This window comes from Nicotiana tabacum, chromosome 3 (assembly GCF_000715075.1).
Source record: "Nicotiana tabacum cultivar K326 chromosome 3, ASM71507v2, whole genome shotgun sequence".
In the NCBI taxonomy this organism is placed as follows: domain Eukaryota; kingdom Viridiplantae; phylum Streptophyta; class Magnoliopsida; order Solanales; family Solanaceae; genus Nicotiana; species Nicotiana tabacum.
In genome coordinates, this window is record NC_134082.1 from 19,724,981 (window position 1) to 19,797,069 (window position 72,089).

Genomic DNA, 72,089 nt, shown 5'->3' on the forward strand with positions numbered 1-72,089 from the left:
AAATAAAATTTATTTGACGTGATTTGGAACTCCGGTCGAAGAGTTATGAACTTTAAAGTGTTCTTGATGAAAATGATGAGTTTTGAGGTTTACTTCATAGTTTTACATGTTATTTTCATGATTTAGTTGCACGAGCAAGTTCGTATGATGTTCTTAGGTTGGTGTGCATGTTTGGTTTGGAGCCCTGAGGGCTCGGGTGAAATTTAACTTAGGATATTGCAGGTTTTTAGCTGGTATGTTGCAGGTCTGTAGGCTTCGCAAATGCGAGAAAATCGCCGCAAATGTGAAAAGACCTGGTTTGCCTTGGGGTCGCAAATGCGACGTAGTCATCGCATAAGCAATGTTGCAAATGCGAAAGGCCAATCACATTTGCAAAGTGGTCTGAAATCCTTCAGTGTCGCAAATGCGACAATTCCATCGCAAATGCGAACATCAGTCGCAAATGCGAGAGTAGCAGTCTAAGGGGTTCGTAATTGCGAACCCTAGTCGTAATTGTGATACCTGCAACCTGCAAAATCATAACTTAGACGCATTTCAACTATTTTCCGAACCCTTTCAAAACCAAAACACTCTTGGGCGATTTTTTAAAGACAAGTACTCTTCCAAATCGATTGTAAGACATTTCTAACTTGGTTTCATCAATGTTTAACATCTTTTCTCATGATTTCAACTCAAAATCAAAGGTTTTCATGGGGGAAATTAGGTGTCTTGGGTAGAACCTACGTTTTTTAAATTTTGGGGATTTGGACCTCGATTTGAGGTCCGATTTCAAAACAAATTATATATTTGGGTTCATGGGGGAATGGGTAATCAGGTTTTGGTTCGAACCTCAGATTTTGACCATGTGGTCCCGGAGGCAATTTTTGAATTTTTGGGAAAAACTTTAGAAAACCTATTTTCATGTATTGGAATTGATTCATTTAGCATTTATTGATATAGTTAAGTAACTTGTGGCTAGATACGAGTGAATTGGTGGTGGAATCAAGAGGTAAAGCGATAGTTGAGGCTTGAATTGTGTTCGTGGCATCGAGATAATTGTTTGGTCTAACCTTAGCTTGAGGGATTAGGAGTTGTGTCTTATTTGCTATATGTTAACTGTGGAGTATGACGTATATGCATGGTGACGAGTATCTATACGTGGGTGTCAAACATGCCCGTGAGTCTTGTATTGTAATTTTTATGACTCCGTTGTGGTTTATTCGTGCTTCATATGAGAATTTTAATATTGTTCCCTTGACGGGATGTTGTTGTGATATTATTGTTCGCTTGTCGGAATGTTATTATTATATTATTGTTCCCTTGCCGGGATGTTGTTGTGATATTATTATTCCCTTGACAGGATGTTGTTGTAATATTATTGTTCCCTTCCCGGGATTCTTTTATGATTGGTGTTGATAAATGAAATGGGAGCGGGTTGCACGCCTGCAAAGGTAATATATGAAATGGGAGCGGGTTGCACGCCTGCAACGGTAATATGTGAAATGGGAGCGGGTTGCACGCCTGCAACGGTAATATGTGAAATTGGAGGGGGTTGCATGCCTGCAATGGTAATATGTGAAATGGGAGCGGGTTGTACGCCTGCAACGATACCATATGAAATGGGATTGGGTTGTACGCCTGCAACGGTATTACATGTGTACTTCTTTTCCTTATTTCCTTATCTTTTGCTGGTAATTGATTTGTGGCATTCCTTACATTTTTCTACTGTTATTCTGTTGTTATCTATTAGTCCTCGCAACATGTTTCCCCCGCCCAACTTTAGCTGTAATTATCTACTTTTATTTTCGATGTATATGATTTAACTGTACAGGTTTATTTGGTAGTTTGGTCCTAGCCTCGTCACTACTTCGCCGAGGTTAGGCTATGCACTTATCAACACATGGGGTCAGTTGTGCTGATACTACACTCTGTACTGTGTGCAGATACTGATACCGGAGCGTTTGGACCGCAGTGAGGGTGTTGTCTTCAGTCCATTCAGGTGACCCAAGGTAGTCCTGCAGGCGTCCGCGGGTCTTAGCGTCTCCTCCTATCTTTTCTCTTTCTGTTTTTACTTATTCAGAGACAAACTTATGTATTTCATTCAGACCTTATTTGTAGTATTCTTAGACAATCCGTGACTTGTGACACCAAATTCTGGGTAGTATTGCACTTCAAATAATGTAGCAATGTTTGGTTGAAATATTAAGTTCGTCTTCCGCATTTTCGGTTATTTAATTTATTTCGCTGTTTCATCACTTATTATTTTAAATTGTTGAACATATTTAATGAAAAGGGTAATAATTTTATAATATTCAGCTTGTCTAGCTTCCACGAGTAGGCGCTATCATGACTCCCGAGGGTGGAAAATCCAGGTCATGACAAGTTGGTATCATAGCTCTAGTAGAGTTTGAGGGATCGGTACGAAGACGTCTATATTTATCCCCTAGAGGCTATAGAGTTAGGAAAAACTTTGCATCTATTCTTTCATGTCGTGCGGTTTGGTTTCTCAATGCTAATTGAATTTCTACTCTGTTCTTTCGCAGATGGTGAGAACACGCGTTTCCTCATCCACAGATCACCAGCCTGAGCCCTTAGCAGCAGCTCTCACGAGGGGTAGAGGGTGATGCCAAGGTCGTGCTAGAGGCTGAGGTAGGGGCAGATCACAACCCAGAGCAGCAGCACCAGTGGCGGAGCCTCAGGTTGAGTTTGATGATGAGGTTCCGACCCAGGTAGTTCCGATGGGCCCAGCTCAGGTCCCAGAGGGGTTCATTGCTACCCCTGTACTCTAGGATGCTCTGGTTTGTCTAGTGGGCCTTATGGAGAGTGTCACCCGAGCAGGCTTGCTTCCTGTAGCACCAGCCATCTCTCAGGTTGGAAGAGGAGCACAGACTCCTACTACTCGTACTTCGGAGCAGATAGCTCCCCAGTTTTAGACTCCAGCAGCTCAGCCAGTTGGAGCAGTTCAACTGGGTATGGTAGCTCAGACCGGTGATGGAGCAGCTATGTCTGCCAATGCCTTATGGAGATTAGACAGGTTCACCAAGATCTTCACTACCACTTTCAGCGGTGCATCTTCTGAGGATCCCCAGAATTATTTGGACAACTGTCATAAGGTTCTTAGGAATATGGGGATAGTGGAGACCAATGGGGTCGACTTTGCTACTTTTCGCTTATCTGGATCTGCCAAGACTTGGTGGAGGGATTATTGTTTGGCTAGACCAATTGGGTCACCAGCTTTGACTTGAGATCAGTTTTCTCAGCTGTTTTTGGAGAAGTTTCTTCCTGTCACTTAGAGGGAGATCTATCATACGCAGTTTGAGCGTCTTCAGCAAGGTTCTATGACTGTTACTCAGTACGAGACCAGGTTTATTGATTTGGCCTGTCATGCTCTTCCTATACTTCCTACTGAGATAGAGAGAGTGAGGAGGTTCATTGAGGGACTCATTCAGCCTATTCAACTTCAGATGGCTAAGGAGACAGGGAGTGAGATTTTCTTTTAGGAGGTGGCCAATGTGGCCAGGAGAATTGAGATGGTTCTATCGTAGGGAGGTGGTCAGGGGTCTGACAAGAGTCCTCATAATTCAGGCAGATTCAGTGGCGCCTCATTTGGAGGTAGGGATTAGTATGGTAGAGGCCATCCTCTTAGGCCTTTTCAGTTAGCACTTTAGGTTTCTCATGGTGCTTCAGGTGGCCGTGGTTCTAATATGTAGTATTTTGATCAGCAGTCCTACAGTGCAGCACCATCTCCTATTAGTGTACTGCCGCTTCAGAGTTTTCAAGGTCATCAGTCCTAGCAGCCGAGGGCTTGATTTACTTGTGGCACCATGAGGTATATTGCTAGATATTGCCCTAGAGCACTGAGCAGTTCTCAGTACTAGGGTTCCCGTGCCATAGCTCAGGCACCCAGTGTTCCACCGCCCGCCCAGCTAGCTAGAGGTGGGGGTAGAGGTGCTAGAGGTAGAGGTAGAGGTATTAGAGGTGGATCTTAGGCCGCTAGAAGCGGAGGCAAGCTAGTAGCAGGCCGTCCTAGAGATATAGTTCAGAGCGGTGGGGCCCAACCCCAATGTTATGCTCTTCCATCCAGACCTGAGGCTGAGGCTTCCGATGCAGTTATCACAAGTACTGTTTTGGTTTGTAGTAGAGATGCTTCAATTCTATTTGATCCAGGATCTACGTATTCCTATATGTCATCTTATTTTGCACCGTATCTGGTTATGCATACTGATTCCTTGAGTGCTCATGTATATGTGTCTACACCAGTGGGTGATTCTATATTGGTAGATCGTGTCCATCATTCATGTATAGTTGTGATTGGGGGTCTGAAAACTCGTGTAGATTTGATACTTCTAGACATGGTTGATTTCGATGTCATATTGGGGATGGACTGGTTATCACCTTACCATGCTATCTTGGACTGTCATGCCAAGACTGTGACCTTAGCTTTGCCGAGTGTACCTTGTTTAGAGTGGAGAGGAACTCCTGGTCATTCTACCCGTAGTGTTATCTCATATATGAAGGCTCGGCGTATGGTCGAGAAGGGGTATTTGGCCTATTTGGCATATGTTTGTGATTCTAGTGCCGAGGTTCCTTCTATTGATTTTGTGCCTGTTGTTCGTAAGTTTCCTGAGGTATTTCCTTCAGACCTGCTGGGTATGCCACCTGACAGGGATATTGACTTCTGCATTGATTTGGCTTCAGGCACTCAGCCCATTTCTATTCCGCCGTATCGTATGGCGTCACCTGAGTTGAAAGAGTTGAAGGAGCAGTTGCAAGACTTGCTTGAAAAAGGTTTCATTAGACCTAGTGTTTTACCTTGGATTGCACCAGTGTTGTTTGTCAAGAAGAAGGACGGGTCGATGAGAATGTGTATAGATTACCGGTAGTTGAACAAGGTTACAATCAAGAATAAGTATCCATTACCGAGGATTGATGATTTGTTTGATCATCTTCAGGGTGCCAAGGTATTTTCGAAGATTGACTTGAGATATCATCAGTTGAGGATTAGGGCATCCAATGTCCCTAAGACAACTTTCCGCACTCGGTACGGGCATTATGAGTTCTTGGTGATGTCATTTGGGTTGACAAATGCCCCAGCAACTTTTATCGATTTGATGAACCGAGTGTTCAGGCCTTACTTGGATTCATTCGTGATAGTTTTCATTGATTATATTTTGATCTATTCCCGTAGCCGGGAGGAGCATGAGCAGCATCTGAGAGTGGTCCTCCAGACTTTTAGAGATAGTCAGTTGTATGCGAAGTTTTCGAAGTGTGAGTTTTGGATGAGTTCAGTTGCATTCGTGGGTCATGTTGTATCAGCAGAAGGTATTCATGTAGATCCGAAGAAGATAAAAGCAGTCAAGAACTGGCCTAGACCAGCATCAACTACAGAGATCTGGAGTTTCTTGGGTTTGGCAGGCTATTATCGTCGGTTTATGGAGGGGTTTTCATCTATTGTAGCCCCGATGACCAGGTTGACCCAAAAGGGTGCACAATTCAGGTGGTCGAACGAGTGTGAGGCAAGCTTTCAGAAGCTCAAGATAACTTTGACTACGACACCCATGTTGGTTTTGCCCACAGGTTCAGGGCCTTATATAGTTTATTGTGATGCATCTCATATTGGACTTGGTGCGGTGTTGATGCAGAAGGGCAAGGTCATTGCATATGCTTCGCGTCAGTTGAAGATTCATAAGAAGAACTATCCGGTTCATGATTTGAAGTTAGCAGCTATTGTTCATGCGTTAAAGATTTGGAGGCATTATCTATATGGCGTATCATGTGAGGTGTTCACGGATCACAAGAGTCTGCAGTATTTGTTCAAGTAGAAGGAGCTAAATTTGAGGCAGAGAAGGTGGTTGGAGCTATTAAAGGACTATGATATCACCATCTTATATCATCCGGGAAAGGCCAATGTGGTGGCCGATACTTTGAGTAGGAAGTCAGTCAGTATAGGCAGTCTTGCTTATATTCTGGTCGGTGAGAGACTGCTTGCTTTGGATGTTCAGGATTTGGCCAATCAGTTTGTGAGGTTGGATGTTTCTGAGCCCATCCATGTGTTAGCTTGCATAGTCGCCCGTTCTTCATTATTGGAGCGTATCCGAGATCGGCAGTATGATGTTCCTCATTTGTGTGTCCTTAGGGATACAGAGCAACACGGAGGTGCCAAGCAGGTCACCTTAGGAGATGATAGAGTTTTGAGGCTGCAGGGTCGAGTTTGTGTGCCTAATATGGATAGGCTTTGGGAGTTGATTTTAGAGGAGGCCCATAGCTCTTGGTACTCTATTCATCCGGGAACCGCTAAGATGTATCAGGATTTGCGGCAGCATTATTGGTGGAGGAGAATGAAAAAGGACATTGTTGCATATGTGGCTCGGTGTTTGAATTGTCAGCAGGTTAAGTACGAGCATCAGAGACCTGGTGGTTTGTTCTAGAAGATTGAGATTCCTGAGTGGAAGTGGGAGCGTATTACTATTGACTTCATTGTTTGACTCCCACGAACTCAGAGGAAGTTCGATGCAGTGTGGGTTATTGTTGATAGGCTGACCAAGTCAGCACATTTCATTCTGGTGGCAGTCTTCTATTCTTCTAAAAGGTTAGCTGAGATCTATATCCGGGAGATTGTTCGTCTTCATGGTGTGCCCGTGTCTATCATTTCGGACCAAGGTACGTAGTTTACCTCACATTTCTGGAGAGCAGTTCAGCGGGAGTTGGGCACACAGGTTGAGTTGAGCATAGCGTTTCATCCTCAGACGGACGGGCAGTCCGAGTGGACTATTCAGATTTTGGAGGATATGCTCCGAGCTTGTGTCATTGACTTTGGAGGATCGTAGGATCAGTTCTTGCCTTTAGTGAAGTTTGCCTACAACAACAGCCACCAGTCGAGCATCCAGATGGCTCCTTACAGGGCTTTATATGGTAGGCAGCGTCGGTCGCCGATTGGATGGTTTGAGCCGGGGGAGGCTCGGTTGTTGGGTACGGATCTAGTACAAGATGCCTTGGGAGAGATCATGCTCATTTAGGATAGGCTTCGTACAGCTCAGTCCAGACAAAAGAGTTATGCCGATCGTAAGGTTCATGATTTGGCCTTCATGGTCGGTGAGCAAGTATTGCTTTGGGTGTCGCCTATGAAGGGCATGATGCGATTTGGGAAGAGGGGCAAGCTTAGCCCTAGGTTCATTGGCCTGTTTGAAATTCTTGATCGAGTGGGAGAGGTGGCTTACAGACTTACATTGCCGCCGAGCTTATCAGCCGTGCATCCAGTATTTCATATGTCCATGCTTCGAAAGTATCACGGCGATCCATCCCACGTGTTAGATTTCAGCACTGTCCAGTTGGACAAGGACTTGTCCTATGAGGAGGAGCCGGTAGCTATTCTAGACCGACAGGTTCGTAAGTTGAGATCGAAGAGTTTCCCTTGTGTTCGTGTTCGGTGGAGAGGTCAGCCTGTTGAGGCATCAACCTGGGAGTCCGAGTTCGATATGCGGAGCCGTTGTCCCTATTTTTTCCCCGACTCAGGTACTTCCTTCTTATGTCCGTTCGAGGACGAACGGTTGTTTTAGAGGTGGAGGATATGATAACCCAAAAGGTCATCACTTGTTTTAGAAACAAATCCTGTGTTCCGAGGCCTTAAAACCTCCTTTTTACCTCACCTCAATTTGTGTGCGTGGTCCGGACCTATATCCGGAAAGTCTTTTATGTGAAAATGTGAGAAATATAAAGTTCTAGAGTTAAATCTTATTATGGTTGACTTTGGTCAATATTTTGAGCAAACAAACCCGGATCTGTGTTCCGACGATCCTGGGAGGTCTGCAGTCAAATATAGGACTTGGGCGTATGCTCGGAAATGAATTCCTAGGTCCCAAGCCATAGAAATGAATTTTTGAAAGAAATTATTTTGCTGAATTATTTATGAAATAAAGATAATTAATGTTGGAAACCATTGGTATCGGGCCCGTATTTTGGTTCCGGAGCCCAGTACAAACTTGTTATAGTATTTAATGATAACTGTGAAATTTGGTGAAAATTGGAGTTTATTTGACGTGATTTGGACCTCCGATCGAAGAGTTATGAACTTTAAAGTGTTCTTGAGGAAAATGATGAGTTTTGAGGTTTAATTCATAGTTTTACATGTTATTTTCATGATTTGGTTGTATGAGCAAGTCCGTATGATGTTTTTAGGTTGATATGCATGTTTGGTTTGGAGTCCTGAGGGCTCGGGTGAGTTTTGGATAGCCGCGGAGCGAAATTTAACTTAGGATGTTGCAGGTTTTTAGTTGGTATGTTGCAGGTCTACAGGCTTCGCAAATGCGAAACCTGGTTCGCAAATGCGAAGCCTGGTTCGCAAATGCGAGTTCATAAAATGCGAGTTCGCAAAATGCGAGAAAATCACCGCAAATGCAAAATGACCTGGTGTGCCTTGGGTTCGCAAATGCGACGTAGTCATCGCAAAAGCGATGTCACAAATGCGAAAGGCCAATCGCATTTGCGAAGTTGCCTGGAATCCTTTAGTGTCGCAAATGCGACAATTCCATCGCAAAAGCGAGTTCGCAAATGCGAACATCAGTCGCAAATGCTAGAGTAGCAGTATGAGGGGTTCGCAATTGCGATACCTGCAACCTGCAAAATCATAACTTTGATGCATTTGGACCATTTTTCAAATTCTTTCAAAACTAAAACACTCTTGGGCAATTTTTCAAAGACAAGTACTCTTCCAAATCGATTATAAGTCATTTCTAACTTGGTTTCATCAATCTTTAACATCTTTTCTCATGATTTCAACTCAAAATCAAAGGTTTTCATGGGGGAAATTGGGTGTCTTGGGTAGAACCTAGGTTTTTCAAATTTTGGGGATTTAGACCTCGATTTAAGGACAGATTTCTAAACAAATTATATGTTTGGGTTCGTGGGGGAATGAGTAATCGGGTTTTGACCATGTGGGCCCGGAGGCGATTTTTGACTTTTTGGGAAAAACTTTAAAAAACCTATTTTCATGCATTGGAATTGATTCATTTAGCATTTATTGATATAGTTAAGTAACTTGTGGCTAAATACGAGCAAATTGGTAGTGGAATCAAGAGGTAAAGCGATAGTTGAGGCTTGAATTGTGTTCGTGGCATCGATATAAGTGTTTGGTCTAACCTTAGCTTGAGGGATTATGAGTTGTGTCTTATTTGATATGTGTTAACTGTGGAGTACGACGTATAGGCATGGTGATGAGTATCCATACGTCGGTGTCAAGCATACCCGTGAGTCTTGTATTGTAATTTTTATGACCCCGTTGTGGTTTATTCGTGCTTCATATGAGAATTTTATTATTGTTCCCTTGCCAGGATGTTGTTGTGATATTATTGTTCCCTTGCCATGATGTTATTATTATATTATTGTTCCCTTGCCGGGATGTTGTTGTGATATTATTATTCCCTTGCCGGAACGTTGTTGTAATATTATTTTTCCATTGCCGGGATTCTTTTATGATTGGTGTTGATAAATGAAATGGGAGCGGGTTGCACGCCTGCAATGGTAATATATAAAATGGGAGCAGGTTGCACGCCTGCAACGATAATATATGAAATGGGAGCGGGTTGCACGCCTGCAACGGTAATATGTGAAATGGGAGCAGGTTTCACGCCTGCAACGGTAATATATGAAATGGGAGCGGGTTGTATGCCTGCAACGGTAATATGTGAAATAGGAGCGGGTTGCACGCCTGCAATGGTACTATATGAAATGGGATCGGGTTGCACGCCTGTAATGGTATTACATGTGTACTTGTTTTCCTTATTTACTTATCTTTTGCTGGTAATTGATTTATGGCGTTCCTTACATTTTTCTACTGTTATTCTGTTGTTATATGTTACTCCCCGCAGCATGTTTCCCCCGCCCAACTTTAGCTGTAATTATCTGCTTTTATTTCCACTGTATATAATTTAACTGCACAGGTTTATTTGGTAGTCTGGTCCTAGCCTCGTCACTACTTCGCCGAGGTTAGACTAGGCACTTACCAGCACATGGGGTCGGTTGTGCTGATACTACACTCTGCACTGTGTGCAGATACTGATACCGGAGCATTTGGACCGCCGTGAGGGTGCTTTCTTCAGTCCATTCAGGTGACCCGAGGTAGTCCTGCAGGCGTTCGCGGGCCTTGGCGTCTCCTCCTATCTTTTCTCTTTCTGTTTTTACTTATTTAGAGATAGACTTATGTATTTCATTCAGACCTTATTTGTAGTATTCTTAGACAGTCCGTGACTTGTGATACCAAATTTTGGGTAGTATCATGTAGTAGTGTTTAGTTGAAATATTAAGTTCGATTTAATTTATTTTGATGTTTAATCACTTATTATTTTAAATTGTCAAACATGTTTAATGAAAAAGGTAATGATTTTATAATATTCGGCTTGCCTAGTTTCCATGAGTAGGCGCCATCACGACTCCCGAGGGTGAGAAATTCGGATCGTGACAGAAACAGATAAAAATCAACAGAAACTGTTGATTTTAGCGAAATAGATAATTGCATAAAACAGATAAAGGAACTCAACAGTCAATATATTGGCCAAACCTAGGGCACAATAGGCAAAAAGTTGCAACTATAAGAGTTGTGAATTCTATAAATTTATAGCTGAGGTTTACAGAATTGGGGATCGACGATTGCTGCCACATTTATATTCTACTATAGGAAGTGGAAAATAGATGGAAACTAAAGAAAACTCTATCCTAAAATTGATTTGATGACACACAGTTTCACTAATTTCTTAATCATTAAACACTGTAAACTTGGAAAGAACCACATACGCTGATACGCCTTTTCCCTCAAAATTTCTTATTAAGGATAAAGGAACTTGAAAAAATTAATTTCCTACTAGTTGTGATGGAAATCAAAATAGTGCATAAACAATTCCCTAAAAAATCAACTGATTAGAAAAAACGACACGAAAAATGAAGGCAAAAATAAACAGAGCATAAACGATTGAATCAACTGAAGATGAAGATGAAGGCAAGTAGGCAACCGAAGATGAAGATGAAGCAACTAAAAACTTACGCGAAGAATGAAGATGAAGCTGAAGCTGAAGAATGCGGCTGAGAAATGCCGCTGAAGAGTGAAGTGAAGAGTCTGAACTGACTCTAAAGAATGCGGCTGAGGCTGAGGCTGAGAAAGAATGGGAAAAAAATGAAGCCCTAGCATATCTGCATATGTATATACTTAAGGGTAACATAGTAATTTCATTAATCCTTATTAGGTTATCGGTTAACCTCATAACAAAATTGCCAAACTGAGGCCCAGACCGATAACCCAATAATAAAAACATTCTAAACCGTACCGAACCGTTAACTTAATAAGCCAATACCGATAACCCAATAAATAATTAATGATTCGGGTTATCAGTTTTACCCGACATATGCCCAGCCCTAACCGTTTCCACTCCTTCATGCCTCTCTTTTCTTTTTACCTTATTTTGAAAGTTTCATGAACGAACCAAACTCTTTCTCAATCCCCTGTTTCTCAAACTCTCAGTAAACATCTCCAATCTCATGAAACCTCAAGTTATACGAGACCCCATTTTGTGAAACTCAAATCACATAACTTTGGCTAGTCCGATTAGCAAGAAAATTACAGAAATCAAAGTTAGAACAACTGAAAATTGCTTTATTATCACAATTGGGAGTGATGCCAAAAATCATATATTGAGTTCTATTTGGACTGATTTGTGGTTTGAGATTGGTTAATGAGCTTCGGGGATTGAACTTTATCCTGACAGTTGGAGGAACAATTGGTGGTGGTGCAAGAACACAACTCCTATTCTTCAAAACTTGATTATGCCAATTGGGTCATTCAATATTGTTAGATACTTCGATAGGAGGGGAATATGACACTTGACAAATCTTTTGGCATTGGTCATTTTGGCCAGAAGTCGTCAGAGGGCGATTTCACCGTAAAATCGGTGGTGGTAATATGTATATTTCTCCAGATGTGTTTGTATAGAGGCACATGTTCTTGACATTGGGATAAAGATATATAATTCTAATTTTGCAAAGAGTGGTTTGGAGTTAAGAGAGAGCGAAAGATAAGAATATTTTAATAGAGGGAAAAGAAGATGAGAACATTTCAATAGTGTTCAATTTAGGTTTACTCCGATCTTTTGGAGAAGGGAGAAGAAGATTATAATTTTTAATAAAAAAAGGTGGGTTAATTAGTGGAACCTGCTTACTTGGCCGCTGACTTAACAAAATATTAGAGGAGTCAGATGCCACAGTGAAGGGACGTTAGGACAAAGGGCAATTGTGCAAACTTTGTTAATTGTAGGGGTGGATCTGGACGAAAAGTATAATGGTTTGGACCTTTTCTCAAATAAAAATAGGGCTGAATACATATGGAGACACTTAAAGTTGGCATGATTTTTCATTTAGACACCTGAACTTAGGAGTGTTCCTAATGAGCACGTACATTACATGAACTTTGTTCCAATTAGGCACTTCTTGATGAGTTGGCACATAGAGTGAGCTTCACCCAATGTAGGCGCGTGAAGAGCCCAAAAAACAGATTTTTTTTGTCTTTTCTTCTTCTTCTTCTTCTTCTTCTTCTTCTTCTTCTTCTTCTTCTTTATGTCCCACCACCATTTTCACCATTGTCTCCTCCACTTTCTAAGAGCAATCACTCATCACCTCTAAATCGGCGCAATGTACTCCTTACAGACGAACAATTTGATTTATTGAATGACCTGGAGTCGATTGCCGAGTTAGGTCCGAAGTTCGACCGAGTAAATAGAATCTTCTGGAGAGATTCCTGAATTGCAAAATATATTGAAATGGGAGATTTTGCTCCTCTTCTTCTTCTTTTGGCGATTTGACAATGTGTGTCTGTGTTTAGATTTTAGAGATGAGTTGAAAGTATGATGAGTTTTAGAGATAGTTTTGTTGAGAGATAAAAAACAACTAGTATGATATGCACATCTTTTTTGAATCATAACATTTCTTGCTTCAAATCTCTGTCTAAATTCCTTAACCATGTAGATACCCCAATACTGGTACCAATTCTTTGCACAATCTGTAATATTTAAAATTATTTTCGGTAAATTTGTTAAGCTTTCTTTCGAAAAATCCAAGTCACTTATAGAAATGCAGAGCTACAAATCTCATGATTAGTTTACTTTTTGAAACATTCCTAATGTCAAAGATTTCTCCAACAAACAATTTTAAAACACAAATTTACCAGTAGATTTTTTTATACATTTAATTATTTTAATGTTTTGTAACTTTTGAAAAACCTCCCTAGAAATATGAGGTTGTTGTTTGGTGGGGAAGTAGTGGATGTCAGAAAACGGAAAAAGAAGGGGGGGGGGGGGAGATTTGGTGAAAGAAGATATTGAAGGGCGGGAGAGGGAGATCATCAGTGGCTTCTGATACGAGAGGGAGTTTGGGAAAAAAGACCATAAGGTTTTTTTTTAACTTTTCTTTTTTATTTTTGCTAAATAACATTTTCTAATTAGTTTTGACTGAAAGGGAACGTGGCAGATTTTCATTTGTTACTTTGTTCATGTCATCGCATGTGAATATCACGTACTATGATCCTTTTACTAGTTAATCATAAAGTGTTTAATTGACACATATTGTATGTTTTTTGAGTGTTCAATAGGAACAAACCTTAGTTTGAGTGTCTAACTGAAAACTTGTGACAACTTTAAGGGGCTGCGTATGCATTTAAGTAATAAAGGAAAATGAGAATATCCCGGAGGGAAGTCCTTATCAATTAAGGCATATACGCAGACTGCCCTCGTATCATAGTCGCAGTCTCTGAGCCTCATTTTTGGTGCTGCCTCAAACGTGATCGACACTACAGAACAACAGAGTCATTTTAGCAAACACTTAGAGTGCGAGAAGAAAATGAGCGGAGCAGTGAAGAAGATCGCCGATGTGACATTCAAGGCCGGCAAGACTATTGATTGGGAAGGAATGGCGAAGCTTCTGGTCACCGATGAAGCTCGCAAAGAGTTCGCTAATCTCCGTCGCGCCTTCGATGATGTCAACTCTCAACTTCAGACCAAATTCAGCCAGGTTCCCTCTCCTCTTTCTCTATATTTTCATTTTTCCCAATATTTATAACTTTTTTTTAATAGTTTAAGGATCTTTTTCGAATTTTAAAATAATTTTTTGCTTATCTTTCATGTGGATCTAGGTTTTGATTGTTGGTTTTTCCATTCTATGGTTTGTCATTTGTGGATCTATTATTAGATAGCTTACCAAGGAATCATTATTTGTTTTGGTATGGTAATTTGGTTGACTGAAGCATGTTTCATGTTTGTGAAATTGAAATTTTGTTTTTGTTTGTGTGTGTGCGTGTGTGTGAAAATCTGTTGCCATAACTCACTAATACATTTTTTCGTAAACAATTCAAGTGGCAAAATAATAGAATAAGGAACTTTAAAAAGACAAGAAAAAGAAACTTGCTTCAATTAAGTGATGGCTGACTCATTAGATGATAAATGAATAATGCTAGATTTTTGCTTCTGGAGATTTAGAAGACAAAGGAAATGAGAGCTTTCACCTCTTCTGCCCTTTCCTTCCCTTCTATGAATTGAAAGCAAGGACAGATGGGCCTATAAATAAATCTCCGAGTTGATTAGATAACTCATTATGTTTACCTCAATAAGCAAGATGAACTTTCTATCTGCAGAAGAGAACTCTAAGGTTGAGGGGGTGATATCTTTGGGCTTCCCAGTGGCATATATTCGGCAGAACTCTTAACTGCTATATTTATCTAGAAAGGCAGAAGAACCATTACTACTTTACTAGGTTATATTGCTTCTGAGCACTTGTTATTCCATTATTTCTGCAATCGGAGGAATCAAATCTGTAACTGAAAGAACTGTGGATGAATCTTCTGTTTCCTCGTAAAGGAAGACATGCTGCATAATATGGAAACCCATACTAAAATTTCTAAATTGCTGCAGTTAACCCAAAGAGACATACTAAAGTCAAGAGGATAGAAAATGCTACGTCCAGCATTCATATCTTAGTCCTTGAGGAACCTGCTTTGTTGGGGGACTATGCAAGAACTCCAGATCATTCTCTTGAAACTCACCTCTTCATTGTAAAATATCCGCTTCTTCCAGAATGACCTGAACCAATAGCAATAGAGATTCTACTGCTCCTTAAGTGAGCACAATGATTTTGTCAAAAACTTTTGACCAAATCATTTGTATATGCTGTCGTTCTTGCCGTACTTTTTCGGACTTGTGGTATAGAGCAGCACCCTGTTGTTGCCAAGTCTCGGGTGCTCATTGACCCATTTACTTATTGTTAAAAAAGAGAACAATTAGTTTGTTTCCATTTTATAGAATTTTTCAGTTAATGATAGCTATCAAAATTTTGATATGGGAAGAGTTATTGTATAAATGCCGAGGCTGGTAGGCTGCCCTGACCAAAAAAAGTTATTGCATTAATGTAATTTGTACGGACCTTTGTGATGTGACTTTTTAGCCTTTGTCTCTGTTTAGTTTGTTTAACTGTTTTTTGGTCTGACCAAATGGCACTTGCGAGTTTCAAAACTACTGGAGATGTTCTCTAACCAAGGATAATATGTGGAGTAGTGTAGTGTTCGATTAACCACTGGTTTTATAAGTTTTTTTCAAAATAGATATGTGTTCTCTGTTTGGACAATACACTTGGAGGCTCTAACACAACGTTGTTCTTTGCTTCTATGCCAAGCAGGAACCTGAACCTATTAACTGGGAGTATTACAGAAAAGGAATTGGTTCTCGCTTGGTAGACATGTACAAAGAGGCCTACGATAGTATGTGCGACTTCAGATTCTCGTTTTCTGCTTCAAATCTTTTTCTTATTATTTTTGTATTGATTAATCTTTTTCTTACTTTATTAGAATGCTCTTGTTGTACCGTTATTGTTACATCTCTTATTTTTTGGGAATTGGGCCTTTACAATCAAATAGAAAGCCCCAAGGGCGCCATATTCTAGGAGCCCAAACTATGTGATTGAATAAATCATCCTGCGGGTCAAGGGCTCCGTCTCCCTCCCCGCCTTCAAACTCTTATTCTTATTTTTCATAGAAAAATCTCTAATCAAGGATAGAACAAGAGCCGTTTTGCAACATATTTTACTTTGGAACTGTTGGCCAGAAATCTTTTTCTGAACTGTTAAGTATATTATTGATATAAGCAGCAAAACACAAAGACTGTTTTATAGATACAATCCAGACTGGAGTGGGGAACAGTCCAGTTCAATTTGCATTTTCCTCTTCTCCTGCCTCTTAATCAAAATTCTTGCCAGATCCTTTTCATTTCTGCACTAGATTATTAATACCTTATTTTGGATCTAGCAAGAATAGATGACAATTCATGATATCTGAAAGAGTACTCCTATTTTCCTGCATACTTTGAATCCACCATGGATATTAACATTACTTTCTTGACTCACCTAGCTTATTATGATTTTACAAAATTAAATATTGAGTTAAGATTTGCTAGCTCAGCTCAAAACATTTTCAACGTAATCCTCTAATACTGTTAGATTTGTTGCTCAAATTCCTTCTAAGTATTCACTGCAAAGCCAAAAAGGTTTAACAGTTGCACCATGTTTGCATAATACTGTTGGTCTCATAGTTCAGATGAAATTTCATCTTGAAGTCTAAGCAATCTAGTATTCATCTATACAAGGCTCTGTTACTATTGGAGTAATGGAGCTTATAATCATATTCCAAACTCCAATGATATTTGATGGCTTGTTTTAACTGTTTCCGACTTTATAAGTTGTTCTCTTTGGACTAAAGAATACCTTTCATTCTTGTACTAAGTTTCTGTAGTTTTTGAACAATGTTTCTTGCAGGCATTGAGATCCCCAAGTTTGTGGATACGGTGACTCCTCAATATAAACCCAAATTTGATGCCTTGGTAAGAGAAAAATAATACTCTCGATCCTTACCTTTTCTTATCATTCACTAACTCCTCCCTCCGGTCTATTTTAATTGTCGTGGTTACTAAAAATAACTAGTCCAAAATACTTGTCATTTTAGAAAATCAACATGTAATTAATTATTTTTTATATTTTGTCCTTAGTATTAATTATTCTTGATACTTAAAAACACTGATTATATTACATAGAAAACCTAAATTTGAAGAGTGAATAAGGGCATAATATAAAAAATAGCCCTTATTATTCTCTCCGTTTCAATTTATGTGAACCTATTTCTTTTTTAATCCATGCAAAAAAGAATTACCCCTTTCCATATTTAGAAACAATTTACCTTTATGCAATGATTTATAGCCACACAAAATATATGTGCCTTATGTTACACCACAAGTTCAAAAGTCTTTTTTTTTCTTATGCTCCGTGCCTAGTCAAATAGGTTCACATAATTTGAAATGGAGGGAGGATTAGTTTCTTAAGAAACGTGTAAAAGAGAAGCATGACAACTAAAATGGACCGGAGGGAGTATTTGTTATTGGTATTATCATACTACTATAATTGGTTGAAAATTAATATAGGGAAATTATCAATTGCTCAAATCCTACAAACTCCTCTTTGTATTGATCTGAATCCTTATAAATTGTAGCTATTGCCTTAGAAAGGCATCCATCTTTTGGAATAAAAGTAAGTCTAGGTGTCGAGCAAATTGAAACTAATCAAAAATACATGACGTATATATTTCAATAGAATCATTTTATCAAGTTATTTGCCCTAGCAAGTTAATTCCAGATATTCTCTTTTGTTGCCAACGGATTGATAGAATATCATTACATGATGCATGGCTTGAAGCCAAATTGACATGGTGATTTGATGAAAATGCCAAATCACCCCCTGAACCTACCTTTTCTTCAGAAGTTTGATGCTAAGTTTAACACAAGGATGATGTGGTTAAATTAACTTGTTCTGGATCGTTCTTTTCTATTGCAATAAATTGTAGTTGGTGGAGCTGAAAGAAGCTGAGCAGAAATCTCTGAAGGAATCTGAAAGATTAGAAAAAGAAATTGCAGACGTGCAAGAGTTGAAGGTGATGCAAAGTTGCCCCCTAATTTTCTCTTATCTTCATGTATTCATGTCTGTTTCCCCGCCTCTATCTAACTCGGTATATGCATGCCATTGTGCATTTCTATGGTTTTGTTTTGATGAACAGAAAAAACTTAGTACCATGACGGCTGAAGAATACTTCGAGAAGCATCCTGAGCTGAAGAAGAAGTTTGATGATGAAATTCGAAATGATTACTGGGGTTACTAGTTGGCTTAGCAGTTGTTGGGTCAACTTTAGGATGGATTATCCAAGTTCATCCCTGGTTAGGAATAAAAGAAAAAGTAGTACATTTTTGTTTCATTTTCCGTGTCCTTTTTTGTGAAATGTTAACTGCAGTGAATATCATCACTTGGACATCCTAATGTAGCCCTGTTCGGATGAAAAATTAGATCAAAATTCCATGAATGAAAGAGAATCTCGAAAGATTTGTGCAAGTAGGATAGTAAATGAGTTCAGTCATTTGAATGAAATAGATGTCAAGTACATCTTATATTCTGGGGTCAACTCATATTCTTATGGAAAAATAGTGCAAATTTTCACGGAGGTTCAAATTTTGGTGTCACAGCTCCAAATCCACGTGTTTGCCCTTCCACTTATTTGTTGTCTGTTACGATGGTGTTATTATTATTTTTTTTAGCTTTTTTAGTTGTTACGAACCTATTCTTTTGCTTTTTTTTGATATTATTGTCTCTTCTGTTGAGCCGAGGGTTTCCCGGAAACAACCTCTCTACCCTTTGGGTGTAGGGGTAAGGTCGTATACTCTACCCTCCTCAGACTGCACTAGTAGGATGGATTTTATTGGGTGTGTTGTTGTTGACAACTCCAAATCCACATGACTGACATTTGGATCCGAGCAAACCTAACCCATATAGGAATCCCTGCTAACATGCTTCTTTCATGCATGTAGAAATCTTTTTAAATAGGCAAAATACACAAATAGCTACCTGAACTATACATCAAATTCATGTTACACGCTTTTTGAGGGCGAATATTATATTACACACTTAATCTTACACAATTTTGAAAAGTTGCGTGTGTAATATGATATTCGTCCTCATAAAGTGTGTAACATGGATTTGATGTATAGTTCAGGTGGCTACTTATATATTTTGCCTTTTAAATACTACTTATGAGAATGAACCATTTAAAACAACTTATTTTCATTACAAAGTAATATATGTTAAAAGTAAATGATGTTTCATTTATGCATCATATATGAGTAACTATAGTTTTACAACTCAAAATTACAGTCTGTGGAACCTCTGTGACAAGAAATGAAAACAAGCCCCGCGATTTAAAAGAATAGAACTATCCAAACTTATTCAACTGAGAGAGGTGAAGCTGCCCTAATTGCGTATGGATTTTGAAAAGACAACCATTAATAAGCCTTGATGATTTCTTATGATTCCCCCAACTTTCCTTCTCCTCTCATAGAGCTTCCATAGCAGTAAATTGACATATGTGAGAATATAATTTCATTAACTAATTATTTATAAACGATCCGTTATTAAATAGCGCTGTTTCACACTTATTGAAGGCACTCGTCCAAATCGAAATAGGAATAGATTTATTTTTTCCCTACCATTTCCAAGCTTCGACTTAAATGTGTATCCCTAATAGCTTGTTTGGATGGATGTTAGTCATTGTTTCATAACGAATTGTATTATAATGTATTGTTTCTTTTGTGCCTATAATATTTAAATAAATAAATTATATTATTTGTCGTTGTTTAAGAATATTTTTATAGTTTAGTTTGATCGTAACGTATTGTACAATAACTAATAATTATTTGTCTGATTTTTATTGTGTTAATTTACTAAAATACTCTTCACTATTATAGATATTAAGTTTATCAATAATTACTATAAAAATACTTTAAGACAAATTCTTTTTCTTAAAATTTATCATCAATTATGCCATGTAAATCCATTAAGCTATCATGTTCATGCAACTCCTAATGAAAGTAATCAAAAACAAAACAGTCAACCAAAATCATCAAAAATAAAAGGCATTAGCACAAAAAAAAATGTCGATGGAGAATGATAAAATAAGAAAGGAAAAGGTATGAGCAAACTAACCACAAATCTTAGGTGGAGATGTCTAATAAGGTATATGGTGAAGTAAAACGAAAAAAATAGTACATATAGGGTGTGTTTGGTATAGCGGAAAATGTTTTTCGTGGAAAATATTTTTCAAGAAAATATTTCTTGGAAAACAAGTAGTAATTTTATTCATTTTTCGATGTTTGGTACGCAAATTAAGGAAATGACTTCTCAAAAGTATTCATAAATAATTTAGATATAATAAACATGAAGCCATAAACTTTCAAACCAACAACCTTCCGAACCCACAAAATTCTTAAACTTTCGAACCGTTAAACTTTCAAAACCGCGGAATTTCGAACCCGTAAACTTTATAATTTTTAAACCCGTAAACTTCCAAACACATAAATCTCCGAACTCATAATTTTGGAACTTGTAAAATTTTAAACCTTTAAACCGATAAATAAAAAAATTAAAACTGAAAAATATATTTAAAAAATATTTTTTTTGGGGGGTTGGGCAGGAGTAAAACGAAAAAAAAAACAAAAAATTAAATTACAAAAAACAAATTAAAGGTAAAAAAATAATTTTTTTGAAGGTGGGGGTGGGGGGAGGGGTAGTAGGGTGGGTGGTAACGAAAAAACTGAAATTTGAAAAAAAAAAAGCCTCTTTTGGAGGGGAGGGAGGGTGAGGGGGTTGGGGTGGGTGGTGCAGAAAAATGAAAAAATAGAAATTTGAAATTGCAAAAAAAAAAAATTAAGGTAAAAAAATAATTTTTTTTTGCGCGGGTGGAGGGTGGGGGTAGAGGGGTAGTAGGATAGGTGATAACGGAAAAACTGAAATTTGAAAAAAAAAAGCCTCTTTTGGAGAGAGGGAGTGGGGTGGGTTGGTGAGAGCGGGGAAGGTTGAGAAGGAGTTTTGGAAAATGTTTTCTCTTCTCTTGATAAGAAAAATATTTTCCTCTAATAGGAGGAAAATGAGTTCATAAGGAAAATGTTTTCCAAAACATTTAAGCCAACCAAACATGGGAAAATTAAAAAATATTTTTCGGTAAATATTTTCCTTCATACCAAACACACCCATAAAGGATAAAAGAGGATTATGAATAATAAATAAGGGCAATAACGGGAATAAGAGAAATAACGTAATAATCCAACCAGTCCAAACTTCTTGCTATATAAAATGGATCTTTTTCATTGTAATAAATTTAACGATAAAATTTAATATCTTTGAATTACAATCAAATAAATATTACATTTAAAATAACAAATATTATACAACAAACAAGATGTTAGGCTTGTTTGTAACATAACACCAGTATATATACAACTATACAATACCTGTTCGCCAAGTAAAAACACAAATCGAGTACACACATTTTGTTTTTTCTCATGGAAAATTCAGCTTCAAGTTTACAAGTTGTTAGACATAGAAGGACGGGAGCGGTGTTGTTCTTCAAGAAAGTCAATCCCCCATTCAAGAACCATCCTCCACTTGAATTTCCATATCAGAACAATTCTCCTTTTGAGGAGAAAGTTGCCAAGAATCTGCAACTGAAGAATAATACTCCTATTGAGAATGAAATTACAGAATCTACTGCGGCTGATGAAGAACGTGTGTTGTTTGATTTTGGGAATGATTATGGATTTTGGCAAGTGTTTCAATGCTTGGAGAAAAATATCCCTTCATGTTTTTGTATATTCTAAATTTTTGTCTACAAGTTTTCGTCCCAAGAATGAGTTTCTGCAGCACAATTAATCTTTTATGATTCATGAATGTTCTTGTTAGTACAGGTAATGTAATTGTTTCTGTTTTGAATTCAATTATGAATGTAACGGATTCATTACCTTCTTCCTAAAGGCTTCGATAAAAGTGTTGGAAGTCCGATCCATTGTAGAAACACTGCAATATACATTGTGCTAATTTAAGAATATGTTTGCTGTAATTAGAAAAAAAAAGGAATGGGTAGTTTTCTTGAACGATATTATTTTAATAGGTCAGCACTGATTCAACTCATCCATTTACACAATCACATTACACATCTATTTACACAATCTCTTAGTCTCAAAAGGAATGATACACTTTGAATTTTGTAAGTCCAACGAATTGTTCTTTGATTGCGATGTCATGTCTTTTAAATATTTGGAATTGTTTAGCTATTGTGATTTATAGTACTTTTTATATAATTTTTAAATATATAAATTTTATTTTAAAAAAACTTAAAGATTCTATGTCCGAATTCACGATCAAATTTACGAGGTTCGACTCTCGAAATTTGAACTATATCATTCTTTAAACAGAGGGAGTAATTGTAAAGGTAACTTTGTTTAATAACAATGATTGATAACCTAAAATAAATGATAAGTAATATTAAATTAGTGATATAAAACATTAATTGCATTGCCCATCTATATAACTTATATCCGACGAGGAATCATTCTTTTTATTCTAAATTTAATAGGAGAAAAATGATCATGTCTCACGATTCAGCAAAAAAAGAAAAAAGAAAAAAAGAGAGGAAAATCTCCGCTTCTTTGTAATTGGAATGAAGCAAAACTCATTGAAAACATCCTTTTTAAGTGTCCTCTGTTGTAAGTAGTAAATAATGTTGCCAATTAATAATCTTGATATGCAGAGAAAGTCTAGGAGTAAATGCTAGTATTTTTAATTTTTTACCTTATTAACGTGCTAGTAAAAACGGAAAGGAAGAAAACAAAATTAATAGACAAAAAGAGAAGGATTTTATAAAGGAAACGGAAAAGGTCCAATTATGTCCTTCTACGATACGAAATTGAACACATTTGCCCTTTGTTAATTCTTTAGCCCATATATGTATTATGACCAAAGTCATACTCCGTAAACCGCCGTGACGGCGCTTAGTCTCTACGACTAGGTAAACCTAACATTTTGGCGAACATGAAACGAAAATATAAAAGCTAACAACTATCACGTAATTTTAAATAAGAAATTAAGATGCCGCTCGGCATATACAATCGTCAACTCTCGAAATGTACATAAATCTCCCAAAATCCGGAATATCTTACGTCACAAACTACAGAAAGAAACATTATTTCTATACTCCAGAGTCTAACAAAAGGAAATACAAGAAGTGTTTGACATGGGAAAGGGTAGATAGGGACTTCAAGGTCTGCGGACGTGGAAGATATACCTTGAAGTCTCTACAGTTGTCTCGCCTCACTAATAATGCGGCTGATAAGCGGTACCTGGATCTGCACTCGAAAAACATGTGCAGTGAAGGGGAGTTAACTTAATTAAAGAGAGTTTTGCAACAAGTAGCCCATGTACGCACTCGTCACCTCACGTACACGATGCTCATATATAAAAAATAGTACCAAATCCTAAGGGGAGTTCCCCCACACAAGGTTAGACAAGCCACTTACCTCGAGCCAAGCTCAAATCAATTCGTAACAATTCTCTTCCCACGAATATCCGGCCCCGAATGGCCCAAATCTAACCAACATCAATTACATAACATGAATATAACTACAAGGAACTAATCTAGCTAATGAAATCAAAGCTAAAGTAAGAAATTGAAAAAATTGCCTAAAAAGCCTCCCCGGGCCCACATTTCGGAATCGGGTAAAAGTCAAAAATTATGAACACTCATTCACTCACGAGTTCACTCGTACAAAAATTATCCAAATTCGATGTCAAAATCCCAATCAAAAATCGTAGTTGAAAAACTTCTCCCAATTTCTTCCCAATTTTTACCCCAAATCCGAAATTAAATGATAAAATTAATGATAGTTAAGTGGGATATAATCAAAATCAAGTGTAGAATCATTACCCAATCGATGTCTCTGAAAATACCTCAAATCTCGTCCAAATCTGAGCCCAAACTCAAGTTTTGATAAAAATGGCCAACCTTCGTTTTTGAAATGTTTAATATGCCCCATGATTCCTTAATCGCGATCACGAAAATAGCCTCGCGATCGCGAAGCTAAACCTTACTGCCCCAGAAGTTAACTCTATGCGTACGCATAAAACCGCACGCAAACGCGATGCTCTGACTCTCTTACTTACGCAATCACAAACAGCCCAACGCGTTCACGATGAGCAAAGCGCGTGGCCCACCTTTAGTCCACTTAACCTTACGCGAACACGACCTTGGCTATGCGTTCGCGAAGCACCACCTCACCCCACTATGCGTTCGCATTCTCCTGTCAGCGAATGCAGAGAACAAGTCCATCCTCTCGCCCAGCTAGCTTACGCGATCGCGGACCACCCCACGTGATCGCATATAAGGAAACCAGAACTCAGATACTAGAAAACTTCAGCAAAATCTGCAATCTTTTTCTTAAGTCCAATAGTCCGTTAACCATCCGAAATCAATCCGAGGCCCCAGGGACCTCAACCAAACGTACCTACCAGTCCCAAAACACTATACAAACTTAGTCGAGTCCTCAAATCACATCAAACAATGCTAAAAATACAAGTCACCCTCCAATCCAAACATAATGAACTTGAAACTTCAAACTTCCACAACTGATACCGAAACCTATCAAACCACGTCCGAATGACCTCAAAATTTGCACACAAGTCATATTCAACATTACGGACCTACTCTAACTTCTAGAATCGGATTCCGACCCCGATGTCAAAAAGTCCACTACTGGTCCAAATCTAAAAAAATTGACTTTTGCCGTTTCAAGCCTAATTAAGCTACATACCTCCAAAATACAATCCGGACACGCCCGTAAGCCCAAAATTACCCAACGGAGCTAACAGAATCGATGGAACTCCATTCTAGAGTCGTATTCATACAGTTCTAACTACGGTCCAAATCATAAGACTTAAGCCTCAGTTTATGGACTAAGTGTCCCAAAACATTCCAAAAATCAAAACGAAACCTCCCGACATGTCACAATGGTAGAAATAGATACGGGGAAAATAATTAATATGGGATCGGGGAAATAACTCTTAAAACGACCGGCCGGGTCATTACATCTCCCCCTCTTAAAACAATAGTTCGTCCTCGCACGAGCATAGTGACATACCTGAAGTGGTGAAAAGATGAGAATAACGGCTGCGCATATCCTGCTCAGTCTCCAAAGTTGCTTCCTCGGCCGGCTGACCCCTCCATTAAACTTTCACTGAAGCAATGTTCTTTGACCTCAACTTTCAAACTTGCCTATCCAAAATAGCTACTGGCTCCTCAACATATGATAGATCCTTGTCCAACTGGACTGAGCTGAAATCCAACACGTGAGACGGATCACTGTGATACTTCCGGAGTATAGAAACATGGAATACCGGATGAACTCTGGCTAGACTGGGAGGCAAAGCAAGCTCATAATCAACCTCCTCAACTCACCACACCTCCTCAAAGAGACCAATAAACCTTGGGCTCAGCTTTTCCTTCTTTCCGAACCGCATAATGCCCTTCATAGGCGAAACCCGGAGCAAGACCCGCTCTCCAACCATGAATGCAACATCATGAACCTTCTGGTCCGCATAACTCTTCTGTCTGGACTGGGCTATGCAAAGTCTATCCTGAATCACCGTAACCTTCTCCAAGGTATCCTGAACTAAGTCCGTACCCAATAATCCGGCCTCACCCGGATCGAACCAACCGCGATCGGTAAGCAAAAGCTAGTTTTAGCAAATAAGAAACGATGGCATGTAGCTTTGTTTCTCTTCTATTCTTTTTGAACATGAAATCATGTACGTCTTATATAGCTATGTTAAAATTTATTTTCCTACATTAATAATAATAGATTTATTTGCTAATTCTATGAATGATATGATAAAAGAATTAATATGTTGAACTCCATTACTTATTGTAAATTTAAGTTAGCCTAGATTTCAATCGAGGGTATAATAGTTTTTAAAAGGAAAATGTGAATAAATGTTTAATTGATAAAATTAAATTGGTAAATAAACTTTATATTACATGAAATTGGCAGTGTATAAAAAATGTGTTTTAGAATAGTCCATGCAATCGCATAATCTCAATTCTCAAATATAAGTCTTTGTTCAAATCTTTACAATTATGAGTAATTAGCCCAAACCTAAAAGTACAATTTTCATGTGGCTCGCAGTTTTGCATCTATTGAATTTGTACCCACTTTATAAAAAAAAGTTTAATTGATACCCAATTTTTTAATCACTTCAAATACATACACTTTTCTTTCTTCTTTAGTGTTGTTTTCTTCTTCTTTGTGCTTAGAGTTTCTTCTTCTTAATTGTAAGATGGGTTAAATTTGTTGTTGTTTTAACAAAATGATTGAGATTTGTTCTTTATAATATTTGAAAGTTATGTTTCAAATTTGAGCTTATTTAGAGTAGATTTTGGCGTTGAATCATGTATTACATTGTTGAAATTCAAAGACCAAGTTTATATTTCAGAAGTTAAGAGACCAAGTTTATATTTCAGAAGTTAAGATTTAAAACCTGAAGTTGTATTCAATAAATTGTACTTAAGATTCAAATTTCTAAAGTTGCATTTGAAAGATAGAAAAATCTGAATTTTACATTGAAGAGATTGAACTCAGATTCAAATTTCTGAAATTGCATTTAAAAGATAAAAGAACTTCATATTTAATTTCTGAAGTTGCATTGAAGAGATTGCACTACTTCAGATCCGAGCAGGTACGACTTGGCAAAATTTTGTGCAATACGTGATAACTTCAATAGTGGCCCCAAAAGTGGGTATCTATGAAAATACCCCAACCTAAAACGGAGAGCCAAATTATACCATTTCGAATAGAATGGAACAACCATCATAGATAGTGTGTACTTTTTAGCTAGTTGACTTCATTACAAAAGAAATTCGTTTATCCAAAAACTTCTAGTCAAGGTAAGGTTGTTTGCACATATCTCATATCTCCTACTACTGGCATCCTTGCAGCATGTATTAACAAGAAAATACTACAAGAGTGGAGAGCCCCCTGAAACAAAAGAAGTGCACATATCAAAGATTATATTTACTCCCATTTCCTCTCATTGGTGATTAGTCTCTGCAAAACTTCAGTTGCAAAATAGACCAGAACAGTCATATCACGATCAGGCTCTCCTTGGTTGGTGTCTATTTCCATAAATGATATTTCGCTCATCCCATAGTCGACAGGAACATGTTTGTTTCTTATTCTTCCATTCTGCTCCGCATGTGTAACAAAACTCGTAGCCACATCTGGAAAAACATGAATTAGGATATCTCAACCACTGCCCAAATAAAGGAAAGAAAAGGAAAGAGTATATGCTATCCAGATTTTACCTGTTTTATTTAGAAACAGTTATTGCCTACCGAAGAAGGAAGAAACAACAGAATTTGCTCAAAGAGACAACGGATGTGAATGTCGTTGAGATTACCTTCTACCACAAATGAAACAAAAAGATCCTTATTCTTTGGACTCGGATAGAGATACCAGCATCCTTTTTCATTTCATGAAATAAAATAGACAGTAGTGAAAAAATTCAAAGCAACCTAAGGAAAGAGATCTTTCAGTTTCTGTTCCATAGGTGGGATTCAATCCTAAAACCTTCCCCTGATTTTGACCTCATTTAGCAATTCCTAAGGATTCTCTCTTCATAACTACATGGTTTCTGGAAGAGAACCATATATCTGGATCACCAAAAGAAGTTATTTCCTACTTGTACTTTTCGCAGTACAAGTTTTCCTGCGAACAGCAGGATTCTTTACAAACGAAGTAGAATACAGTCCTCAAGAATGAGAGAAAAGAGAGTCATGCATCACATATATTTACACATAGATCAAAGGCTTTGGAAGTATCAAAACAAAGAGAACTGATCCTGCCATAAATGCTCTGTCTTCTAAGGATTAGAAATTCAGGTTCTCTTTGTTACCTTTTTGTTCTTAATGACAAGTTACATCATTAGTCTTCATTCGATCGTTTTGTGGTATTAGGACCAGCTTGCAACGGGCAGCCCAATGCACAAAGTATCCCGCGTTCAAGCAGGCTCTGGCGAACGACCGCAGCCCAAGGGGTGCGTGATGTAGACAGTGTACCCTAATGCAAGCATGAGTGACTGTTTCTACGACTTGAACCCGTGACCTATACGTCACATAGAAAAAACTTTAATATTGCTACTAGGCTCCCGTTGAAGGACAAGATTGGAACATCTCGACTAATTCATTAGGTACCTGCTACCTCAGACTCCCCACCAACACAGGTATTGGGTAACTCTTTCCATCAAAGCCTACACATATGGGAAGAAAATCACCTAGAGGCTTTTGCTTCTGATAGGATTTGACCTCTAGTCTCCCATGCTCCATTGCTACACCCTGGGGTGCATGATGCTTTCCACATACTTTTTAATCAACAAGTATTTAAGGCCTTTCTAAAATGCAATAAAACAAAGATTAAACGGATGAGAGATGCTAGTCATACCAATTGAGTGACTGTTAAGTTTTCCGCTCTCTTTTCCTCTTTAGTTGTTCATGTAACTACACATGTCTCCCTTAACAGCATCATGTTCTTTCCTCAATATCATTCCTATACCTTGACCACAATAAATTTAATTCCCTGGTCTTCCCTAAGAAACTGAAAGGCTGAACTTTGCCTTCAAGCACATCCAGCAACAATAAAAGTACTTGTACCAAATCAATTCATAACCCCTCTTCTACAAAATGGGTTGAGTCGACAACCATCAAAGCCAAAAATGAATTTACAGAACTGGCCTCTGAGCAGGCTGGTCACTAACAAAAAAGTACACCAAATAATTGAGGCGGTCCGTCTTTTATATCAGAGGATACAAGAGGGATTTTGGTAAAAGAGCCCGATTTCTTTGTCAAAATAAAACCATTGTACAGCACGATAGGCTAACTTACTATCAACTTAAATCACATTATTATGAGAAATACCAGATATATCCTTCGAAGCATAACAATGTCCACCTGCTTCTTTGCTCTTATATATAATGTACCAATGGATTATTTTCCCCACCAGCATACCATTAAATGACTCTATTTTTAAGTTTCTGTTACAAGTGATCTCTGTTTAGTGTGCCTCCTTGCTCTTTCCCTTTTCCATTGGCAATGGTTACAAAAGTTTCTCACCTAATAAAGATATGAGAAGCACTTGCAAAAACTTAAAAGTTCTGTCATGAAAAGCAGAATGTATCACTTGTAACTCCAGCTATCTAAACAAATGTGATAACTTCACCCAAAATTATGACAAGTCGGGAGGACAGAGTAATGGAGTAAAAACTTCAAATGAAACGATTGATACATTTTTTTTTCTTTTATTTTTTGTAAACCTAAGGTCTAATCTTCCTTTTCCTAGCCAGATTATAAACTTCATGATTTTCACTAGGAATCTCATCAATATCTTCAATAAATGATGCTTTGGTTCGACTAAGTAGCTTAATAGCAAATACAAGCCACATAATTTTGCGTGGCTTATGACAATCTGCTACTTATTTAAGCTACAAAGCACTATATCCTTTTCTTCAGTTTACAGTTCATCAGCTTAAAGCAGCACCAATCAGTCAAGTAGGCAATTCTTAAAACGTTACCAGGTAATTACCAATTAAGTCAGACAAGCTTAATAGCCAACTTTAGGACACAAAAGTATGTATCTTCTGAATAGGTTCCTACCAATCGTTAACAGTGTCTTAAGCTAAATATCTAAGGAAAAAAAAGAAAAAAGTGTATGCTACAAATTACCTTCTTCTGATAATTATTAAAAACACTGGAGAATGAACTATCGTTATGCGTGTAACATCATAAGTTCTTGTGAATCATTCCAAAAGTCATCATTTCCTTTTTTTTTTGGTATGTAAAAAGTCATCATTTTCCTATTAAGTGTAACTCTAACATGTACAGCAAGAATGTAAGAAGTAAGGAGAAGCAAAGGACCTGCAATAAATATGATAGCAACCTTCCCCAAGGGACACCATATGGTTGCACTTTACACACTGACGCCAAAGACTCTGTGTAGCAAGAGACTTGAGCTTTGGGTCATCTACGCACTTGTAAGGGTTTAATCTTCTATAGTCCACACAAGTCATGTTTTGATGCCAAGGAACTTTGCAATTGATACAGAAAATGAGGCGACATTTGGTGCACGTTCTGGCCCCAGCTTGGGCAGAAGTTTGGACCTCAGCTTTTGACATCAATGTAGAACACTTAGGATTTGGGCAGTAAATCTTTTCCGTGACAGGAATAGTAGTTTCCTTCACACGTTCACTCATCAAATCATATAGCTTAGGCGTCAAGAACTTTTTGCAGTTATCTAATTTCAACACAGACTTGCATTTATCATGAGGGCATTCAGGCAGCAATCCTTGAAGGAGCTTAGCTTCGACATGTTTATTCATACAAGAAAAGCAATAATAATGTAGGCAACCATTAATTAGAAACATATGGTCCATATCAGTGTCCTGCAGACAAATAACACAAGTCTCGGTGATGCTTTTTCTCTTTCGAGTATTTTCTAATGGTCGCTTAACCTGAGAGACTATTGCATCAGTAGCAAGTTTAACTGCAAAGTTGACGGTGTTTGGCGTCACAAGAAATGGTGTACAATCCGTAAATTTTCTTAAACAAGATGTTGCCTGTTCAACAAGTACAGCAATGTTATCCTCCACTGGATGCAACTTGCCTCTAATCTGCAAAACATACACCAATCTTATTGATAGGCCTAAGACGGGATTTACATAATATTAATAAATTATACAGATCTAAAGTAACAAAGTAGTATTTTGCCTCAACCCTGTGCACGAGGTGTTCTCCAGTAAGTGCGTGATAGAGAGGAGAGTGGACGTATATACTAGAATGTACTCTGTCCTCCAAGATAAAACTTGACAGACCCAAGAACATATAATTATTCTCCTTACAACAAGAATTTCAAGGAAGAAGAAATCAATGTGGGTCGTCAGTGGTGTGTGTTAATGCGTGTGTATAAAAATTTATTCCAGTTAAGGGGACTCACATATTGCAATGTCATTTGACTATCCAAAAAAACATTAACCCTTTTCAAACCCAGCATTACAGCTACATCAAGCCCTTCAATCAGCGCTTTCAGCTCCACAATTTCATCATTCAACACTTCAGTAGTGCTTTCACCCAAACCCTTACTCACTTCAAACACCAAAATACCACTGGGATCACACACAGCAACTCCAATCCCAGCGAGTTGTTGTTGTTTGGTTCCCACAACCACAACAACACTCTCTTCTTCAACATCTTCTCCCATTAAACCCTTAACATAAACCCTAAAACACTCCCCAGTCCCATTTTGGGCCCCGCCTGTTGACGAGGAGCCCTCACCGTACGGCCTATGCAAATGATCCCCCGTCTTTTTCCACTCGCCCTCCGGCACGCTCAGTATCTCACGCGCGAAGGCTTGATCGTGGATTCGACGGTTGAGGTCGTCTTCGATTTTCTTCATCTCCGCTACAGCTTGTTTACAATCACGAACTTGCTGCTCGTAGTTTGACAATTCTTCGGCGAAAAGATTGGCGACGGTGTTCTTCGGGATGACTTCATCGTCGTAAAAAGTGAGCTTTGAAGTTGAAGGGGCATTTTCTTTTGGGAGAGAGATGTACATGGCTTCTTCCATTTGGAGTTGAAAGGCGAAGAGGAGATCGTTCTCAGCGGCTTCCGCGGCGGCGATTTCGCGGCGTTGTTCGTCGAGTAAGGCGTGAAAATCGTCGTTAACTTCCATTTTTTTCCGGCACAGAACGGAAGAGCTTTTACCAAACTACTAATAAAGAAGAATAGGGAAAGAGCACGAAAGAAGTCTCGGAGTCTTCTCTTGTCAGGCACTACTATGGAATTTCTTTTTCCCTCGACCAAAAAGAAAAGGAATATTTTTATTATCTTAGTTTGGTTTTCACACAAACTTTAATAAGGAACAGAATACTTTTAAGATATATAGTTTTATTTAAACTATAATATTTGTATGACTATAAAACTTTAAAATTTATGGTTTAAAACCTGTCACACCCTACATATATATCACCCTTACATGTACCAAACAATATCATTTATAAGAAAAAATTAACTCAAACCAGAGCTAGTCAAGACACTTACCTCATCTTGACTAGCACAAAGGTCCAAAATCACTTTTCCTTGAGAAATCACCCTCCAACTTGCTAGAATCTAACCAAACATCATTCAAGGAAGTCAACTGTCACAACCCAGTTCGCCCTCTGTGAACTGTCGTGACGGCACCTAGTCTCTACGACTAGGTAAGCCTAACAAATGCGGAAAATAAATGAAACTTGCGGAAGAAATAATCAACAACAACAACCCAGTATAATCCCACTTAGTGGGGTTTGGGGAGGATAGTGTGCACGCAGACCTTACCCCTACCCTGAGATAGAGAGGTTGTTTCCAAATAGACCCTCGGCATCCAAAAGCCAAAAATAACCGAATGAAACAATATTTAAAATGCCGCTCGGCATATATAACACAACTTCTTATAATCTAATACACTATCCCAAAACCCGAAAACTCACGGAACCAAAAAACCTTTGAATGTCTAATAGTGTCTAACTCCAGAATATTTAACAAGGAAAAGAAATACAGAAGGGCAAATGTTTAAAAGCTAGAATAAAAAGGGACTCATCGGTCAGAGGACGCGGCAGATGTACCTCAAAGTCTCTAGAGCAGTCGCCTCACCTCACGGGTGATAAGACTGAATCGCGGTACCTGGATCTGCACATGAAAAACATGCGCAGAAAGGGCATGAGTACACAACAGCAGTACTTAGTAAGTGCCAAGCCTAACCTCGGTCTAGTAGTGACGAGGAAGGTCAGGGCCCTACTGAGACAAAATAAAGAAAATAAGACATGACAATATAAAATAAGCAGTACAGTTGAAACTAACGATAAGAATTTAATACAGGAAAAACAAGGAATTCAATAACTGAAACAGAGGCAAAAACAATCACAAGAAAATAACCGGGGATCCCTCAGTATCCCGGGGATCTTTTTGTACCCTCAATATATACCAGAGATCTCTTGGTATCCCGAGGATCACTCGGTGTCCTCAATATGCGCTAGGGATCTCTTGGTATCCTCAATATACGTGCCAGGGATCTCTCAGTAACCCGCACCTTAGTTCAAATCATAAATACATACATGGGATCTCCCGGGATGCCGTTCTGTAGTCCCAAAGTAAAACACACAGCAACAACACAAGAATACTCAATTAAGCTCAATTTCGTATCAAGTAAACAGACAATTCTAATCTAACATGCTTCACATAATTAAATTAAGGCAGTTTAAGCAAATAAACAGCTAAGTCAATTAGACATGCTTTTTCTAAGCTAGCAGCAGGTTTAAATTGCAAGTAAAATGAAACAGGAAAATGAACACAATTGAAATTACTTAAAGAAAACCGGATGTTCAACAATTAGCTCAAGTACGCACTCGTCACCTCATGTACAAGGCATTTCAAATATCAAATATACTGAATCCTAAGGGGAAGATCCCCCACACAAAGTTAGACAAACCACTTACCTCGAACCGGCTCAAAATCAACCCGAAACCACGCTCTTGCCATGAGTACTTGACTCCAAATGACTCAAATCTATTCAGTTCAATTGCATAATGTAAATAATACTTCAAGTAACTGATTCTACAAAGAAATTCTAAGCTAATACGCGAAATTAGGTAAAATGACCAAAGTGCCCCTCGGGCCCACATCTCAAAATCGGGTAAAATTTATATTTTCAGAGTCCTCACGCTCTCACGAGTTCATGCATACTAAAATTATCCAAATCTAAGGTCAAATTCCCAATCAAAAGTTGACTTTTAAGTCTAAGAACTTTCTTCCAACTTTTCCCTAATATTCATCTCCAATCCAAAATTAAATGATGAAACTAACTATAGATTGATGGAATATAACTAGAAAGGTTTATGACAGAAACCATGTGCGTTTATAACAGAAACCAACTGAAGCTGCAACTCCCAAACTCCAAAAACCTTCCGTCAACCATCCGAAATCATCCCGAGGCCCCCGGGACCTCAACCAAACCTACCAACATATCCCATAACTTCATTCAAACTTGTTCCAACTTTTGGAACGCTTAAAACAACATCAAAATACCTATTTTTCATCGGATTCAAGCCTAAAAATCCCAAAAACTCTAAAAATACGCTTTCGATCAAAAAGTCTATCAAACCTTGTCCGAATGACCTGAAATTTTGCACACACGTCATATTAAACACTACAGAGCTACTCCAAATTTTGGTATTACAAGCATAAATTAGCTATGGACCTCCAAAACACAATCCGAACACGTCCCTAAGCCCGAAATCACCCAACGGAGCTAACAGAACTATCAGATTTCCATTTCGAGGCTGTCTTCTCACGGTTCCAACTACGATCAACTTTCCAACACTTAAGCTCTCATTTAGGGACTAAGTGTCCCAAAACTCTCCGAAACTCAAAACCGATCATCCCGACAAACCAAAATAGTAGAAATAAACTTGGGGAAAGTAGTTAATAGGGGATCGGGGTGTAAATTCTTAAGACGACTGGACGAGTCGTCACATCCTCCTATACTTAAACATTTGTTCATCCTCGAACGAGCATAAAGACATACCTGAAGTAGTGAAAAGATGAGGGTAACAACTGCACATATCCTGCTCGGTCTCCCAAGTCGCCTCCTCGACCGGCTAACCCCGCCACTGAACCTTCACAGATGCAATGTTCTTTGACATCAGCTTTCTACCCTACCTGTCCAATATTGCCACTGGCTCCTCAACATAAAATAGATCCTTGTCCAACTGGACTGAACTGAAATCCAACACGTGTGACGGATCACCGTGATACCTTTGAAACATCGAAACATGAAATACTGGATGAACTTCGGCCAATCTGGGAGGTAAGACAAGCTCATAAGCAACCTCTCCAACACGCCTCAATATCTCAAAAGGGCCAATAAACCTCGGACTCAACTCCCCTTTCTTCCCAAATCTCATAACGCCCTTCATAGGCGAAACCCGAAGTAGAACCCACTCTCTAACCATATAGGAAACATCACAAACCTTCCGGTCTGCGTAACTCTTCTATCTGGACTGGGCTGTACGGAGTCTATCCTGAATCATCTTAACCTTCTCCAAAGCATCCTGAACTAAGTCTGTGCCCAATAATCTGGCCTCACCCAGCTCAAACCAACCCATCGGGGATCTACGTTGTCTACCGTATAAAGCCTCATACGGTGCCATTTGAATGCTGGACTGATAGCTGTTGTTGTAAGAAAACTCCGCCAATAGCAAGAACTGATCCCAAGACCCTCCAAACTCAATCACACACACACAGAGCATATCCTCAAGAATCTGAATAGTGCGCTCGGACTGTCCGTCCATCTGGGGGTGAAATGTTGTACTCAACTCCACTTGAGTACCCAACTCATGCTGAACGGCTCTCCAGAACCGTGATGTGAACTAAGTACATCTATTTGAAATGATGAAAATCAGAATACCATGCAGACGAACAATCTCCCGGATATGGATCTTCGCCAACCGCTCTGAGGAATAGGTAGTACACACAGAAATAAAGTAAGCGAACTTGGTCAGCCGATCCACAATCACCCAAATAGCATCGAACTTTCTCAAAGTATGTGGGAGCACAACTACAAAGTCCATGGTGATCTGCTCCCACTTCCACTCCGGAATCTCTATCTGCTGAAGCAACCCACCCGATCTCTTGTGCTCATACTTCACCTGCTGACAGTTGAGGCACCGAGCTACAAATCCAACTATATCTTTCTTCATCCATCTCCATAATAGTTTTGCCTCAAATCCTGATACATTTTCGTGGAACCTAGATGAATATAATACCACGAGCTATGGGCCTCCTCCAGAATCAACTCCCGAAGCCCATCAACATTGGGTACACAAATCTGACCCTGCATCCTCAATACCCCATCATTACCAATAGTCACATCTCTGGCATCACCATGCTGAACCTTGTCCTTGAGGACAAGCAAATGAGGGTCATCATACTGTTGCTCCCTGATACAATCAAATAAGAAAAACTAAGAAACCACGCAAGCTAGAACCCAACTGGGCTCCGAAAGGTCCAATCTCACAAACTGGCTGGCTAAGCCCTGAACATCCATCGCCATAAGCCTCTCTGATGCTGGTAAATAAGCCATACTCCCCAAACTCTCTGCCCGACGACTTAAGGCATCGGCCACCACATTGTCCTTGTGTCATGACTGGCACACCTCCTTTTTACTACACCCTCGGAAGAGGAGTATATAGGGAGTTTTTCCAATTAAAGGACAATCGAAACGAGATTTATTTGTTTAAAGATTTAGAGTCGCCACTTGGGAGATTTATGGTGTCCCAAGTCACCGGTTGAATCCCGAATTGAGGAAAAGCTTGACTCTGTTTAACAGTCCGCGAACCAGAAATTCGGGTAAGGAATTTTGTTAACCCGGGAGAAGGTTTTAGGCATTCTCGAGTTCCGTGGTTCTAACACGGTTGCTCAACTGTTATATTCAGTTTTATTATTTGATTTTAAACAAGTTTTAAACCTATGTGCAAATTCTGACCCTTTAACCGCTTTATTTAATTATTTAAAGAAGATTGCAACATTATTAAAGCACATCTCGAACCACGTCACATAAATGCACCCGTGGTCCTTGACATACTTTAACATCGTTGAGATTTGGATTTGGGTCATATAAATGCGCACCCGGATTTAAGAAAGTAACTTTATTAAAATATCGCACCTAAAGCAACTACGCGTTTTTAACTTTGCGAGGGCCATTGAAATTTACTAAATGGCACGCCTCGAATTCTAAATAATTTTAAAGACATAATTAAGAGGGCCACGCGATTTGTCACTTTACTTGGCGCGGCGCGCCTCGATTCCATTTTTAAGAGAATATTCAAACTATAGCTTGAAGGGCCATGAGTTATGAGTTATCTAATTATGACTCACCTCCAATCTATTTGATGGGCTTAATTAACTAACACTAAATGTAGTTAAAGGTTCCATTCAAACTAACTAGGAAGGATTATGTGAGGGAAACTTAATTCATTACATAAAGGACTTGGGCCAACCCAATTTGATACAAGAAAACACTTTCCGAACTGGGCCTCAAAGTGAGCCCAAATTCTGAGCCTTGCAGCTGTTGAGTCAAGAACCAATCATCGAATCCCTACCTCGTTTGAGGCTGTTAGTGAATTCAATATGAGCCAAGGAAGGGATTGGTACCTGTACAAGCAAGATTGGGAGTCGTTTTACCTCATCATTAACCAGTTAGACAACACCCAATAATGATCCGATCATGGAAGCACTCGTGAATTCCAATTCTAATTACTAACAATAGGCGATGGAATTTAACAACTTCAGTCTCATAACAGCACAATTAATCATATTGCTCCTATATAGAGGCTACCATATCTACTGATTTTAGTCATTCAATCATCTAATTAAGCGGGTTGCTGCTTAAAGTTATATGCAGAATTTCATCGTTGATTCAACTGAACGAACCTGATGTTTAAGCTTTCAAGCAGATTCGAAACTAAATGTCGTGACAAAGTCTATTTATACATCATTGGTTTTCAAGTTACCGAGCATTCGGCCAAAATTGAACCTCATATCTATTTCAAATCAGACTCACCCTCAAGGAGCATTGTCACTGACCAACACACAAATATGAATATATACAAACTAAAGTTTCCAAAGAAAGACAAAATTAAGCTCCTACAATAAGAACAAATGACCAACAGGCTTCAAGTCTTCCATATTTCCATATCACCAGGTTTTTACATTGAGAAGAGTTAAATAAGTACCTGAGATCACAAATAAAAGCGGGTAATAAGATCAGCAACGCAATAGCAAAAGCAAGGGTCAACAGCAAAGCAGATCAACAGAATCGACCATCAGCTCCAAAAATCAAATTCCAAACCCAGAAGTTGAAATAAACAACCAGAAACCAATTCGATCCAAACAATGGACTAGGAAAACTTCAACCCAAGCTGATTTTAATCCATTTCTAAGGTCGACTAGTCAGGATTTGTTGTATCATCAGGAAAACTTCAGAAATTAGCCAAAGAACTCAATGGAACAATACCTTTTCTGAATTTTGTTTTTTGTCTAGAATTTTCAGAGATTTTTAGCCCTTCCCAGTTTCTTGGGTATGTATTTTAGCTCTTGCATCGCTCTAATCTATGCCTTGAATGGCAAGGAAAAGATGCCTTTATAGGCAAGTAAATAGGGTAGACCCAAGGAGATACATTTTTGCCATTCAGTCCTTTTTTAGTTTCTATTTTAGCTTAAACACCCCTGGTTTAAATTCAGATTTTGCAAAGTAGTCCCCTCCCCAGCTTCCTAGAAGCTTCCCAGACAGTTACAAGTAGATTCCCTCACCACGACTACCCAAACTAACCCTCATACCCCTGTTATTTACCTTAAACCCCAAATGAGACATGGGTCAAATTAGCCAACGGCTGAATTTACCCCAAGAAACCAAACCAATTTGAATGGGCTGCTCTTTGCCAAATGGACCAAAGACAAACCAAAGCCCAGACGAACACTTATCTATTTGAAAAAGAAAAATCTGCAAGCCATGATAACATGAAATGATTTCAAAGCAAATCTACTAACTTACTAATCAATTAACGATGACTAGGCAAGGATTTAACTCAGTTGAAGTAACTTAATTTAAAAAAATAACTTGGATGGCTAAACAGAAAACAAGATCGGAGAATTATCCATGCTATTAACACAACAGACTAAAGAAATCAGGAAATAAACTTTCACGAAGAAGAGAAGGACAATGACCGGAAGACCAATCTAAACTCGAGAGATTAGTCGAGTTTCAACCAGACTAATATTAGAAGATTAAGCTAAAGAAAATGGGAGGAAGAAGAGAATAAGACAATCAAAAAGGAAAAGAAGATAAGAGAAGAAAAGAGCTTACCGATTTAGACTCGGAATCCATCGGAGATGAAAGCCCTAACAAAGCTAAGGTCGAACATTTGAATCCGAACTTCAGACCTCAAAGAACGGTGCCTTCTGCCCATGCATGTACCAAGATTGACGACAGAGTGGTTTTGAACTTTTGGGGTTGACCTCAGATTCGAGATTCGCGGAGCTCTGGGTCGATTCGAAGGAGAGTAGTTGTGGATTTGTCATGAGGGGATCCTGAGGGTTGTGGGGTGTTAGTTTGGGGTTGAACGGAGGCAGCGCCACCACTGGAGAGCACAAGGGAGGCGCTAGGGTTTTCTTTCAAAACCAGATTCGAGACGTTCTGGGTTGATTCAAGGCAAACGGAGGGGGAATTTGGAATGAGGGGCTCTTGATGGTCATGGGGTGTTATTTTGGGAGTAGTTGGAGGTGGCGCCGCCGGTGGATGGTGGCGGAAAAAGGGCAGTTCCGTTAGGGTTAGGTTTGGGCTTTCTGAAGACGGGGGTGTTGGAATGATGAAATGAGGGGGGTAGGGTGCGTTTGGACATATATATATTAAACCCCCCCACATATTAGTTGGATCAGGCGATATCAACGACCCAGATCAAGCTTGCTGAAACGACGTCGTTTGACTTAGGGGGTTTGGACCGGGTTGGACGGTCTGGGCCTGGACGGGTACGGGGAAAAATGGCTTTGGGCCTGGGCACTTTTAACTGAAGGCAGCCCAATCCTATCTCTTCAATTCTTTTTTCAATTTTCCATTAATTCTCAATTCCTTTTCTTTTTTAAAAATCTTTTTCTTTTTCCAAAATTAAAATTAAAGCCTAAATTAAATTCTAAACCAAATTATCCTACCAAATTAAATTAATTAACCCTAATAATTATTACTACAAATAATTAAAAACCAAATTAAAGGAAAAACTACCAAAATAAAATATAAAAATTAAAAGTTCCAAATAAACTATTTTTATGATTTTCCCATTTTATAAAATAACTAATTTGTCAATTAATCCTAAGATGTAAAATTAAATCCTAAATGCAAATGCAACATATTTTTTGTAATTTTCATTAATTAAATAAAATAAAAATGCACAAACAAATGTAAACAATTACCAGAAAATGTCACGAAAATCCCCAAAATTGCAAACACTGAAAGAAATTGTTTTGTTTTGAATTTATGGGAGTAATTCATATCTGGCAAAAATCACGTGCTCACAGCTGCCCCTCTTTGCGCGGAAACACGGAGAGTTTTCGTGCAAAGATAAAGTGAGCGGATACGAGCAATTTTTGCCCGTTTGAATACTCCGTGGGAAGCATTTTTGAAAAAGTTGACCGCACCCTGCTTCTGAGGTTGCCTACATATCCTTGGCTAAAAAGGAATCAGGTCCGTGTAGTTCAGGAATGTTTGGTAGTTGGGACTACTAGGAAGTTGTGATTTCACTGTTGCTACTGCTGTTGCTACTACTTACTGAACCCCCTTATTACACCGTCAAAATAAAACAAGAAGCTAGACTAGACTATGATCTATGAATTACAAAAGTCCTATCTGTATCTTCAAGCTTGCTCTTGTGTTTCTTGTTGCCTTGTTGTCCTCCATTCTCTCGGAAACATCCGTTTGTTGCCACCTTGAATTGTAAACTGAGGTGTTTTCCCCTTCTTCAGGTGGGTGCCTGACTGCTGAACTTGATATGGATTCCTATGCTATACAGGCGGGCTCCTGACTGCTGAATGTGAATGTATTCCCGTGCTATTCAGGCGGGCTCCTGACTTCAACATAAACAAAGCAAAGAATTTGAAAGCTAAACTTAAATGGTACTCCCTTATTCTCCAGGCAGGCTCCTGACTGCTGCATTTGAAAGTATTCCCTGCTCTCCAGGCGGGCTCCTGACTTCGACGTAGACAAAACAAAGAATTTGAAAGCTACAATTTAAATTGTACTCCCTTGTTCTCCAGGCGGGCTCCTGACTTCTGACTTGAAATGTATTCCCTGCTCTCCAGGCGGGCTCCTGACTTCAAGATAGACAAAACAAAGAATTTGAAAGCTAAATTTAAATTGTACTCCCTTGTTCTCCAGGAGGGCTCCTGACTTCAACAAAACAGACAAAAACAAAGAAAATATTCTGCCCTAGTTTGGTGGCCGGGGATAGATGTGATTGTAAAACTAAATCATATTACCAAGTATTACTAAGGATTTGAAAGCTAGGTCCCATTATTCAGGGGGGTCCTGACAACTCTTAACTAAATGACAATTTAAAATCTAAGTTATATCTTCTACAGGTGTGACTTCTACTAAATCTTGCTATATAAGAGGATTTTTAAACTACTCCCTATTATCCAGGAGGGTCCTGAATCAAAAGTCCAATTTTATCTTAAGAGTGACAACTTTTATGGCTAAATTATACTACCCTATAGGAGACTTTACGCTAAATGTTGTTATCTAATCGAAATCTTAAAGCTAAGTCCCATTATTCATGAGGGTCCTGTAAACTCCTAATTGAATCCTATCTCAAACATGCACTCTTCTAAGCCAACTTATATTCCTTTGGGATGCATTTATGCTAGATGATGCTATTTCTGAACATTTAAACTAGGTCCCATTTTCCAGGAGGGTCCTGAAAGTTTTACGGTCAAACCTGTTTTGATACTTGCTCTTTCCCTTGCGGAGAGTTTCTCCGAAGCGAACGAATTTTCTGCCCCTGTCTCAATAAAAGAAAAATTTGTCAGTTTAAAGTGGTGGTTAGCTGATGGCATTCTTGCTGAAGATCTTTCTGCTGCACTGTTTTGTTCTGACTGGCTTCTCCGAACTGGCCCTGAACCTCTTTGACTTTCTAACTGACTTTCAAACCCCATGACCTTTGACGAGCCGAGTGTTCTATACCCCCGCTGTTGTTTTACCTCTGACCCCTTTATCTAAACTTTTGCATCTCCCATGACATGACCAAATCATTCCACCGATGAAACTTTCGGTGATTCCTTGTACCCCTCCTTACTTCATGCTGTCTTTAATATGCTCTGACCACATTGTGATTTGCAATTTTGGGAGGTTGTAGTGAGCTTTGAAACTCTTTTCCACTTACTTGGGACAAGACTGACATTAAAACCTCTTAGACAAATAAACCCAAAGGAAAGTGAAATGCAATGACTTTGCGGGTTAAGGATAAGAAGAATCCAAAACCAGATAACTGCTACAAAGGGAAAAGGAAAAGAAAAAGAAAAAGAAAAAGAAAAAGAAACTTATCTGAGTGGAATAGCTGGTACCAATGATCATGACATGCATTTCGGATTAATTCGCCCAATCTGTCCAACCAATCAACCTTCAGTTGTCGTACTTCATTGCCCCAAAATTACCATGACTTGATTACCTTACCCAAACCTTGACCTTGTTCATCCTACGGTGCCTTGAAAGGTTTTCACCAGCAGACCTCTTTTATTCGTTCATCTCTAGACTCACTTTCGCCTTACAGTGCCCATGAGGATTTTCACCAATAAGACTCTCTCATTTTTCTCTCAACTCCCGTCGCCTTACGGTGCATGTGAAGGTTTTCACCAATAAGACTCTCTCATTTTTATTTTTCCTGCTTGAACCAGAGCGTTGCCCCTGACATGAATTACATTTACCTGCTCGACTTGGCATTTCTCAAAGACTGATCAGAAGGTCTTTCTTTGGACCGTAATGCGGGCTTTTGGATAGGGTTAGAAGGAAAGGGTATAAAAGGCTCAAAACAATTCAAATGGGTTAAAGTTACAACTTTCGGAATCAGGTTTCTCACAACAAACACAGCTTCTGCCCCAGTTTCTTGCATGGGGATTTTTGGATTTTGTTTTGATGAGACCGAACCGTGAGGCTGCGTATGTATCCTTAAAAGGAATCAGATCGAACGTAGTTCATGTCATAGAAATTACTTTGTTGTTGTGATTTTTATTTTCTCTCTTTCTTTTCTTTCTCACTTTTTTTTCCTGTTGTTCTTCAATTTGTTTTCTTTCCCTTCTTTTTGCTTTTTTGCTTTTCTCTTTTCTTTTCTTTTCTTTTCTTTCTTTTCATTTTTCATTTTTCTTCTCCTTTTCCTTTCTTGCTGATTCTTTCTTTTTCTTTTCACTTACTTATCCTCCGCACTTGCATTTCTAAATTGTGTCGTTGATCCCAAAAGAGGGGTATGAAAGAAAATAAATAAGGCTCAAAAGGGATGACAAGGGATAAGGTGTTTAGATAGCAGAACAAAATGCCTTCGTCATTTCAATCTTCAAAATATGCCAAATACAAACAAGTATAATCAAAGAAAGAAATCATACATAATATCTTTTGACTGCATCAGAATTGATAGCTATTTCTACACATTTTCCTTCTACATCTGTCAAATATAACGCGCCATTGGACAACACTTTAGTTACAACAAATGGCCCCTGCCAGATTGGGGCGAACTTTCCTTTTGCGTCAGCCTGATGAGGCAAGATACGTCTCAACACTAACTGACCCACTTCAAACTTCCGTGGACGTACCTTCTTGTTATATGCCCTCGCCATTCTCTATTGGTACAATTGGCCGTGACACACTGCTTCCAATCTCTTTTTATCGATCAGACTTAATTGTTCCAAGCGGGTTTTGACCCATTCAACGTCATCAATATCTACCTCAGCGACAATCCGAAGGGATGGGATTTCAATTTCTGCGGGTATCACCGCCTCCGTGCCATACACCAACAAATAAAGAGTGGCCCCTACCGAAGTACGGACAGTAGTGTGATAACCCATCAATGCAAACGACAACTTTTCATGCCACTGTCTAGAACCTTCCACCATTTTTCGAAGTATCTTCTTTATATTCTTGTTGGCTGCCTCGACCGCTCCATTCGCCTTAGGGCGGTATGAGGTGGAATTGCGATGTATAATCTTAAACTACTAACATGTCTCTATCATCAGATGACTATTGAGATTAGCACCATTATCCGTGATGATTACCTTCGGAGTCCCAAACCGACAGATGATATTTGAATGCACAAAGTCGACCACTGCTTTCTTGGTCACAGATTTGAACGTTTTCGCTTCAACCCACTTAGTGAAATAATCAATGGCTACCAGGATAAACCTATGTCCGTTCGATGCTACCAGCTCAATTGGCCCAATGACATCCATGCCCCAAGTAACAAAAGGCCATGGTGCAGACATTGTATTTAATTCAGATGGTGGAGAATGAATCAAATCTCCATTCACTTGGCACTGATGACATTTACGCACAAAACTGATGCAATCCCTCTCCATAGTGAGCCAGTAGTAACCTGCTCGGAGAATCTTCTTTGCCAGAACGTACCCACTCATATGCGATCCACAAACTCCGGAGTGTACCTCAGTCATGATTGCTGTGGCCTGTCTAGCTTCTATGCATCTTAGCAATCCCAGATCTGGAGTTCTTTTGTACAATACCACTCCACTAAAGAAAAACCACTTTCCAATCGTCGAATTGTTCTTTTCTGATCACCAGTGGCCTGTACCATATATACCTCCATCCTAATGTATTCTTTGATATCATGGAACCATGGCTCCCCATCCAGTTCTTCTTCCACCATATTACAGTAAACATGCTGATCATGGACCTAAATTTGCAAAGGGTCCACATAAGCCTTATCTGGATGATGTAACATTGACGCTAGGGTGGCCAAAGCATCGGCAACTTCATTATGGATCCTCGGGATATGCCTAAATTCTATTGACTGAAACCACTGACAAAGATCATGCAAACATTGTCTGTACGGTATGAGTTTCAAATTCCGTGTTTCCCATTCTCCCTGAATCTGGTGCACTAGGAGGTCCGAGTTACCCAAGACCAAGACTTCCTGGACACCCATATCCACAGCTAACCTCAAACCCAGAATACATGCCTCGTACTCATCCATGTTGTTGGTACAATAAAAACGAAGCCGAGCCATAACAGGGTAGTGCTGCCCTGTTTCAGAAATAAATACTGCTCCTATCCCCACGCCCTTCATGTTTGCGGCTCCATCAAAGAAAAGTTTCCATCTAGGCTTCTCGACTTGTTCCAACTCATCAATGTGCATCACCTCTTCATCAGGGAAATAAGTCTTCAAAGGTTCGTAATCTTCGTCAATCGGGTTCTCGGCCAAATGGTCTGCCAAGGCCTGTGCTTTCATTGCAGTTCGAGTCACGTAGACAATGTCAAATTCTGTGAGCAGGATCTGCCACTTTTCAAGCCTCCCTGTGGGCATAGGCTTCTGAAAGATATACTTCAATGGATCCAAGCGGGATATGAGATAGGTAGTGTAAGATGACAAATAATGTTTCAGCTTCTGCGCCACCCAGATTAGGGCGCAACATGTCCTTTCAAGCTGAGTGTACTTGACCTTGTACGGTGTGAATTTCTTGCTAAGATAGTATATGGCTTACTCCTTCCTGCCAGTGATATCATGTTGACCCAATACACAGCCGAATGAATTGTCCAATACCGTCAAATATAGAATCAAAGGTTGCCCTGGTTCTGGCGGGACCAACACGGGTGGGTTTGACAAATACCTCTTTATCTTATCAAACGTCTCTTGACATTCATCTGTCCACTTGACCGCAACGTCTTTCTTTAACAGCTTGAAGATAGGCTCACAAGTTGTCGTGAGCTGAGTGATGAACCTGCTGATATAATTCAATCTCCCCAACAAACTCATCACTTCGGTCTTGTTCTTCGGAGGTGGCAATTCCTGGATGGCCTTGATTTTTGATGGGTCCAATTCAATACCCCGGCGGCTGACTACGAACCCCAACAACTTTCCAGACGGCACCCCAAAAGCACACTTTGCAGGATTAATCTTGAGATTGTACCTGCGAAGCCTTAGGAAGAACTTCTTCAGATTCCTGACATGGTCAGACTGCTTTCTGGATTTCACGATCACATCATCCACGTACACCTCAATTTCCTGGTGTATCATATCATGGAATATTGTTGTCATTGCCCTCATGTAGGTCGTCCCAGCATTTTTCAAACCGAATGGCATGACCCGATAGCAGTACGTTCCCCATGGCATGATGAATGCCGTCTTTTCTGCATCTTCCTCATCCATTAAGATCTGATGATAACCCGCGTAACAATCCACAAAAGAACCAATATCATGTTTGGCGCAATTGTCAATCAAGATATGGATGTTTGGCAATGGGAAATTGTCTTTTGGACTTGCCTTGTTGAGATCCCGATAGTCAACACACACCCTGGTCTTGCCATCCTTCTTCGGTACATGCACAACATTGGCTAACTAGGTGGGATACCGGGTTACCCGAATGACTTTGGCATCGAACTTCTTGGTGACCTCTTCCTTGATCTTTACACTCATATCCGTTTTGAATTTTCTCAGCTTTTGTTTGACAGGAGGGAATGCCGGTCAGTGGGCAATTTGTGAACCACTAAATCAGTACTTAGACCCGGCATGTCATCATAAGACCATGCAAAAATATCTTTGTATTCGAATAGTGCTTTAATTATCTCCTCCTTGAGTTGAGGTTCCAGATGGACACTTATTTTAGTTTCACGGACATTATCTTGGTCCCCTAGATTAACTACTTCTGTATCGTTCAAGTTAGGTTTGGGCTTTTCCTCAAAATGACTTAGTTCCTTACTAATTTCTTCATAGGCCTCATCATCATCAAATTCCAACTCGTCATCACACTCAATTTCTTGTATTATTATTTCAGAGTTAGATTGACTTTTAAAACTGGGCCGAAGATTCCTCATGCATGTCATGTCATTGATATCAGCATAAAAAAACTGTACAAAAGAAGAAGAAACAAAAATAAAATTAGAAGGAATGAAGGAAAAGGGACAATTGCATTTCATTGAATTTAAAAATAACAGGGTTTTAACACATCCAACTGGACGGAACATAATATCTGAATTACAGACCCTGGAATAATCCAGAAAACTAAAAGAAAATCAAAACACACTACCGAGACTCCCTCCAGATAGGAAGAGGAGTGGCTTCCTAGTTGTTGACTTTTGCACGTGGTCCCACGAATTGCACATCTGCCTTGCTTGACCCTTCCCCGACCTCAACCATGTTAACCTCAGTGAACAACCTTTTGAGTCCCTTCTCCAAGTTTCCATCAGCACCAATCAATGATCGAGGAACCTTTGACAACAATTGCTTTCTAACACCCGGCCTGAGGAATGATCTGGACAGACGCGAGATTGGCTTTGGCAGTGCCCATGCTTTCTATTTCATTTTTCGGGATCGTCTCACATCTGCTACTGTGGGCTTGAACCCCAAGCCAAAAGTATCCAAATTCTTTGGAAGAGACACTGGCTGCACAATACCTTGCAGTGATGCACCCAAACCCTTGCCCGGTACAAAACCATTTTTCAACATTTCAACGGATACCATGACTGATGCCGCAACTATCTTTGGAGTTGGAACGCACTTTCCTTCCGGAATTTTCTCTACCAATACTGTGTCGAAAACCTGATAAACCCACGATCCCTTGTCGTCGTCAACCTCTATGAACGGAACAATGGCATCATTGGGCACACATAAATTATCTTCATCGTGTACACCAATTTCCTGTCGATCCCATTCAAACTTGACGACTTGATGCAGAGTAGATGGGACTGCCTTGGCGACATGAATCCAAGGTCATCCCAATAGCAGGTTATAAGAAACAACCACATCGAGTACCTGGAATTCCATAGTAAAATCAACTGGTCCTATGGTGAGTTCAAGCACTATGTCCCCAACTGAATCTTTCCCTCCACCATCGAATCCCCGAACACAAATACTATTCTTGTGAATTCTTTCATCTTCCACTTTCAGCTTGTTCAACGTGGAGAGAGGACAAATGTTTGAACTAGACCCATTGTCAATCAGTACCCGAGTAACCACGAAATCTTCGCATTTCACCGTCAGATAGAGGGCTCTATTATGCTTAGTACCCTCCACGGGCAACTCATCATCAGAAAAAGTGACTCTGTTCACCTCAAATATCTTGTTAGCTATCTTTTCCAAGTGGTTTGCTGAGATTTTGTTAGGAACATGGGCCTCATTCAAGATCTTCATCAAAGCCCGACGGTGCTCGTCAGAATGGATCAATAATGACAATAACAAAATCTGAGCCGGTGTTTTCCTCAACTGCTCCACAATGGAATAGTCTTGCGCTTTCATCTTTTTCAAAAATTCCTCTACTTCTTCCTCGGTCACAACTTTCTTCACCAATACTGGGTTATATTATGAAGTCTTAGCTTTCCTCAACTCTTCGGGGGCAAAGCATCTCCCCGATCGAGTCAAACCATGGGTCTCACACACTTCTTCTCTAACCTCTTTCCCCTAGTAAGTTACTGTCACTCGTTCATAATTCCACAGGACCGCCTTGCTATTGACTATCAGTAATTGAGTTACTGATTTTATGATAATAGGCTTTGTGCGAGCACCCTTCACGACCACAACAGGTTTACTTGTAACCCCTGGTACCACTACTTTAGCTTTCTCTAGTTTCACTGCAACAGTACTTGACGACCCTTTCTCGGCTACCACAGCCGGCTTGCCGTCTACCTCTTTTAACTGGACCACTGATTTCCCACTGATTATCTTTTACTTGGGACTGTTTTCACCAGAACGGATCATCATCACCATCTGCGAGGATTTCTTAGGCTCCCCTCCCTTATGTATCAACTCAATCATATGGGTCTCATGGTGAGATGGCAGCAGATTCTGGTTGATATTTGGTGCTTCTGGGTCCTGAACCTCGATCCGATGAGTATTAATAAGCTCTTGCACAACTATTTTCAGTTTCCAACACTTCTTTGTGTCGTGTCCGAGGACCCCCAAACAATACTCACAACTCACCGAGCGGTCAAGATTTCTGGGAAGGGGATTCGGCATTTTGGCCTCGATCGGATTCAACATACCCAACTGTCTCAGCCTGTGGAATAGACTAGTATAGGATTCTCCCAATGGAGTAAAAGTCTTTTGCTTCTGCAACCTCTTATTCTTAAAGGCTTGATTGGGTTGAAAACCTATTCCAGGAGGATTTCTGTAGGTTTTTTGGGGGTGGATAGTTATTTTGTGGAGCTTGGTATGGATTTTGGGGAGCCGGCGTACGCCATTATGTGTGAGCGGGAGGTTGGGTATAGGTTTGTGCATGATGGACAGAAAAATGGGAATATGGCAGTGGGTAGTAATGTTGTGGTGGGCTTTATAGAGTGTGGGGGTAATTTTAGGGATAGGGTCGAGGCTGGTTGTAGTAATGTGGAAGGTTCCTGGATCCACCCCAAGCTGCTGACTCGATCGTCGCAACATCCTCTTTCTTCTTCTTTCCGAGCACACCCCAGTACCGTTTTGAATGGCCTGAATGGTTGCTTTGATTGCTGAATAACTCATGATCTTATTGGACTAGAGTCCCTCCTCAACCATGCCTCCCATTTTCACAACTTCATTAAAGGACTTGCCCACTGCTGACACCAAATGACCAAAATAAGTGGGCTCCAAAGCCTGCAAGAAATAATCAACCATCTCACTTTCTTTCATCGGGGGGTCAACCCTCGCCGCTTGCTCTCTCCAATGGAATCCATATTCCCTAAAGCTCTCACCGGGCTTCTTCTCAAGTTTTGTCAATGACAGACGATCTGGGATGATTTCGAGATTATATTGAAAATGACAGGCAAAGGCTTGGGCCAAGTCGTCCCATGTGTACCACCTGCTATGATATTGTCTGGTGTACCATTCTAGCGCCGACCCACTCAAACTTTGGCTAAAATATGCCATCAACAATTCATCTCTTCCACATGCTCCTCTCATTTTGCTACAAAATCCTCTTAAGTGTGCTACTGGGTCACCATGCCCATCGTACAAATCAAACTTGGGCATTTTGAACCCTGCTGGCAATTGAACATCTGGGAACAAACATAAATCCTTATAAGCCACACTCACTTGGCCTCCCAGCCCCCTGATATCTCGGAACGATTGCTCTAAGCTTTTGACCTTTCTGATCATCTATTCATGCTCAGGATTTCTGGGCATTTTCTCGGTCTCTGCCGGGATATCAAGATGAGGAGTGTAAGGATACGGTTCTGGAACTTTGAAGGTGGTTTCAGGGGGATAATATTGGTTGTCGTGAGTCTGGAATAGAGGTTAACTGGAGGATCGGTGTAATGTAGCAGGTGGAGGTGCCACAAAAACAGGTGTAATTGGTGGAGGAGGGTATGAAACTTGTTTGGGTGGTAGAGCTTAAGAAGTATGGGAAGTGGTGCCATGACATTGTTGGTAGAGGGGAAAGGCTGGAGATGAGTTCATAGTGGGAGGCTCCGGAGGTTGGGCTGATGGTGGGATATAAGCAGGATTGGCGGGATAAACCGCTGGTGGATGCCCCTTCGCCCAAGCTTGGTACATTTCAGCCATCTGCTGTTTCAGCTTATACATTTCCTCCCTCATTGCATTAACGTCCATTTCTTCCACCTCTTTCGATGGGTCAACGATACTTGTTTCCGGTTCCTGGTCGACCATATTCAGCCTGTCTTTCGATCGGGTGTTGTATGAATGAGTTACCAGAATGCCGAACAGCTAACCACCTGCCTGAACTCAATTCATCAACAACAACATTGTTAGTGGTTAGGTTTTCAACAAGTTGGTAATCACACATTTGAGGGACGAATGCACCTAAGCAGTTAACCGTTTCTATCATGCATTTGTTCGGCCGCTTGCGTCATCCCGGCTTGGTCATTTTGCAACTTTCTTTCTTTTTCTTTCTTTGTTTTTCTATGTTTCTCTTTTCTTTCTCTATCCTCTCCTCGCCATCATTTCTTTCCTCTTATTTCTCTTATTTTCTTTCTTTCTCTTCCTCTCTCTTGTTTTTCCCCTTCTTTATTTTCTTTCTTTTGGTTATGGTCGAATCCTATGGAGATTGTCTACGTATTATGACCCCGCATGAATCAGACCGAGCGTAGTTCTGGGAGATAAGTGTGAAAGTAAAATAAAACATTTTTTGGGATTTTCAATTTTATAAACACAGATGCTTCGATTACAAAGGCTCAATACTAACAAATTTCCAAAGACGAACAGACTTTGATGCAAAGACAAAATACCGACTCTGAAATTAAGCTATCATACTCCAAAGAAATAGAGACTCAAAAACAGAAAGAAAATACAAACCCAACATGACTTATAGACTCTGACAGAAAAAGAAATACAGACTCAACAGAAAATCACGAGTACATTAATGCTCCTGGTGCCCGCGGGACATCATTCGGTCTCGCCACGGGCCTATGTGCAAGATCCCTTTGATGTCGGTCCAAGTCGTTTATTATTTGTTTAACAAAGGTCATCACCGCTGCAAAGAATGTAGTGCGAGTCATATCCTCACAGACGTGGCACTTCATAACGATATAGTCGGCGATGTTTCTAATTCTCTCTCTTATGATGCCCTTTTCTTGTAACAAATGCCCAATTTGCTGGGCCCTGGACTCCAAAATTTGCTCAGCAGCATAATTTTGTTCCTGAAGTTGTTGCAAATCTATTTCTAATTGCGCCAATGCCGTATAACAATGTTCCTTTTCAACTTTGAAGTCTTTTGCCTGCTTGATCATTTTGTTTTCTGTGGCGATGACCTTTTTATTTAACCCTGCAACCTCATCGTCGTACCTTTCTCTCAACTGCTTAACCAGGCGTACCCGTTCGTCTGCATTTTTAGCCAATTGTTTTTTAGCCTTGGCTAGTTTACTTTCTGCTTTGTTCAAATCGAAACTATAGTCCCTCACTTTCTGCCTTAGGTTAGCTATGAGTTTTTCATCCCTGTCGCTTCGGGCTGGATTTTCTGCCGCTACTTTCATCTTCTGAATTTGAGCTCGAAGGGCTTCATTTTCTTTGGTTATCCTTTTCTTTTCCCCTTCATCCGCCGCAATCTGCAAGCTACTCTTGAATTGAAGCTCCCTGATTTGCTTTTCTAATTTTCCTGTTGTGGCCCTCTACTCTCTCTCTTTAGCCACCCAAGCCAACTGTTCTTGTGACGCTTGAACGAATTCCTGAACGTGAGGCTTTTTGGCTGATCTTTCTGGTTCAGCCCTTGTAGTGTTCTTCTTTCTATACCAAGCAAGATAGGTAGGTGAGACTTCGCCTCTAGATAAATCACGCACTCAAGTGTTTACTGTCAAGTACTGGCATTCATTCCAAATAGAACGAACTGTCTCTTCATGAAATTGACCGTCAGAACTAACCTCGACTGCATGCGTACTAAGATCTTAATCTGGATGCATCACCTGACATCTTCCCAACTGTCTCATCACCCGGTAAGGAGCGTAAGGCTGAATACCTCGCAGACCCATCAGGAGGAAATAAGGACCAGTGGCGGGCATATACACAATTTCTTCAACAGGAAGCCAACCCAATGTCCATTCTATTTGCCCTGTAGTAATAGAGCGAAGGCAGGATACCCAATCTTCAAAACCCTCTGTCCGCTTAAACCCTGGAATTATTGTGTCAAACTCTTCAATACAACTTTTCTCTGTGGATCCGTAACTCATATACTGAGGGCGATGGCACAGGTGCTCGATCATCCACATCTGTAATAGCAAATTGCACCCCTTGAAGAAGTCTGCCCCAGCTTTACAGGCTGTGAGAGCTCGGTATACCTCAGACACTATCATAGGGGCGAGAATGCTCTTGGCATTGGTAATCAGGACCTTAACTACTCCGGCCACCCGCAAATCAATATTCCCGTCTTTTCGGGGAAATACTACAAGGCCTAAAAAAGCTACCATGAAGGCGAAACGCCTATGCTCATACCATTTTGTTCGGTTTCCTTTGCTACAAACCCTACTTGCCGGATCATTGAACCCTCCTACATGCCCGTACCTCTGGTATATAAAACGTAGAGTAGCAAAACCATCCTCCAACTCGGAATATGGTATTCCTTTGATTATCTTTAGAAAATCCATGAACTTGTGAGAGTTAACGGCTCTTGGAGCGATCAGATACTTATGCCTCAGCCCTTCAGTACTTCCCATATAACCTGCTATCTCTTCCAAGGTTGGGGTGAGTTCAAAATCCGAAAAGTGAAACACGTTATGGGCCGGGTCCCAAAACATAACCAAAGCCTTTATGACATCTCCTCTGGGCCTGATTTTTAACAATCCGGTAAGACCTCCTAAATGTATATTGACCTTATCTTGCTCTGATTTTCCCAGATCTTCCCACCACATGTGCAACTCCAAAGGGATCTTGTTCATGACTGCTATTGGCAAACTTGGACTCGTGCTCATTCTGCATATTCATTAGGGTGATTAAGCAAAAATCAAGACTCATTTGACTCAAAGACAAAATTGACACACTTTTTCTTTTCCCTTTTTTTCAAAAAATAAAATCCGGTTTTGCAAATACGGCCTTTCAGCACCTCGAAGACGAAGCTTTTAAGGCTGTGTTGGCTAACCGGTGAAAACCATGAAAAATGACCACAAGCAGCTGTTCGTGCAAAAACAGCCTTCCGGCGCCCTTCTAGGGACATTCGGCTATTTATGACAAGAATGGCATCACCCTAACTATTTTCAAATAAAAGTAAATTTTTTGTTCTTTTGGATTATTTTTGCAAAAAGGAAGTTGGACCCGATGGGGGTTGCCTACGTATCTCACTCCCTGTGAGAATCAAACTAGTGTAGTTCGGGCAAATAAAACAAACTATTTTTTTTTTTGAAAACAAAACTCCTTTTTTCATTCCATTGGCAAATAAAACAAACTAATTTCTCAAAAATTTGGCAGAGTTTCGACACTATTTGGACATTGGTTTTTTTTTCTCGTCAAAACAGGCGATTAACTCTCTTTAGCCCTCGTACTGCCATTTCTTTCCAAATGCTCTCCTTTTAAAAAAATGGCCAGAAATCTGAAGCAAATAAATGCACAAGTAGCAAGTAAGATGCATCAGAATGGTCTTTTGTTTCGGGTGCACCTGTCCTAGACAGACCCAACCCTTGTGTTGAGTCTCCAAAGTCAAATATGCACATGATGCAAACAAACGTTCCTACTAGGGATCCGACATGAGGTATTGTTATACTAGGTTTAAAACCCCGGGTTTATTTGTTCTAGACCTGGCTTACCCGAGCGGACAACTCGAGCCGAGGAGGGGGCTGCGTACCGGTAACCAAAGGAACATCCGGCTTTGCAACTTGTCCGAGCCTCGTTCTATTTGGGATTTGACACTAACAGAAAGAAGTCACGACCAGCGTGCACTCCTAAGGAGAAAGAAGATAGGGGTTTCGTAGCAGTTTATACAGTTCAAATAATATCAAAGCGATAAAAAGCAACATTTAACACATTAGGCCCAAACATGTGATAAAATCAGATAATAAATAAAGCCAAATACAACAATTCATCTAAGCTCGAATTCTTGAACCCTAAACCAGAGATTCTGGGTTTTCCCCAGCAGAGTCGCCAGAGCTGTCACACCTCCTTTTTACTACACCCCCGGAAGAGGAGTATATAGGGAGTTTTTCCAATTAAAGGACAATCGAAACGAGATTTATTTGTTTAAAGATTCAGAGTCCCCACTTGGGAGATTTATGGTGTCCCAAGTCACCGGTTGAATCCCGAATTGAGGAAAAGCTTGACTCTGTTTAACAGTCCGTGAACTAGAAATCCGTGTAAGGAATTTTGTTAACTCGGGAGAAGGTGTTAGGCATTCCCGAGTTCCGTGGTTCTAGCACGGTTGCTCAACTATTATATTCAGCTTAATTATTTGATTTTAAACAAGTTTTAAACCTATGTGCAAATTCTGACCCTTTAACCACTTCATTTAATTATTTATAGAAGATTGCAACGTTATTAAAGCACGTCTCGAACCACGTCACATAAATTCACCCGTGGTCCTTGACATACTTTAACATCGTTGAGATTTGGATGTGGGTCACATAAATGCGCACCCAGATTTAGGAAAGTAACTTTATTAAAATATCGCACCTAAAGCAACTACGCGTTTTTAACTTTGCGAGGGCCATGGAAATTTGCTAAATGGCACGCCTCGAATTCTAAATAATTTTAAAGACATAATTAAGAGGGCCACACGATTTGTGACTTTACTTGGCGCGGCGCGCCTCGATTCCATTTTTAAGAGGATATTCAAACTATAGCTTGAAGGGCCATGAGTTATGAGTTATCTAATTATGACTCACCTCCAATCTATTTGTTGGGCTTAATTAACTAACACTAAATATAGTTAAAGGTTCCATTCAAACTAACTAGGAAGGCTTATGTGAGGGAAACTTAATTCATTACATAAAAGGCTTGGGCCAACCCAATTTGATACAAGAAAACACTTTCCGAACTGGGCCTCAAAGTGAGCCCAAATTCTGAGCCTTGCAGCTGTTGAGTCAAGAACCAATCATCGAATCCCTACCCCGTTTGAGGTTGTCAGTGAATTCAACATGAGCCAAGGAAGGGATTGGTACCTGTACAAGCAAGATTGGGAGTCGTTTTACCTCATCATTAACCAGTTAGACAACACCCAATAATGATCCGATCATGGAAGCACTCGTGAATTCCAATTCTAATTACTAATAATAGGCGATGGAATTTAACAACTTCAGTCTCATAACAACACAGTTAATCATAGTGCTCCTGTACAGAGGCTACCATATCTACTGATTTAGTCATTCAATCATCTAATTAAGTGGGTTGCTGCTTAAAATTATATGTAGAATTTCATCGTTGATTCAACTGAACGAACCTGATGTTTAAGCTTTCAGGCAGATTCGAAACTAAATGTTGTGACAAAGTCTATTTATACATCATTGGTTTTCAAGTTACCGAGCATTCGACCAAAATTGAACCTCATGTCTATTTCAAATCAGACTCACCCTCAAGGAGCATTGTCACTGACCAACACACAAATATGAATATATACAAACTAAAGTTTCCAAATAAAGACAAAATTAAGCTCCTACAATAAGAACAAATGACCAACAGGCTTCAAGTCTTCCAGATTTCCATATCACAAAGTTTTTACATTGAGAAGAGTTAAATAAGTACCTGAGATCACAAATAAAAGCGGGTAAGAAGATCAGCAATGCAATAGCAAAAGCAAGGGTCAGCAGTAAAGCAGATCAACAGAATCGACCATCAGCTCCAAAAATCGAATTCCAAACCCAGAAGTTGAAATAAACAACCAGAAACCAATTCGATCCAAACAATGGACTAGGAAAACTTCAACCCAAGCTGATTTTAATCCATTTCTAAGGTCGACTAGTTAGGATTTGTTTTATCATCAGGAAAACTTCAGAAATTAGCCAAAGAACTCAATGGAACAGTACCTTTTTTGATTTTTTTTTCGTTTAGAATTTTCAAAGATTTTTAGCCCTTCCCAGTTTCTTGGGTCTATATTTTAGCTCTTGAATCCCTCTAATTCTGCCTTGAATGACAAGGAAGAGATGCCTTTATAGGCAAGCAAATAGGGCAGACGCAAGGAGATACATTTTTGCCATTCAGTCCTTTTTAGTTTCTATTTTAGCTTAAACACCCCTGGTTTAAATTCAGATTTTGCAAAATAGTCCCCTCCCCAGGTTCCTAGAAGCTTCCTAGACAGTTACAAGTAGATTCCCTCACTAAGACTACCCAAACTAACCCTCATACCCCTGTTATTTACCTTAAATCCCAAATGAGACATGGGTCAAATTAACCCACGGCTGAATTTACCCTAAGAAACCAAACCAATTTGGACGGGCTGCTCTTTGCCAAATGGACCAAAGACAAACCAAAGCCCAGACGAACACTTATCTATTTGAAAAAGAAAAATCTGCAAGCCATGATAACATGAAATGATTTCAAGGCAAATCTACTAACTTACTGATCAATTAACGATGACTAGGCAAGGATTTAACTCAGTTGAAGTAACTTAATTTAAAAAATAACTCGGATGGCTAAACAAAAAACAAGATCGGAGAATTATCCATGCTATTAACACAATGGACTAAAGAAATCAAAAAATAAACTTTCACGAAGAAGAGAATGACAATGACCGGAAGACCAATCTAAACTCGAGAGATTAGTCGAGTTTCAACTAGACTAATATAAGAAGATTAAGCTAAAGAAAAGGGGATGAAGAAGAGAATAAGACAATCAAAAAGGAAGAGAAGATAAAAGAAGAAAAGAGCTTACCGATTTAGACTCAGAATCCATCGGAGATGAAAGCCCTAACAAAGCTAAAGTCGAACATTTGAATCCGAACTTCAGACCTCGAAGAACGGTGCCTTCTACCCATGCATGTACCAAGATTGACGATATAGTGGTTTTGAACATTTGGGGTTGACCTAAGATTCGAGATTCGCGGAGCTCCGGGCCGATTCGAAGGAGAGTAGTTGTAGATTTGGCATGAGGGGATCCTGGGGGTTGTGAGGTATTAGTTTGGTGTTGAACGGAGGCGGTGCCACCACCGGAGAGCACAAGGGCAGCGCTAGGGTTTTCTTTCAAAACCAGATTCGAGACGTTCTGGGTTGATTCGAGGCAAACAGAGGGGGAATTTGGAATGAGGGGCTCTTGATGGTCATGGGTGTTATTTTGGGAGTGGTTGGAGGTGACACCGCTGGTGGATGGTGGCGGAAAAGGGGCGGTTCCGTTAGGGTTAGGTTTGGGCTCTCTGAAGACGGGAGTGTTGGAACGATGAAATGAGAGGGGGTAGGGTGCGTTCGAACATATATATATATTGAAACCCCCCAGTTCTGATCCGTTGGATCAGGCGATATCAACGACATAGATCAAGCTTGCTGAAACGATATCGTATGGTACTGAGGGGGTTTGGACCGGGTTGGACGGTCTAGGCCTGGACGGGTACGGGGAAAAATGGCTTTGAGCTTGGGCACTTTTAACTGAAGGCATCCCAATCCTATCTCTTCAATTCTTTTTCCAATTTTCCATTAATTCTCAATTCCTTTTCTTTTTTAAAAATCTTTTTCTTTTTCCAAAATTAAAATTAAAACATAAATTAAATCCTAAACCAAATTATCCTACCAAATTAAATTAATTAACCCTAATAATTGTTACTACACATAATTAAAAATCAAATTAAAGGAAAAACTACCAAAATAAATAATAAAAATTAAAAGTGCCAAATAAACTATTTTTATGATTTTTCCCATTTTATAAAATAACTAATTTGTTAATTAATCCTAAAATATAAAATTAAATCCTAAATGCAAATGCAACATTTTTTTGCAATTTTCATTAATTAAATAAAATAAAAATGCACAGACAAATGCAAACAATTACCAGAAAATGTCACGAAAATCCCCAAAATTGCAAACACTGAAAGAAATTGTTTTGTTTTGAATTTATGGGAGTAATTCATATAGGGCAAAAATCACGTGCTCACAATGACCCAAATCGATGGGCCGCGACGGGCACCCGGTACCTTACTCGAACGAGTATCAACTTAACGTATCTTTCTTATTACATCATCATATACACGTGACATACGGGCCTAATAGGCCAACACGATATTTTATAAACACGAAACATAGGTCGACAAGGCCGCATAATCTTTCACGTCTACGACATATGTCTACAAGCCTCTAAGAGTACATAAATGTCATAAAGGTCAGGATAGAGTCCTGCCATACCACACAATATACGTTTAAATCATACTAACCAAACATGCAACTCCGAAGAAAATGGAGCGCACCAACATCTTTCGTTGAGCTGATAGCCTACTTGAAGGGCTCTCGACCTATCTATCTGGACTTGCGGGCATGAAACACAGCGTCCCCAGGAAAAAGGGACGTCAGTACGAATAATGTACCGAGTATATAAGGCACATAAATAAGTACATAAGAGACATGGAAGAAATATAGAGTACACGACTCAACCTATAAGTCTGAAGCATATAACTTCTTCTCTCTTAGAGTCTGAAGCACAGTCCTCATGTGCTGATCATGATCTTCCCGACTCCAGGAATACACCAGAATATCATCAATGAAGACAATGACGAACGAGTCAAGATACGATCGGAACACACTGTATATCAAGTGCATAAAAGCTGCTAGGGCATTGGTCAGCCCGAATGACATAACAAGGAACTCATAATGACCATACCGAGTCCTGAAAGCAGTCTTCGAGATATCTGGCTCCCGAATCTTCAACTGATGGTAACCTGAGCGCAAGTCAATCTTAGAAAACACTCGTACGCCCTGAAGCTGGTCAAATAGATCATCAATACGAGACAAAGGATAACGGTTCTTCACTGTAACCTTGTTCAACTGGCAATAATCAATACACATACGCATAGAACTATCCTTTTTCTTTACAAACAAAACAGGAGCACCCCAAGTTGATACACTGGGCCGAATAAAACCCTTATCAAGCAATTCCTGTAACTGATCCTTCAACTCCAATTCAGGAGGAGTCATACGATGCGGGGGAATAGAAATGGGCTGAGTGCCCGGCAACAGATCAATGCCAAAATCAATATCCCTATCAGGCGGCATGCCCGGAAGATTAGCTGGAAACACATCGGGAAAATCCCGTACTACTGGAACTGAATCAATTGAAGGGGTATCAATACTGACATCTCTCACATAAGCTAAATACGCGTCACACCCCTTCTCAACCATACGCTGAGCCTTAAGGAATGAAATAACTCTACTGGGAGTATGATCTAAAGTACCCCTCCACTCAACACATAGTACACTTGGCATAGCCAGCATCACGGTTTTGGCATGACAACCAAGAATAGCATAATGGGGCGACAACTAGTCCATGCCCAAGATAATATCAAAATCTACCATGCTGAGCAATAATAAATCGGTTCTGGTCTCAAAATCACTAAGAGCAACCAAACACGACCAATAAATGCGGTCCACAACAAGAGAATCTTCCACAGGAGTAGAAACATAAATAGGGGAACTCAAAGAATCCCGAAATACACCCAAATGCGGAGCAAAATAAGAAAACACATAAGAGTAAGTGGAGCCTAGATCGAATAGAACCGATGCATCTCTATGATAAACCAGTATAATACCTGTGATGAAGGAATCGGAGGCAACAACCTCGGTACGGGCAGGAAGGGCATAGTATCGAGGGACTCCCCTTCTAGGGTGACCTCTACCTCCCCGACCTCCACCTCTGGCTGGCTGAGCAGTTGGGGTAGCAACTGGAGCTTTAACCATGGCTTGAGAACTCTGCGAGGCACGCTATGGCTGAGAAGTCTATGGAGGTGCACTCCTCCCAAGTCTAGGGCAATCCCTCACCACATAGCTTGTGTCACCACACTTAAAACAAGCTCTGGGAGGATGTGGTGGCTGTGACTAGCTTGGGCCAGGTCTGCTGGACTGACCACTGAGAGCACCCCGCGTAGGAGGCACACTAGATACTAGAGGTGCATAATAAGGCTCCTGAGGCCTAGGAGGAGCTGGAATACCACTGGCTGCTGGAAGAGCTGAACGAACAGGGTGACTCATATAACCCCTACCATGACGACCTGCTACTAGGGCACGAGCACTAGAGAAATGGCCCGACTCTCGAGACCTCTTGGCCTCCCTCTCATCTCTCTCCCTAGCATGCATACCCTTAATCCTCCTAGCAATGCTCACTATCTGCTGATAAAAAATATCCATCTCCAACTCACGAGCCATGCTAGACCTGATGCTGGGAATAAGTCCCTCAATAAACTGGTGAATCCTCTCGCGAACAGTAGAAACCAAGGCTGGTGCATGCCTAGCCAAACTGGTGTAACGGATAGCATACTCTGTAATAGTCATAGTACCCCAGCGCAAATGTTCAAACTCTGTGTGCCACACGTCTCTAAGGCTCTGAGGAACATACTACCTCAAGAACAGATCTGAAAACTGATACAAGTAAGTGAAGTAGCCTCATCTGTACTGTCTAACTCATAGGTGTGCCACCACTCATAAGCGGCTCCTCGAAGATGGAAAGTAGTGAAGGAAACCCCGCTCGATCCTGATATACCCATGGTACGGAAAATGCGGTAATACTCATCTAGAAATCCCAGAGCATCCTCCGATGCTAGACCACTGAATATAGGAGGCTTGTACTTCTTGAACCTCTCAAGCCTCAGCTGCTCATCCTCGAAAGCCGCTGCCCAGCCCTTGGGCCGAACTGGCACTACATGCAGTGCAAGAATAATCTCAGGTTCCTGCTCAACATGCACTCGTTGCTTAGGAGTGTGGGCGGCGGGAGTCTGTACTCCTCCCCCGGCTTGAGACGTAGCTGCAACAAGGGGAAGTAACCCTGCCTGAGCAAGAGTGGTGTACATGCTCATGAACTGTGCCAGAGTCTCATGAAGAGCTGGAGTAGTAGTAGCAGTAGGTGTGTCAGGTGACTAGACTCCGGCTGGAACTGCTGGTGGTACCTCAGCGATAGCTCGCGTAGGTGATCTGGCTGCACCACATGCACGTCCTAGGCCTCTACCCAGGCCCCGACCTCTGACGCCTGTAGTAGGGGGCGCGGGTGCCTGATCATCTCGGGTAGCCCGTGTCCTCACCATCTGTGAGAGAATAGAAGACAGAAGTTTAAAATTGTGATGTCAAAATATCGCACGACAAGGAAAACAAATAAAGTGAAAATTTTCCTAATAGTTACATAGCCTCTCGTAGATAAGTACAGACGTCTCCGTACCGATCAACGAGACTCTAATAAAACGGCTTGTGATCCATGACTCCTATTAACCTAGAGCTCTAATACCAACTTGTCACGACCCTAGTTCGCCCTCCGTGAACTGTCGTGATGAAACTTAGTCTCTACGACTAGGTAAGCTTAAAAATGAGGAAAATAAACAAAACTTGCGGAAAAATAATCGAAAGCCAAAAATAAACAAATGAAACAATATTTAAAATGCCGCTCGGCATATACAACACAACTTCACAAAATCTAATACACTATCCAAAACCTGAAAACTCACGGAACCACAAGCCTTTAAATGTCTAACAGTTTTCAACTCTAGAATATCTAACAAGGAAAAGAAATAAAGAAGGGCAAATGTTTAAAAGCTAGAATAGAAAGGGTCTCCTCGGTATACGGACGCGACAAATGTACCTCGAAGTCTCTAAAGCAGTCGCCTCGCCTCATGAGTGATAGAACTGAGTTGCAGTACCTGGATCTGCACATGAAAATATGCACAGAAAAGGCATGAGTACACCACAACGGTACTCAGTAAGTGCCAAGCCTAACCTCGGTCGGGTAGTGACGAGGAAGGTCAGGGCCCTATAGAGATAAAATAAAGAATATAAAACATGACAATATAAGATAAGCAGTACAGTTGAAACTAACGATAAGAATTTAATATAGGAAAAATAAGAAATTCAATAACTGAAACAGAGGCAAAAATAATCACAAGGAAATAACCAAAGATCTCTCACTATCCCAGGATCTCTTAATACCCTCAATATATACCAGAGATCTCTTGGTATCCCGAGGATCTCTCGGTGTCCTCAATATATGCTAGGGATCTCTTGGTATCCCGAGGATCTCTTGGTATCCTCAATATGCGTGCCAGGGATCTCTTGGTATCCCAAGGATCTCAGTTCAAATCATAAGTACGTACAGGGGATCTCCAGGGATGCCGACCCATAGTCCCAAAGTAAAACACACAGCAGCAACATAGGAATACTCAATTAAGCTCAATTTCATATCAAGTAAACGGGTAATTCTAATCTAACATGCTTCACATAATTCAATTAAGGCAGTTTAAGCAAATAAACAGTTAAGTCAATTAGACATGCTTTTTCTAAGCTAACAGCAGGTTTAAATTGCAAGTAAAATGAAATAGGAAAAGGAACGCAATTGAAATTACTTAAAGAAAATTGGATGTTCAACAATTATCTCAAGGACACACTCGTCACCTCACGTACAAGGCATTTCAAATATCAAATATACTGAATTCTAAGGGGAAGGTCCCCCACACAAGGTTAGACAAGCCACTTACCTCGAACCGGCTCAAAATCAACCCGAAACCACGCTCTTGCATGAGTACTCGACTCCAAATGGCCCAGATCTATTTAATTCAATTGCATAATGTAAATAATATTTCAAGTAACTAATTCTACAAAGAAATTCTAAGCTAATACGCAAAATTAGGTAAAATGACCAAAATGCCCCTCAGTCCCACATCTCGGAATCGGGTAAAATTTATATTTTCAGTATTCTCACGCTCTCACGAGTTTATGCATACCAAAATATCCAAATCTAAGGTCAAATTCCCAATGATTAATGGAATAGATTGATTGAATATAACTAGAAAGAGTTAAAGAATTGTTACCCATTGATCTCCTCTTTAATTTCCTCTCAAAATCGCCCTCTCCCAAGCTCCAAATCGAATTTTCAACTTTTGAAACTAAACCCTCGAAATTTCATATTTCTACCTAGCTATTACCGCATATGTGGTCCCGCTTTTGCAGAACCATTGTCGCATCTACGACTTCTCACTTAAGGCTCGATTTCCGCATCTGCGGCTATCCTTTCGCAGATGTGGGCCGCTTCTGCGGTGAAGACCCCGCTTTTGTGGTCCCAGCTGCCTTTCCTTCTTTTCCGCTTTTGCGGCTCCGCACCTGCGGAACCCAAACCGCAGGTGCGTTTATGACAGAAACCAACTGAAGCTGCAACTCCCAAACTCCAAAAATCCTTCCGTCAACCATCCGAAATCATTCCGAGGCCCCCGGGACCTCAACCAAACCTACCAACATATCCAATAACTTCATTCAAACTTGTTCCAACCTTCGAAACACTCAAAACATCATCAAAACACCTATTTTTCATAGGATTGAAGCGTAATAATCCCAAAAACTCTAAAAAAAATGCTTTAGATCAAAAAGTCTATCAAACCTCGTCCGATTGACCTGAAATTTTTCACACACGTCACATGAAACACTACGGAGCTAACGGAACCATCGAATTTCTATTCCAAGGCCATCTTCTCTCTGTTCTGACTACGGTCAACTTTCCAACACTTAAGCTCTCATTTATGGACTAAGTATCCCAAAACTCTCCGAAACTCAAAACCGAACATCCCGACAAATCAAAATAGTAGAAATAAACTATAGGAAAGTAGTTAATAGGGGATCAGGGCGTAAATTCTTAAGACAGATGGCCGGGTCGTCACATCAACCAATGGCATATGAAGCAATTCCCTTTAGGTTGTGTACTTTTATTAGCCAATAACTTATAATGTGATTAAAAGGTACCAGCCAAACAAGTCGAATGCCTCTATGTTTCCTTCAATCATGTTTTAAATTTCTCCAAGAATAAGCTTATTAGGTAGTGTGCGAGCGTACAAGCTAAAAGTGTTCTCAAAATGGATAGGGTGGTACCTATTGGAGGCATTTGGAGAAGAAAAATCAGCAATTTGCCTTTTAGAGGATGTTGAAAATAGTATCTTACTTAAGAGGGAATAATGAAGGGACAATATACTAGCTTTAAAATTTAATGACTTATTTATATATATTGAACAAATTTTACCTTTTGAATTACCGCTATATCCATGATTAATTGATGAAGTTAGTGTACCTTCTCTGTTGCTGCAATTTTATTATCGCTGAAAGTTAGATTTTCTTTGATTGGCTGTTTGATAGGGAATGTGTTATGGAAATTTTATTTGATAGTGTGGTTTTTTCACCATAGAAAATGCATTTCTTTTATTTTCTATGGTGAAGGTTAGTGGTTTCATAATGCTTACTTGCTTACTCTTTTTTTTGGTAGCTGAATACCAAATATGTGCTAAAATTCAATTTGTTAAAATGTATAGAGATTGAAACAATCTATTGAAAAGTCGTAAAAGCTCAAACCTTTTTCTCATTTACTAACATGGTGCTACCAAGTTCGACCGGCGATGATACACATATTTCCCACAACCTGTATTTGATGTCATTGTAGTTTACAAGCCTAGAAATTGTTTGTTCACCTTTATAGCACCCTAAAATTAATATCTCAAGGTTGAGAATACATAACCAGAAGGCAACATAAATATAAAAATAGGAACTTATGAACCTTTATTCGGAGAAATAACATTCCTCAAATTAGTCTCCACAACATTAAACTTACTAGTGAGCTCTTTCCCAGGAGCTGATCTTCCTGCACTCAACTACTCTTTTAATTCTTACATAACTATGACACCATCTTGACGTGTTACTGAAAAAGCATGTCGATAGCTTTGTTGATTCTGAGAACAACTTATATTTTTGTTGTGGAACAACTAATATGCATTCTACATTCACATATTTTTAGTCATCGACTTATGATATATTTGACAAACGAAAACTGGTAATTTAGTTGAATCAATAAGCAAGATTTCTTAGTGGCAAATCTTTTATGCAGAATATTTCTCTATCACAATTGGAAGTAAACTGCCTCATGGACCTCGAATGCTTACTAATCGGCTTCTTCTTTGGAATGAAGTGAGTACCAATATTATTCTCACATTTAAAGTATACCATTTGTCAAATTTAGTTCAACCATTTTTCTCGAGTCATAAATGTAGCATTCACTTCCGAGTAAAAAATTATTTACTCTCATGGTCTGTCAAAGGTTGAAACATGTTTGAGCTTTTATATAGCAATGTAAAGTTAATCTGAACCAGTGATTGGCAATTGTCATTTTAAAGTTTTATATAAACCACTGATTGACTTGAGGATATGAAGCGACAGTCAAATAAAAGCAGTTGAGGCCAGAAAAGAGTTGCAACAGCAGGCGCAACACCACAAGTGATCAAATCTCTGTGGTAACAGTCATTTTTGGATTAATTCAGGTACTTCTAAGTCAGTTGTAATGCTTGCAAAAGCCACACTGACCAAGCAAATTTGCAATGCAAGCCCCACGCTGAACTTTAGAAGAACTATTCAACTATATGTTCATACATCTAAATGAGTTTTTATTGTGTTTAGACTTCTTAATTTAGCTTTGATGTTTCTATTTTCAAAGGTTCACATAGAATAGGTACACACCTATTCTCTATTCTTTGCATTTCCTTCTCTCTGATCCTTCTTTTCTAAAGTTATGACGACCCGACCAGTTGTCTCATGAGTTACCGCTCCGTTTTCTCCCATTTCAGCTTCTTTATGCTTCGTATCCGTGTTTTATGTGATCGGGTTGATTAGTTTGAGTTCGAAGAGGATTTTGGTAAGAAATGAGACACTTAGTCTCTTTTAAGAAGGCTTAAGTTGGAAAAGTCAACCGGATGTTGACTTATGTGTTAGAGGGCTTGGATGTGAGTTCCGATGGTTCGGTTAGCTTCGAGAGGTGATTTGTGACTTAGGAGCGCGATTGGAATGGGTTTTGGAGTTGTAGAGAAGATTTAGGCTTGAATAGGCGAAATTAATATTTTGGCAAATTCCGGTTGATAGGCGAGATTTTGATATAGGGGCCAGAATGGAATTCCAAGAGTTGCAGTAGCTTCGTTGTATTATTTGGTATGTGTACGCAAAATTTCAGGTCATTTGGACAAGATTTGATAGACCTTTTGATCGAAAGCATAATTTAAGAGTTCTTGGAGTTCTTAGGCTTGAATCCTATGTTAAATTGATGATTTGATGTTGTTGTAAGCGTTCCGAAGTGTTGAACAAGATTGAACGATGTCATGGGATGTGTTGGTATAATTAGTTTGAAGTTTCGGGGGTCCCGGATAGGTTCTGGGATGTATTAGGCCGAAAATCATAGCTGCAGCAGGTCCAAGAGGGTTGCAGGCCCCAGAACTCACCCACGCGGTCCGCACAAAAATAAGTGCGCCCACGGTGAGTGCAGTGCGGACCGCACAAAAGTGGCCGCAGTAGGCGTCGCACGGACCACACAAAAGTGAGCGCGGCCGCGGTGAAGAAACGTTACGCTGGTCCTACTTCGGAAGCTCATATCTTTTGATCTACAAGGAATATTGAGGTGATTCAAAAACGAAAGTCGTAGCCCTTCGTGTTTAGTTTCCAGAAAGGTAAAGATATCGCAATTTCGACATATGTAGAAAACGTTATGGCCAAAATACTAAAGCCTTTCACTGCAGAGGAAGGCCTCTGCAGCCGCAGTGGTGTTTGCACAGACCGCACTGGCTTGCACGGACCGCGTTCATTTTGGTGCGGCCCGCGGTAGCTGAAATCTGAGGGGTTACCTATAAATACGAGGTTTTGGATTTTATTTAATATTTTGACCTAGAGAGCTCGGATTTTGGCGATTTTTTTGAAGGTTTTTCAAGAAATTCATCGGGGTAAGTGATTTTTACTCAGATTTGGCTAGAGTACATGAATCTATCACTGAATTCATCATCTAATTTGTGATTTGGGATGGAATTTGGGAAAACAAATTGTGAAACCTTTCAAAAATGTAAAACGATAATTTGAGGGACCAAATGGTATCAGAATTGGATAATTTTGGTATGGTTAGACTCGTGAGAGTATAAGAATTCTAGTTCTGTAAATTTGGTCAAATTTCAAGATGTGGGCCCGGGGCTCGGGTTTTGGTAATTTCAGGAATAGTGCCCTTTGTTGATTTTTTTGCTTGGGATTTGTTCCCTTAGCATATTGTGACGTATTCGTTCTGATTTTGGATAGATTCGACGCACGTGGAGGCCGATTTGAGGGGCAAAGACGTCGCGAGATAGAGATTTCGCCGGTTCGAGGTGAGTAATGAATGTAAATGATGTCCTGAGGGTTTGAAACCCCAGATTTGCACATCGTTGTGATATATTGAGGTGAGACACGCATTTAATGATGAGCGCGGGTCATTTACTATTGGGGATTGTGACTTGGTCCGTCCCGAGTGATGCTTCTACTGCGTATATGATTAAAGCTTATTTGTTATCATCATTATTTGGACTGATTGTCATATTTGGGCTTCTTGCCAATTCTTTAAACCCTCTGGGGAGTTTATTTACTATTTCCTCACTGTTTGACTTGCTACTTGAATTCAGTCGTACCGTTTTCTACTGTCTTACAACTCAGCCACTTTTACTCGATTTTTCAAACTAAAAGATATATTAAATGATGTTTTGGGATGAGAACTACTATTTTACTATTGCCCAAGGGGCTTATATGATTTCTGGATTGAGTACGGCCAAGGGCCAGATGTGAGGATACTATGGGATCGGGCTGCGCGTCGTAGCAGTATTATATTGATATTGATATAAGGTTGAGGGCCTAGATTTGATGCTACGAGATGGCTTGATATCGCGCTTGGGCCGCAAGGGGACCCTCTTGGAGTCTGCACACCCCTAATGAGCGCCGTCGACGATAAATAAATGGAGCGGGCTGCACGCCGCAGCGGGTACTATAGGGTACCATTCTATGTGTTGATTTCTCTTTATATGTCTGTCACTTAACTGCTTATTTGTTGTAGTATTTCTACATTTCTCTTCCATTGGTTTATTACTCTCATATTACTTGTTTTTAAACTGCCGCAGTATATATTACTCTGTGTTTTCCGTGATTTCTTATTCTCAGTCATTATTTATGCTTATTACTCACTGGGTCGGAGTACTCACATTACTCCCTGCACCTTGCGTGCAGATCCAAGTGCATCTAAGGCTGAGTGAGGATTATTTCAGTTGAGCAGCACATATCCGGGAGCATCGAGGTAGCTGCATGGTGTCCGCAACCCTGATCTCTCCCTTTTATCCTTGTTATCAATTAGTATTCCCTAGATGGACATGTATTAGGTTGTTAAACTTGTACTAGAGGCTCGAGACTTGTGACACCAGATATGTATGGGCTATGTAGTGGTATTATCATCTAGATTTCCGCATATTTAATTCGTTGTCTTAAACTCTTATTGGAGTAATTTAGCAATTTAACTGTGTTAGCTGGTAATGATTTTTATAAGAAAACAGAAAGGGTTGTTAGTTGGTCAGGCTTGCCTAGCATTGTGTTGGGCATCATCACGACCGGGGTTGGGGTCGTGACAAGTTGGTATCAGAGCCTAGGTTACTTGGTCTCGCGAGTCATAAGCCGGTTTAGTAGAGTCTCGCGGATCGGTACAGAGACGTCTGTATTTATCCTTGAGAGGCTGCAGAACCTTAAGGAAAAACTTCATATTCTTGAAACTCCTATCGTGCGAACTTGTTGATCCGAATGCTAAACTTTTGTTATTCGATTCTCGCGCAGATGGCGAGGACTCTCGCTACCGGACGAGGTGGATGACCACCAGTGCCATCCACTGAGGCCACCAGAGGCCGTGGACGCGGTCGTGGACGTGGAAGAGGCAGATCCGGATCAGGCTCTAGCTATGGATGCTCCAACGGCACCAGTTGAGGCACCAGCTGTGCCTATCGTAGTTCTAGGTCTTCAGGAGGCCTTGGCCCAGATCTTATCAGTTTGCACTGGCCTGGCTCCAGCGGCACCAGTTGAAGCAGCTACCTCACAGGCCAGGGGAGGCAATCAGACCCCCGCTGCTCGCAGACCTGAGCAGGTAGTGCAGGGACTACAGATGCCGGGGGCACCTCCAGCTCAGCCGATTGTACCAGTTCAGGAGTTCGTAGTACCAGCTATGCCGGACGATGAGCAGCGTCGTCTTGAGAGGTTTGGTAGGATCCAGCCTCCGTCGTTTAGTGGTGCTGAGGGAAAGGATGCCCATGGTTTTCTTGACAAGTGCTAGCGGATGCTTCGTACTGCAGGGATTCTTGAGTCTAGTGGTGTGGCATTTACCACCTTTCAATTCTCGGGGGCTACCTTTACTTGGTGGGAAGATTTTGAGAGGCGTAGGCCGGTTGGTGCATCATCCCTTTCTTGGCAGCAGTTCTCCGCTCTCTTCTTAGAGAAGTATGTACCGCAGTCCAGTAGAGAGGAGCTGTGTAGGCAGTTTGAGTGGTTGACGCAGGGGGGTATTACCGTGACCCAGTATGAGACGAGGTTTTTTGAGTTGGCTCGTCATGCCATTTGGATGATTCCGACAGATCGTGAGAGGATTAGGAGATTTGTGGATGGCCTTAACTACCATCTCCGTATTCAGATGACTAGAGAGAGTATTGGGTGATACATTCGAGGAGGTGGTTGATATCGCTCATGAGATTGAGACGGTTCGCCGTCGGGAGCGAGAGGAGAGGGAGGCCAAGAGGCCTCGAGGATCGGGAAATTACAGTGGTGCTCCTTTGAGAGGCTAGTTCGAGCATGGTAGAGGTCGTTCATTCAGGACTGCTCATTCGGCCCATCCAGAGTATCGTGGGGCATCTTCCGATCGTGGTCATCATGGGTCTCAGTAGGGCCAGCCTTCACTCAGCGCCCTTCCAACTCAGAGTTCGTCTCATACCCCATCAGCTCAGGGTTCTTCTGTGCCGAGTGCATCAGCTAGTCACTCCGGTGCGAGGGGTTCCCTTTAGTCCCTATCTCCAGCACCGGGTAGTTGTTATGAGTGCAGAGAGTTTGGACATATGAGGAGGCAGTGCCCTCAACTTCGTGATGGTCAGCCTCAGCAGAAGGGTCAGCCCTCGACTTCTGCTCCAGTTACTTCACCACCCGCCCAGCCATCTAGGAGTGGAGGTCAGGCAGCCAAGGGTTGCCCCCGAGGGGGAGGTCGATCCGACGGTGGCCAGGCTCGTTTCTATGCTATTCTATGTAGGACAGATGCTATTGCTTCAAACTCTGTCATTACAGGTATTGTTTCAGTCTGCCACAGAGATGCCTTTGCATTATTTGATCCCGGTTCCACCTTTTCTTATGTGTCATCATACTTTGCTCATTATTTGGGTACGCCCCGTGAGTTTCTTGCTTTACCTATTCATGTATCTACCCCGGTGGGCGATACTGTTGTTGTAGACCGTGTGTACCGGTCATGTGTGGTGACTATTGGGGGTTTGGAGACCCAAGTAGATCTATTGTTATTGAGCATGGTCGATTTTTATGTCATTTTGGGCATGGATTGGCTATCCCCGTGTCGTGCTATTCTAGACTGTCATGCTAAAACAGTCATTTTGGCTATGCCGGGTGTACCGCAGATCGAGTGGCGTGGCGTGACTGATTATGTTCCTAGTAGAGTGATATCTTTCTTGAAGGCCCATCGTATGGTTGGAAAGGGTTGTTTGTCATATCTAGCATTCGTGAGAGATGTTGGAGCTGAGACTCCTAGCATTGATTCTATTCCAGTTGTGAGGGATTTTCCCAATATTTTTCCTGCAGACCTGCCGGGTATGCCACCGGATAGGGATATTGATTTTGGTATTGACCTGGTGCCGGGAACTCAGCTTCATTCGGCCTAGTGTGTCACCGTGGGGTGCACTGGTTCTGTTTGTGAAGAAGAAGGATGGCAAAATGAGAATGTGCATTGATTACAGGCAATTGAACAAGGTAACAATTAAGAACAAGTATCCTTTGCCTCACACTGATGATTTATTTGACCAGCTTCAGGGAGCGAGGGTGTTCTCTAAGATTGATCTCCATTCGGGCTATCATCAGTTGAAGATCAGGGATTCGGATATTCTTAAAACTGCTTTCAGGACCAGATATGGTCATTATGAGTTCCTTGTGATGTCTTTTGGGCTAACCAATGCCCCAACAACGTTCATGCATTTGATGAACAACGTGTTCCGGCCTTATCTCGATTCATTCGTCATAGTATTCATTGACGATATTCTGGTGTATTTGCGTAGTTAGGAGGAGCACGCAGAGCATTTGAGAGTTGTGTTGCAGAGATTGAGAGAGGAAAAGCTTTATGCAAAATTCTCCAAGTGTGAGTTTTGGCTTAGTTCAGTGGCTTTCTTGGGGCACGTGGTGTCCAACGAGGGTATTCAGGTTGATCCAAAGAAGTTAGAGGCAGTTCAGAGTTGGCTTAGACCGCCCTCAGCCACAGAGATTCGTAGCTTTCTCGGTTTGGCAGGCTATTATCGCCAGTTTGTTCAGGGATTTTCATCTATCGCAGTGCCCTTGACCAAGTTGACTCAGAAGGGTGTTTCATTTGTATGGTCGGACGAGTGTGAGGAGAGCTTTCAGAAGCTCAAGACAGCCTTGACCACAACTCCATTGTTGGTTTTGCCATTAGCTTCAGGTTCATATACCGTGTATAGTGATGCTTCGAGAGTTGGGATTGGTTGTGTACTGATGTAGGAGGGTAGAGTAATTGCCTATGCTTCTCGCCAGTTGAAGCCCCATGAGAAAAACTACCCCGTTCATGATTTGGAGTTGGCTGCAATAGTTCATGTATTGAAGATTTGGAGGCACTACTTGTATGGTGTATCTTGTGAGGTATTCACTGATCACCGTAGTCTTCAGCATTTGTTCAAGCAAAAGGATCTTAATTTGAGGCAGCGAAGATGGTTAGAGTTGCTT

At 40.3% G+C, this 72,089-nt stretch overlaps 2 protein-coding genes across 2 annotated transcripts; one reads left to right on the plus strand and one right to left on the minus strand.

Moving 5' to 3' along the window:
- The first annotated feature begins 13,698 nt into the window (after positions 1-13,698).
- LOC107767566 (ATP synthase subunit d, mitochondrial) lies at positions 13,699-18,424 on the plus strand. Its single transcript, XM_016586604.2, has 5 exons — positions 13,699-14,022; positions 15,679-15,760; positions 16,810-16,874; positions 17,888-17,974; positions 18,098-18,424. Exons 1-5 carry the CDS (start codon positions 13,852-13,854, stop codon positions 18,197-18,199), a joined length of 507 nt encoding a protein of 168 aa, XP_016442090.1. The 5' UTR covers positions 13,699-13,851; the 3' UTR covers positions 18,200-18,424.
- An 8,333-nt stretch (positions 18,425-26,757) lies between these two features.
- On the minus strand, positions 26,758-31,809 carry LOC107767565 (E3 ubiquitin-protein ligase RSL1). Its single transcript, XM_016586603.2, has 3 exons — positions 30,951-31,809; positions 29,876-30,627; positions 26,758-27,187 (listed from the first exon to the last, which is right to left on the minus strand). The coding sequence occupies exons 1-3, from the start codon at positions 31,683-31,685 to the stop codon at positions 27,061-27,063; spliced, it is 1,614 nt and encodes a 537-aa protein (XP_016442089.2). The 5' UTR covers positions 31,686-31,809; the 3' UTR covers positions 26,758-27,060.
- Positions 31,810-72,089: the final 40,280 nt, after the last annotated feature.

Bases quoted from the DNA above. Each gene is read 5' to 3' on its own strand.
- LOC107767566 (XM_016586604.2), top strand. From the start codon at position 13,852: ATGAGCGGAGCAGTGAAGAAGATCGCCGATGTGACATTCAAGGCCGGC. The intron at 16,875-17,887 runs GTAAGAGAAAAA...AATAAATTGTAG, and splicing joins AACCCAAATTTGATGCCTTG to TTGGTGGAGCTGAAAGAAGC. The intron at 17,975-18,097 runs GTGATGCAAAGT...TTTGATGAACAG, and splicing joins CAGACGTGCAAGAGTTGAAG to AAAAAACTTAGTACCATGAC.
- LOC107767565 (XM_016586603.2), bottom strand. From the start codon at position 31,685: ATGGAAGTTAACGACGATTTTCACGCCTTACTCGACGAACAACGCCGC. The intron at 30,628-30,950 runs GTGAGTCCCCTT...TATGTTTTGCAG, and splicing joins GTCAAATGACATTGCAATAT to ATTAGAGGCAAGTTGCATCC. The intron at 27,188-29,875 runs GTCCTTTGCTTC...ATGTTTTTCCAG, and splicing joins TGCTATCATATTTATTGCAG to ATGTGGCTACGAGTTTTGTT.